The 72,089-nt window shown below is 35.0% G+C and overlaps 2 protein-coding genes across 2 annotated transcripts; both read right to left on the reverse strand.

The window, feature by feature from the left end:
• Positions 1–3,607: 3,607 nt before the first annotated feature.
• On the reverse strand, positions 3,608–26,539 carry LOC132555416 (nephrocystin-3-like). The gene is made up of 23 exons (XM_060219766.1): positions 26,476–26,539; positions 24,805–24,961; positions 23,539–23,607; positions 22,659–22,768; positions 22,112–22,245; positions 21,674–21,804; positions 19,629–19,721; positions 18,493–18,648; positions 17,910–18,046; positions 16,993–17,104; positions 16,296–16,403; positions 15,790–15,963; positions 15,147–15,334; positions 14,473–14,642; positions 13,690–13,861; positions 13,160–13,283; positions 12,716–12,844; positions 12,438–12,556; positions 11,932–12,064; positions 11,310–11,426; positions 9,461–9,604; positions 8,385–8,465; positions 3,608–8,243 (listed from the first exon to the last, which is right to left on the reverse strand). The coding sequence occupies exons 2-23, from the start codon at positions 24,928–24,930 to the stop codon at positions 7,431–7,433; spliced, it is 3,540 nt and encodes a 1,179-aa protein (XP_060075749.1). The 5' UTR covers positions 24,931–24,961; positions 26,476–26,539; the 3' UTR covers positions 3,608–7,430.
• A 4,805-nt stretch (positions 26,540–31,344) lies between these two features.
• Positions 31,345–48,874, reverse strand: LOC132555418 (FAS-associated factor 1-like). The gene is made up of 18 exons (XM_060219768.1): positions 48,833–48,874; positions 47,786–47,854; positions 47,039–47,330; positions 45,889–45,980; positions 44,437–44,546; positions 43,926–44,040; positions 42,134–42,223; positions 41,642–41,734; positions 41,307–41,424; positions 40,341–40,404; positions 39,461–39,542; positions 39,010–39,164; positions 36,843–36,979; positions 36,116–36,204; positions 35,493–35,573; positions 33,926–34,015; positions 32,652–32,867; positions 31,345–32,285 (listed from the first exon to the last, which is right to left on the reverse strand). The coding sequence occupies exons 1-18, from the start codon at positions 48,872–48,874 to the stop codon at positions 32,202–32,204; spliced, it is 2,019 nt and encodes a 672-aa protein (XP_060075751.1). The 3' UTR covers positions 31,345–32,201.
• Between the last annotated feature and the right edge of the window lie 23,215 nt (positions 48,875–72,089).

Genomic DNA, 72,089 nt, shown 5'->3' on the forward strand with positions numbered 1-72,089 from the left:
TACCTAGGCCTTCCAGCACGTTACGAGTCAGACTCAAGTCTTCCAGTACGCTATGAGACAGATCTAGGTCTTCCAGTACGTTATGAGTCAGACTCAAGTCTTTCAGTACGTTATGAAACAGATCTAGGTCTTCCAGTACGTTACGAGTCAGACTCAAGTCTTTCAGTACGTTATGAGACATACCTAGGTCTTCCAGCAAGTTACGAGTCAGACTCACGTCTTCAGTTCGTTATGAGACAGACCTAGGTTTTTCAGTACGTTATGAGACAGATCTAGGTCTTCCAGTACGTTATGAGTCAGACTCAAGTCTTTCAGTACGTTACGAGTAAGACTCAAGTCTTTTAGTACGTTATGAGACAGACCTAGACCTTCCAGCACGTTACGAGTCAGACTCGAGTCTTCAGTACGTTATGAGACAGACCTAGGTCTTCCAGTACGTTATGAGACAGATATAGGTCTTCCAGTACGTTATGAGACATACCTAGGTCTTCCAGCAAGTTACGAGTCAGACCTAAGTCTTCCAGCAAGTTACGAGTCAGACTCAAGTCTTCAGTACGTTATGAGACAGACCTAGGTCTTCCAGTACGTTATGAGACAGATCTAGGTCTTCCAGTACGTTACGAGTCAGACTCAAGTCCTTCAGTACGTTATGAGACATACCTAGGTCTTCCAGCAAGTTGCGAGTCAGACCTAAGTCTTCCAGCAAGTTACGAGTCAGACTCAAGTCTTCAGTACGTTATGAGACAGACCTAGTTCTTCCAGTACGTTATGAGACAGATCTAGGTCTTCCAGTACGTTATGAGACAGATCTAGGTCTTCCAGAACGTTACGAGTCAGACGCAAGTCTTTCAGTACGTTATGAGACAGACCTAGGTCTTCCAGTACGTTATGAGACAGATCTAGGTCTTCCAGCAAGTTAAGAGTCAGACTCAAGTCTTCAGTACGTTATGAGACAGACCTAGACCTTCCAGCACGTTACGAGTCAGACTCGAGTCTTCAGTACGTTATGAGACAGACCTAGGTCTTCCAGTACGTTATGAGACAGATATAGGTCTTCCAGTACGTTATGAGACAGATCTAGGTCTTCCAGAACGTTACGAGTTAGACGCAAGTCTTCCAGTACGTTATGAGACAGACCTAGGTCTTTCCGTACATTATGAAACAGACCTAGGTCTTCCAGAACGTTAAGAGTCAGACGGAAGTCTTCCAGAACGTTACGAGTCAGACCTAGGCCTTCCAGCTCGTTACGAGTCAGACACAAGTCTTCCAGTACGTTACGAGTCAGACCTAGGCCTTCCAGCACGTTACGAGTCAGACGCAAGTCTTCCAGTACGTTACGAGTCAGACTCAAGTCTTCCAGTACGTTATTAGACAGACCTAGGTCTTTCAGTACGTTATGAGACAGACCTAGGTCTTCCAGTACGTTATGAGACATACCTAGGTCTTCCAGCAAGTTACGAGTCAGACTCAAGTCTTCAGTTCGTTATGAGACAGACCTAGGTTTTTCAGTACGTTATGAGACAGATCTAGGTCTTCCAGTACGTTACGAGTCAGACTCAAGTCTTTCAGTACGTTACGAGTAAGACTCAAGTCTTTCAGTACGTTATGAGACAGATCTAGGTCTTCCAGTACGTTACTAGTCAGACTCAAGTCCTTCAGTACGTTATGAGACATACCTAGGTCTTCCAGCAAGTTACGAGTCAGACCTAAGTCTTCCAGCAAGTTACGAGTCAGACTCAAGTCTTCAGTACGTTATGAGACAGACCTAGGTCTTCCAGTACGTTATGAGACAGATCTAGGTCTTCCAGTACGTTATGAGACAGATCTAGGTCTTCCAGAACGTTACGAGTCAGACGCAAGTCTTTCAGTACGTTATGAGACAGACCTAGGTCTTCCAGTACGTTATGAGACAGATCTAGGTCTTCCAGCAAGTTAAGAGTCAGACTCAAGTCTTCAGTACGTTATGAGACAGACCTAGACCTTCCAGCACGTTACGAGTCAGACTCGAGTCTTCAGTACGTTATGAGACAGACCTAGGTCTTCCAGTACGTTATGAGACAGATATAGGTCTTCCAGTACGTTATGAGACAGATCTAGGTCTTCCAGAACGTTACGAGTTAGACGCAAGTCTTCCAGTACGTTATGAGACAGACCTAGGTCTTTCCGTACGTTATGAAACAGACCTAGGTCTTCCAGAACGTTAAGAGTCAGACGGAAGTCTTCCAGAACGTTACGAGTCAGACCTAGGCCTTCCAGCTCGTTACGAGTCAGACACAAGTCTTCCAGTACGTTACGAGTCAGACGCAAGTCTTCCAGTACGTTACGAGTCAGACCTAGGCCTTCCAGCACGTTACGAGTCAGACGCAAGTCTTCCAGTACGTTACGAGTCAGACTCAAGTCTTCCAGTACGTTATTAGACAGACCTAGGTCTTTCAGTACGTTATGAGACAGACCTAGGTCTTCCAGTACGTTATGAGACAGATCTAGGTCTTCCAGAACGTTACGAGTCAGACTCAAGTCTTTCAGTACGTTATGGGACAGACCTAGGTCTTCCAGCAAGTTACGAGTCAGACTCAAGTCTTCAGTACGTTATGAGACAGACCTAGGTCTTCCAGTACGTTATGAGACAGATCTAGGTCTTCCAGTACGTTACGAATCAGACTCAAGTCTTTCAGTACGTTATGAGACATACCTAGGTCACTTGCGTAGGCAAGGGGGGGGCAACCGTTATTTTCCTTCAAAATACGCTCAAAATGCATGAAATGGAGCCAAAATTTTCAAAAATTTCTTGGGGAAGGTCCAAACCCCTCGCCAAAGCTTTGCGCCTTTCTGGTTAGTAATGGCAGGCCCCAGACCTCAAGTTAGTAATGGCAGGCCCCAGACTTTACTTAATTATGACAAGTTCAAAAATTCTAGTTATTTATGGCAGACCCCAGACTTCTAGTCAGTTATGACAGGTTCAATACTTCTACTTATTTATGACAGGCTCCACCAGACTTCTGGTTGGGTATGGCAGGCCTGAGACGTCCAGTTAGTTTTTGCAAGTCGAAGACTTCGTTAGTTACGGACTGTCTACAAATTGTTCTGAAATCAGATACCTGACACCTTCATTTATGCTAGAGTTAATAAGAGGTCTATTGAGACTTTTAAAAAAGACTTTAGTTTCCTTAATTAATTTGCTACAAACTTGAAAGCTTCCCGGTGCATGCTACTATACCATGACCTATGACCCCTGTGACCTTGAAGGCAAGTCAAGTTCATTTATTGGTAGCCCTTTACATCCCAGCATGCTACAAGCGCGATATCAGTGCCTAGGAATTTTGCTTATTCAAAAGTCATTTAAAGATATCAACATATTTATCCCCTATGACCTTGAAGTAGGTCAAGGTAATTTATTTGAACAAACTTGGTCCCCTTTCGTCAGATCATTTGATTGTTTCTTGAGAAGTAACTGTAAAAGGAATGGACAGATGGGTGGATGGACCGACTACAATGAAAAAATGATTTGAAATATCATTTGATACAGAGACAGTTGAAATTTGGTGCCCCTTGGAGGACATATAACTGGCTGTCTAACATCACATATTTGAAATAATAAAGAAGATAATTCTCAAGTTTTATCACCATGATTTATTAACAACATTATTGGGTTTTGAGAAAACCCAAATAAAGCAACAACACCCCAGTAGTATTAACCAATCATACAGCCAGCACTGATGGGTGTATCCTAACATGCAAATGAGGACACAATTTACATTCATGACACTGCCAGCACTATAGTTTTGTCTTGATAAGACATTAATAAGCAATATCATCATTCTGTAAATCATTTTCAATGAATGTGTGCCATCATGAAAGACAATCATACAGCAATAGTGAGCGTGTCCTCATATGCAAATGAAGAGTATATGCTTTCAGTATTTGACGACATGTCCTTGTGTGCACATATGGACAAGACCTGGTGTCCTAACAAACAAATTTGGAGATATTATACAGTACCTTTTTGGTATGTAAAGAAGGGCAAATCCAGCAGAGGTGGGTGTGTCCTTATATGCATTTAGACACATTATGTATCTTTACTTCAAGCCTATTTATTGATAAAAGCATTCACAAAGAGAAAAAAAAAGAAAATCTTGTTTTCCATGCTTTATAGACCAACTGAAAATACATATGGTTGATAAAGTTGATTTCAGTACATTTTCATTGTACAAATTTAAATGTGTTGCTGTTGGTATATTGTCCATAAAAGTAGTAGCAGGACTCCATCATTTCCCTGTTGTCCTAATTATCACATGTAGAAGTTATATGATTGCTTTATCTTGAAAAATATACAGGTGACCAACACAAAATCTCTTGATTCAAAGCCAGGGAACAGGTTAATTTGTTCAGGACAGCAAAAAAAAAAAAAAAAAAAAACAATAAAAATTGATAAAGGTGGGCTAATTATCTGACATGGGTTTATTATTAGATAAATATTATACCAAACTGACAGGCATAAAAAAAATCCCCCCCAAAAACAAAAACAATCACTGAGGTCTCAATATTGCAAAGGGTTTTGCAATATTTTCTTGCACTGCTAAAGGGAAATGGAAACAAAGTCACAAACACATCATACTACATATCTGATAGCCAGCATCATCATGTAATACATCCTAACTTTGTTGTAGTTACATCTAGAAATCCTTTGACATACCACTCGACACCAGTACAACATAACCATGGTGCAACAATGATGGTTTTATGATATTGATATGAAAATATAAAAAAAATAGTAATTCCTTTGCCAGGGTTTTTTAAAGAAATTAAACAGCTTTCCTTTGAATGCTGGAGTAAAATCAATTTCCAACTGAATTAAAATCAGTTTTCACTTGTATTTCTTTTTATAATCCAGGAAAAAAACACAATCAGCAGGATTATACGACATTATACCAACATCAGGGAAGAAGTATTCTCAATACAGCAGTTCATAATTAAAAACAATTAAAGCATGGGAACTCTTCAGGGTTGGTAACGGTGACAAAGGAAGACTTGTAAAGTTTTGAATAACTAAATGTGATTCAAAACAGTTATGAAAGAATACAAAAGGATAAGGTTGGTAATTTTAAAGAATATGGTTTTGTCTTTTTTGTAATACAGAGTTATCTGCTCCTGTGAGGAGATTAATGTGCATGAGAAAATTATGTCATTATTCTCTCAAAAACTAATGACATAACAATCAATACCTCCTCACAAGAGCAGATAACTCTGTATTACACAAAGGCAGAATTTGAGTAACAAATAGTACATGGTACTTCATCTATGGTTTGCATTTGTTAAAAACATATTCAAACTGTTTTCGTGTGTATGAGACTATGTTTTATTAGCCTTGTATTTAGGTATCGCACGGTTTTATGTCAGGGCCAGTATAGATTTTCAGTGTCTACAAATCAAACGAGGTTTAAAATTCAATTTCTTTTCTAACCAGACATTCATCACAGTGGTAATAGTTCAGCACTTTGAAGTTTTACATATGCTTCAGCATAAACATGATTTCCTGTATTTCTTAATACCATGGATGTAAAAATAAATAACATTAAACATGCTATCACTATATATCACTAGTTTATATCAATATGTATATGTCATCCTGTCAGAACAATTAGTTGTACTAATTGTAAAACTCTGAACAAATTAATCAAATTAAAACAAAGGAAAATAATTTCCAGAGTTAAACACGGAAGCTGCATGTAGCTAAGACAGCACACAGATCTGCCAGAGGTCATGACATATGACCAGCTGCAAAACAGAAAGACCAACTTCGCAAGTGATGTGAATAGCCAAGGGTTCAAGTGGTCAACTAGGCTTTTAACATGGTGCCACATCTTGGACATAAAATTATTTCTTTTGATTTATCACATTTATGATTAAAAAACAGCTGTTTATTCTGGGTGTTAGTTTGTTTATCAATCAGATGAAAATCGGAACACTTTAATTTCATTTCATTACCTGTTGAAATCACTGTTCCAATGACCTTGGTCCAAATATTTACCTATCAATAACTATGCATGTACTTATTTAAGCAGTATTCTAATAGTCTTTGCACTAATTCAAGAGCAGTGCTAAATTTTCTAGGTTCTGCCATTGGGCATGAAATACAACATATTCAACAATGCCATGTTGATGAGTGTTATATACATACAGTACTATTGGTCAGTTAGAATGGTCATTTTACCTGAAAAGTATAGCATTTTTCATTAAAGTATGGCACTGTGATAGTCTTACCTGTACATGGTCACAGTTGAAAAACACATGGACATATACAGTGCATGTCTTAAAACTATATTACCACTAATTTGAAATATTTCTTTTGCAAATTTCAGATTATGCTTAAGAGTCTAACCCTTCTCAGAATGCCGTAATTTAAATACATATACAGTATACTATAATTGAAACAAATTGGTAAGTCTTTTTTTTAAAAAAAGTGTAATTCAAACACATCTGTGAGACATCAAACAGACCAAACTTTACTACTGAGGTGAATTTGGCATCATCTGTGTAAACTTCAAAACAAACAAGAACCTGCATTTCAGAAAAAGACTGTGTAATGGAGCACAGTCTCCATGTAATGAAGCCCAGAAAATGAAGTGAAATAAGAGATCTCATTTTAATTTTTCACCCTTCTCATTAACTGTGTGCCATCCATCTTTAAATGATTCCTCGTTTCTGTTTTTCTGTGGTCTTATAGACATGGGCTTGGATGTCTATTATGGAATAGTATATATTACAAGTATTATTATACTTCTTTCTAATTATGAGTGTCTAAATAAATTAATATGGAGTACTTAAATTAAAAAAATGATTAAATTTACCTGTTAACATAATATATACTGAGAAATGAATGAACATCACGTTAGATGTGAATTGACATCTGCGCTAGTGTGCTATAGTTAACCTTTATAAATTTCAATAAATGTGCCAGAGGTACTTTTGAAATCTACATGACTGCATGTAATTAGGTTTATACTTTAGTATAAGGTTATGTTTAGAAATCAGCTTTGAATGATTTAAAGTTCTGGTGTGAAAATATTGACAATTCAGTGCATATGATTTTGTCAATTAAATTCACAATGAGGCTTCGGTGTAGACTAAGAATAACTCCACAAAAACAATGAATTCATCGGCACAGGACTTTTCCAAAAACACAATGATTAACAGCACAAATTTCCTTGAGATCTCTTTTCTGATAACATCCAAGTTCTGAAGTGTTAAGATACTTTGTAGCAGATGAGGCTTTAAATCCAAAGGATTGCGAGTCTGAAATACTACATAACACTGGTCAAAACCTATAAAGCAAAGAAGATTACTAACGGAGGCAGATCTTTGCTTAGCTGGTGTCCATTTTGCAAACAAGACATTTTCAATGTGTAATATTAAGATTGTGAGTATCAGATTCAGGGATCATCATCGCTTCCTTCACGACTATCCCCCGCATATCGATTGTCCTGTTCAAGGTCGTTATTATAGGAGTCCCGCGCTGTGATTTGAACAATTTCCTCATCCTCCTCGTCATCTTCCTCCTCTAGATTCACATTAAACTCCTCTATAACAGGGCCACTATCTGAATGAAGGATGTAATGTTCTTCATAGTCTTCAAAATTATCATCATAAAAATTTTCATTATCAGAGTTTTCGTGATTACTACCACTACCGTTTTCATCCTCGTCCTCATTTCCCTCATAATAACCATTCATCAACTGCTCAATGGTATCAGCATTATTGATAGGCTGGAGGACATTACTTTGGTGAGTATGTCCAAGGTTTCGCTGATTCTCTGCCTCTTCTGTACTGATCTCTGACGGATTCAGCGTCTCCAGTAAACTATTATCGAGCTGTATCTGCTGTCCTACCCCCTGACTTATTTGATCATCATAATAATGTTCAAGGTCTGGATTTTCCATTTCTTCTTCATCTTCATTTGTATCCTCATCACGATCCTCGTCATGATCATCATCACTCTCACCAAGAGTTCGTGCGATTCTCTGATAACGACTCTCACGTAACACACCTTTTGCTCTTTGAGTTTTCGGATGATCAGGACCAAGGATTTCCTCACTTACACGAGCCCACTTTTTGAAATACTCATATGCCTTTTTGAAGTCATTGTTATCTTCATACACAATACCTATATTGATGTAGAGCCGAGATGTCAGAATGTGGTACTCGCCATACATCTGCATACACAGATCCATTGCCTCATTATACAGCTGTAAAGACAAACAAAAAACCTTCAATCAATCTTAAGTGACTAACAAAGTACAGTATTTTTGTATACTGCAGACGCCAAGATGTCTACATTAGCCCCAACTTTCCCGATTCTTCAAACATGTGACCAAAAAAATACTTACTTTCAACTGTTCCATACTGCCACGACGAGCCAGGACACCCTTTGTCATTAGGGCCTCGGCATAGTGTCCCATATCATTTAACTAAAAGAAACAGGAAATAGGATAGAAATCTGACATATTTATTCAGAGCCAGGACACCCTTTGTCATTAGGGCCTCGGCATAGTGTCCCATATCATTTAACTAAAAGAAACAGGAAATAGGATAGAAATCTGACATATTTATTCAGAAGTTATTGATTCTTATGAGAGCAGAGGTGGTAATAATAATGCATATTGAAGGGATAAATTTCATGTAAACAACTTTTCAATTTGACTTCAGTTATAATCAAATGTTCCCATATGCTTTTTGTGATCTGTTTATTTCCTAATTCAAAGTCAACACATTGCTATCATATAGCATTTGCTCAAATGATTAATTTCTTTAAAAAGTTTTTTTACTTTCGATGATTTTGTGGGTACAATTATTCTGCAAATTAAATATGACTATGAACCAATTAATTGTTAAAATCAATCCTTTTGTAATAGTGATCATTTCTAATACTAATAACTTAAGAATCATCCATTAAATGAGAAAACAAGAGATCAAGAATTTTTTTGTTTTTTAAATTATGAAGTTTGAACCCTAAATGATGAAATGTGTCTATTAAACCAAGACATTACTGCCATAATACTCCATGTTTATTTGGTAAGAGTATTTTTTTAGGTTATCTACTTTTCCTTCAATGTATCTAAAACATAATGATGTGATGATGATCAGATAGGATTGATTATCTAATCCTTGAACCCAATCTAATGCGATGATCAATTGTAATTTTCACAATCAATCACCTACATTAATAGCAAAAGCCAAATTTGTATTCTGCTTTATAAAGATGCCAATAGCCAATAATATTCATTTTTCAAATTTAGGTAAGTAAAGCTAAGGTTCAAGCTACAAAAAAAATTACTGCAGTAGAGAATATATCAGTCAGCTGATTATGAAACTGATTAATTACATTGAAAAGTCTATCAAATTTCAACTGATCATCAATTATAAATTTTGACCAATTTCCCATCACTACTACAGCAATACATACCTCCTCAAATATCTTGAGAGCCTTGTCTATGTATTTGTTCCCCTCGGCTAAGGCTGCCTCACCCGTGAGTTCTGGTCCGCCTCCACACGCCTCCCAGCTCTCCATGTTAAAGGCTAGCTTCATCAGACTCATACCTAACTTAAACTGTTAACAAACAGAAATGACCATAATGAACATACACATTGTTATAGCAGTTCAATGTGAATCTAGAGAGGGAAGATGAGGAGGAGGGTGAGGAGGAGGAGGACAAAGATATTGGTACAGAATGTGCTTTTCCCTCTTTATTCTTTTTTTGAACTCACTAAATCAAAATGATTTAAAGAATATCAAACAATATTTCAACAGTTTATGAATTTTTTAAGTGTTTAGGGGACAAAGTGGATATTATACTTTTTTTCAAAAAAGATTACCCATATGTGCCTGAATCTATATAATGAGTATTCTCCAGGTACTATGGTTTCGTCCCACATTTAGACCCCCAATGCATTTCCATCCAATCCAAGAACTGAGCTTCATTAAAGTAAATGAAATTTTTTTCATATTTGATTATAATTCCAAAATTCTCACACCTCAGACCTCGTTTATGTTGAAGCAGACCCAGGTCATTTCTGAGATAGAATTTCACACAGCCCTTCATCACAATATGCTACTGGGCAAATATTGCAACCCCTAGTCTCGGGGGTATTCTGAATAAGTTGTCTAAAACAAGACAGACAATGGAAAGATGACGATGGCCCTACCATGAAATAAGTTCACTTGCCCTTTGTACAGGTGAAGTCTCCCATTAAGATTCCAAAGAAAGCTTCTTTAATGATAACTATATACAGTAGTGGATTTTGCCTCTCTAATATTTCACTGTTGTACTGCTTAGGGCTAATTCAAAGCTACATTTAAATTTTGTGCATGTCTATAAAATGTGTTCATATATACAGGCAGAAATTGTAGAAATTGTTCATTGGGTATTTATTTTCCTACTACCTTTACTGACCATTAATACAGCAAAATTAAATCTCCCTCAAATATTACCAACTGTAAATTATAAACAATTTTACCAATAGAAAATGGTTATCAGATTGTGTCACAAAACATTTTCAATCAAAACTTCTATCACTTTTTACTTTGTTTTCTATGTGGTTGACATAACCTCCATGAGCCACTGAAATATTGGGTCATCTTTTTTCTTAAGAAGGCAAACAATCAATCAACTCCTCTCCTCTCAAACTGGAATATCATAAAATGAACATAAGCTGTAACTGTATAAGCAGAATGAGTTGAAAGTGACACTCTTCTAGCCTAGAGAGATATATACTGATATGTAGAGCAAAATCTGGCAAATATCAGTAACGGTGATAAAGAGATGCATGGATAGAGAGAGAGCAAGTTAGAGAGCACCAGCTAGGAACAAATACAAACTCTCAACCTATTTTCAGATATAGGCATAAAATATTTAAATCAGCTGGAGGCTAATTTTCATACTGAAAACAATAGGCACAGTGGAGATTGGCATTTACATCCCAAATTTATATTACATACAAAGACAGAGAATAATTTCCTTCAATATTAATCTAATTAAAATCAGATGTCTTTTATTCATTTCATAACTTGTTACATGAGGATTTGACAGGGGCCCATAGGAATCAACGTTCCACTGACCGCAAAGGTCAAATTATTGACCAATCAAAATGTCTCTTATACTGTTGATTTGGAAATTAATCAATGGCAGCAAAAGGTGACTGTCTTTAAGGTACTTTTCAATAATTAATTTGAGGACTTTTTTACACAACATTCCATAGAAGTTACATAGCTATTTTAAAAAAAAACTGCCATGACATATTTGCAGGAATTCTACCTTGTGATATGTGCCAGGGAGCTTTTTCCTCAAGGCTATAGACTTCCTCCCGTAATGTATAGTTTTCCTGAGATCTGGGAGCTGACTAGGGGACACAAAGTCATTCAACTTGAGTTTCTGAAATCCAAGTAGAACAAGGAAGATATATGTACAATATGCTAGAAAACAATCTAATAACTAAAAGAAAATATTGGTTTCGAAATATTATTTTTCACTTCATAAAAACCCAATACTGTAGTCGGAGGAATTTTTAATGTAGTTTCACCTTAGTATTGCCTTGCAAATTTTCCAAATAATAAGAGTGAATCTAACAAGGGGCATTTCAATGATAAATCTACATGCTTATAGTCTTGAGTCCTGTACTCAAAGAAATTTGATAGGGACATACTTGAATAGGACCCATAAAAATAAAAAGGAGATTGATCACTGCTCATATACAGTAGTGTTTTAATCCAATTCAAGCTTCAATACCAGAACCTATTTCTAACCATCTGGTAACTATGTAATAAAACATTAGACAAATCAAATATCTAGCACACAAGATCGAGTAGTTTTCACATTATATCTAATTATATCTAATTATAGGACTTATGAGGGAGTCCACAGCACAGATCTTTAATACCTCATCATAAATCTCTGCCATTAGAGCGTACAACTCCACCATACGATGTGGCCGAGCTCCAAGCTCTTTCTCCTCAATTTTCATGGCTGTCCGCAGAAGTTCTAATGCTTCTAAGTATTTTCCCGCCTGTATACTGTGTAAACAAAACAGGAACGAATTTCAATTTTGAAATTGAATATATTAAGGTTTTTTTCTTAAAGATATATATTTCCAAAATACTCCAAAGAAAAAATATAGGAATCTCCTTTTGAAAATATTCTGACAATAATACTATAAATATTGGCAAATCTGCACAAAAAGGTCACTTTTATATAACAAGTACAAAATGTACCTGTCTATAAAAGCTAATAATAGAAGTTCCCAAATGTAATACAATTCTCACTAAATTAACAGCTATATACAGGTCACTTTTCTCAATTCTTTTGGTTAACTTACAAAACCTTGCAAACTGATATCTTAAAGGCATGTTCCTCATCCATTGTCTCTACTGTATCAATATCACTTACACAACCCTGCATACTTTCTCGTATCGTATAGACACATTCTCCTCATTTACTGTGTCATCTTCCTCAAACCTTGTCAATGCTTTCTCATAGTAGGAGATCATCTCAGCAGCCGTACCAACCTGTAACAGAAAGTCAACATACATATGACTGTTTACCTTAGCAGCCATACCAACCCGTAATAGAAACAGTGACAATGTAATCCAGGAAAAAAGTAACAGCTGTACAGAAATTTCCCTAATTTGTAAGTAGAGGATGCAACTGCTGTAAGTAATAGATACCTTTCTCCAGTATGCTAGCAGCCTGGAGCTGAATTCTTCATGGTACAACTGATCAAATATTCTCCAATCACAGAGACATTGGGCTAGACGATAACCATCATCCAGACAGACCAGCTGGCATGGATATTCCTGTTAATGTATAAAACATATTGACATGTACCTAAACTGTAGTTCTCGATTTTGAACTTTTCCAAGATCACAAAGCCAGACAATTAAGATGATTCAGACTGGCATAGTTTCATTTATTGCTTGGAAACTCCTGTGTATGCAGGGTGATGGAAGAAGTCATAACCAAAAAGATTCATTCTTAAACATGAAAGAGACTTGCAAATATTGACCATTTTCTCCCCAAAACAGTGCTATCTCAGGACAATTAATCATATTCTATTTGCGTAAAGTATTTAAAGTTTGGGTATTGCGCCAAATGTTCACTGCCAGACTGACCTCTACATATCGATCAACATTGTCCATGTGTTGGAAGTGGTCAGCGAGTTTTTTATGCCACCAATAGTAGGAGTCCGATTTTTCTTGACCATTGGCTTTCTCTTCATCACTCTTCTGGAAATATCTGTAAACCAACCAGCAACATATATGACATATCAATCAAATTTTCCCTAATAATCAATCTTTAATATATTTATCTGAATATGGGCTTTCCCTGCTTAAAATACTTAAACAATGTACATTAGCACCATGCAGCACAAAACAACATGACTGGTGCATATGCATAGTTTCTTTTAAGTTTTCTTCAATTTTGCTTTAAATTACTTTATTTTTTAACTACAAAAACTTCACACCAGATCATACACTGTTAAGATCACTTCTAACTAAAAAGGAAATATATTTCATAAAAATCATGAAACAAACAAGTTTTTCTCTCGTGTAAATTTTTGTACTATTTTTTGAATGAACATCTTGAAAGAAAATTTTACAAAATCCGAATTTCACTTTTGAAATCAGAAAGAGATTGAAACCTTTTTATGACAGCTTTGCTGAGGGCACGATGGTAGAAGTCCAGCCGTCCCTCACGATTGTCCCCATAAGGCCGGAGAAATGGCTGAAGTGTGGAGAACACTTTTGTCCACTTTTTATCAGGAAGAGGTCCCATATTTTTTGCACTTTCTTTCTCTGATGATTCTTTCTCCTCTGTGAAACGACAGACATTAAAATGCTATATCCATCACTAAATGTTGAATTTTCCTTGTGTTATTTTTTAGTAAAGAAGTTAACTTTGCTGAAAGGTTATTTAGATACTGAAAGAATTCAAAGTCCACTTAATTTTTGGACATGAATAACAATTAATAACTCTAGTTTCTCATTCCATATACTATACCATAGGATATATCAATGGTTTCATGCCTGCAAAAACATTTCTGAATGTGTCATTTTTACTTTTCTATATTGATATACAGGAACTAAAAATAAATAAAGTATCCCCCTATACATAGAGTGGAATTCACTTTTAATAATAAAAACTAAGAAAGTAAACAACCAATGAAAATTTAAGGTCGTTATGTAAAATATTTCATCTTTTTCTTGTCCATTTCTAATTACTGATGGCCTATTTATTGCAATTCAGAAAACATTTTAACATTTGTTTTCAACTTTCTTTTATTAGTGTTATCCCACTAAAATAAATACCAAAACTATCTCATAAATATTCAGTGTAACTGGTTATGTTTTCAACTAATCAGGATTTATTTATTGTTTGCAATAATGAAATAAAATCATGGAAGATGATCAATTATTATCTGTACCTTTTTCGTCAAATGGACTTGGTGGCATGAGTGTGGCCTCCTGTCCCAGGATCTGTCGAAGTTCACTCTCTAGGAGTCCAGCTGATGAGGCTTCCAACAGACACAAAGTGGCAACTACCAGGTTACCACCAGCTTCTGTCTCTAGTCGTGTCAACAGATACTCCAGCAGGCTGCGTAAATAAATTATCTCCCTTTATTTCGGAAGCTTTATCATAAAATCACGATTTTTTATTTATCAATCCACATAATATGAATAAAGGTATTTCAATATGATATTACCTGATATATTAATATTTCTTGAAGTCATTTTCAGATATTTCACAAAGTATTTATATTTATTTTTTTCAAATAAATTTGAAATCATAAGCCCTTACAAGGATTTGTGCAAAATGAATCCTTCAAATCTACCATGTGTGACATTTTGTTTCTGTACACATAAGCTAAGGTCAAAGGTTATTCTATGAAAACAACACATTGCCTTGCTGTTCTGTCTTACATTTCAATGAAGTATCCTATCACAAACTTGCTTGACTATCTGATTTGAGAATTTTGTAATGTCGTATTCTTCCAAAACTGCACTGTTTACAAAATCTATAGCTTATCTTGGAGACAGAGATAGATTCAGAGATCTGTAGATAATATTCCCCCTTCACATTGGCCTTAACCTTACATACCTAAGTAGACTTTCTGGAAGCTCCGAGATCTTTCTGTCTACATCACAGAGGTCATCCAGAAGGCGGATTTCCTCACATGCCACAGTGAGCCAGAGAGGGTTTTCCGATGTCTGCTTGGTCATTAAACGACTCAACTGACTCTCGCTCAAACAACGGTTATACTTCTTTAGCAGTTCTGTTACTATTTTCTGATCACATTTGAAAAAGAAGTAAAATGTTTGAACTTTTTAATTTCTGTTTTCAATCTAGATTTTTTTAGTTAGTTAATGAATATGACTTAATTAAATTTCTTAATATAATTTTAAAAAAGGAATTAAAAAATTGCTGTAAATATGAGTCCAACAAAGGAAAATGTACTTTAAAAAAAAAAAAAATTATACTCTTAATTCAAGAATTCATATGAGCTTCATAACCCACAAATTCAAGTGTCCATGAAATAGTTATTTTTTTAAAAACTACAAAAATTGAATCAAAGGAAAATATATGATTTAACAATCACAGTAAAAGATAATGCACACATTATTTATATTATTTGTATAATCTACTGGTAGCATTCTTCAGCTGACTATTTAGCTTAGTGATGACCTATCAAACTGGATTATCTCCCTTGGATAATTGTTGAACAGCCAGAGAGTCAACATACCTGACGAGACTCCATGTCCAGGGGACTTATCTCAAGTAAAATAGGTTTTGTTTCTCTGGCAACCAAGGTTTTGTGCTGGGGTGTGTTCTCTATCGTGGAAAACACACAGCGCACTCGAGGAGCAAGTTTCCTTGGCAACCAACTCATAACTAAGGCTGCCTGTTCCTCAGCAAACTATAAAAGTAAAATGATTTAGTGTGTTAAGTGTATCTTTTTTATTAATCAACGGATTGTAACTTGTGAAAGTGTAAACACATGTCAATTGATGGCATTTAACAATCAGCACATAAACTCTGATGCACTAATTTATGTACAACTCTTCAATTCATTATATTTCATATTCTTTTATTTGCCCAAAGAAAGACTTTTGCACTCAACTTCAAATAATTTTTATTCCGCTATAAGAAAGTTTACAGAAAAAAACTTTGAATCAATTTTGAAGATTCAAAATAATACTTTTATTTATCAATTGATTTTTTAATATCACTAAATGACCAAACAGGTACCTGGTTGAGAGCGTCTATGAAGATGATCACTGGCCGTGTGTTAGGGTTAGATAGCATGCTACAACACATCTGAGCAGTAGATTCAATTCCTCGTGGGATGTTAGAGTCCTATAATAGCAGAAACATACTTTACATTGAATCCTTGATACAGATTTCAGTTCACACCAATGCATGTACTGGCCAGAATGATTTTGCATGGAAAATATCATAATGACTTAAATGCTTTGCAAAGATTCAATATCTCATTAATTCAGCATTCTTTTTAATTATGAACAACATTATAGTAAATGAAATCAGTCCATTGTTTATGAAGTTACGGTCTGAAATGATAACTCAGCCTTTTTAACTTTCAAATGATGGTAAGCCTATTCACAAGCATAGACATGATTCCTCACTGAATTCTTAATCTATTTACATAATAGGCAGTAGTATAGCTGAGCTTTAGAATCTGTATCAACCCAAGTCTGTTTATTCTCTCAAAAAGTTTTGAAGATTCTCCTCATGCAAAATTAAGGCATACTCTGATGCCAGGTTCTTTTACATTGATTCTAAGTTCACTTCTATTTATGGCAGGTACACATATACTGATAATGATGAAAGACAAACTAACCTTGACAACAACTGACAAATACACTCTTATTGACGTCAGATAAATTACAAGGACCCTTACACAGATGATAAACTTAAGTCTACTTACATTGATAACTTCCATTTCCCTGAGCAGACGTTTTAGCATGGCTTCAAGGTATGTAGAACCAGGTGCTGCACCAACAAAGTGGAAGAAAACATGCCACTTCTGGCGTGATGTACTGTAAAGATACAGTAGTGTATTTTATATCGAAATCCCCTTCATATCAATGAATTCACATTTAAGGATTACAGACCCGATTTATTCAGGAAAATTTAAGATGATTAACAATTAATTATATTAAGTTAAAGAAACAGCAAGTTATATTTTTAATGTACTTTCAGAGCAACAGTATCTATATTTAGGGAATCTCAAGGAAATACTTAATGAAATTACGAGGTATCTTCATTAACTGATAAAATATCTTCTGTCTACCACTAATAAATGTTCTACAATAAATAGCTGTTTTATTCCATTTTATTCAGCTATTCTATTCTACACTGAAATCTAGCTGTAATTCTGGCATACCTTTGTAGCTATTCTACACTACACTGAAATCTAGCTGTAATTTTAGCCTACCTTTGTAGCTGTTATATTCTACACTGAAATCTAGTTGTAATTCCGGTCTACCTTTGTAGCCATTCTATACTACACTGAAATCTAGTTGTAATTCCGGCCTACCTTTGTAGCCATTCTATACTACACTGAAATCTAGTTGTAATTTTGGCCTATGTTTTTAGTTATTCTATTCTACACTGAAATCTAGTTGTAATTTTGGCCTACGTTTTTAGCTTTTCTATTATACACTGAAATCTAGCTGTAATTTTGGCCTACCTTTGTAGCTGTAATATTCTACACTGAAATCTAGCTGTAATTTTGGCCTATCTTTGTAGCTGTAATATCTACACTGAAATCTAGCTGTAATTTTGGCCTATCTTTGTAGCTGTTATATTCTACACGAAAATCTAGCTGTAATTATAGCCTACCTTTGTAGCTGTTCATCCTGTACTTTCTTTTCTATCACAGATGCAGCCTTGCATAAGATGGAGGATTTGCCATACCCTTGTCCTCCGAGGATCAGAAGTGGAACATCCTTCTCGTCCCGGAATATATAATCCTCAATCTGTCCACATTACATGATAATGAATATGACTTCCACTTTTTCTTGATTTTTTTCATTAGTTCAATTTCTTAAAATTCAGGAAATTTCCCAGGCAAACTTAAAATTTTCTAATAGATAAGCACATCAGAAATATTTAAAAAAAACCCCTATTTTTTTCCTTTGTCAGTGGTTTCCTATGGAAAACTGAAGCTAACATCTTTCCTTAAATCAAGAAACGTTTCAGACACTGGAGGCTATAGCACATACTTTGAGATACATGGGTGGATGTTAATAGCATGTGAAGTAAATAACTTACTAGAATAATTATTTATGAACATTTGCTGATTGATATTGCCTTCAGGTGTAGTCAGTACCAACAATCAAATTAACATTCTATCTTTCTGCCATGCTGTATGAAAGCAGGTAGGTTAAAGGACCAGCATTAGATTCAAAATCATACGACCTACCTTACGGATGACGTCAGATCTACCTATCACAAATTCCCCTTTATTTTTCATAAAGAACTGATGCTCTAATTTGGTGTTGGAGTCCTCCCTGGTAGAAGACTGGGGCTGTTCCCCAAGGAAATCATAGGCTATTTTCTGTTTACAAAAGTCTGTCACCTAAATAAACAAAGTGACAAAATGCTTTCATTGGACACTGCATCCACCAACATTATAGATCTTGATCAGCAAAATTCAATCATGAGTCTTTGCTCAAATATGTTAGATATCTAATTTTATCTTATCTTATTTGCTTGTTTTAAGACATAAAGCCGCAAACAAGTCAATTATGTGAGAAAGAATATGAAATGCAGTCTGTGTAGTGATTTTAGTCTTTAATGTATACCTTGAAATATGTGGGTCAATTACATTTACCTTTACAGTTATGGAACATTTTCACACTTCCAAGAGGTCATATATTGCTGCACTGCTTCCGATATTTTGAGGATCACTTGCGTATATCAATAGTCAGTATTACTTCAGTTTGCTTTGCAATGTTTTTGAGTATAATTGGTTGAGAGTAAATCTGTTTCAGAACAGATTCACACCTTGTAAATGTGTGTGTAAATCTTGCAATGTGTATTAATCGTCCCAAATGTCACTTCACTCAAAACAATTGGCTGTAGTGGAACTAGTACAAATGTGCTATATTTTCACTAAGTAATAAGAACATACTGTGACACTTCTCAATAATGATAGTGAAGTGCTAAATATTTTGATGGTGATTTAAATTTGACCATTGTAGTCGAAATGCAAATATAGCCAAAATAAAATACATGTGAAATATTACCAATATACAGTATTTTGAGTATTAACTCCTGAAGGATATACGAGCCAGATCATGCCTCTTAAACTCAAGATGGTTACTCAAACTCAAGAAACTTATTTGACATAGTTGATTCTGATCCAGTTTTGCTACATTCCAACAACTTACCTAAAAACAGTTACATTGTTCAGCAAATAATCTTTTCCCATAGAAATCATTCATTCTTATGTTGTTTCAAAAAAAAAAAGAAAATGTGGCTTCTTTCAGATTTGTTTAGAAGAGTTCAAGACTAATCACACTGAACAAGGGACATGAGATTATGAGGTATATATACCATCTGTGTGAAGCTGTCCTCTAGCTGTACCCGTGGTCTCTTCTTCTGGTCCAAACCCATATATTGCACTTTATACTTGGAAATTCTACTAGACTGCAAAATATTGTGACCAAATGTTATATTACACAACTTTTTCACTACAAAATAGAATGCTTTTAATTACCTTGAGGTTATTAAAGTAGGAGGGTGTGCACTCCAAACATGTAAAATAAGCCTAGCTTACTTCATTAAAACTATCTGCTGAATATATGACGTGTTTAACAGAAGGAACATATTATTATCTTCAAATACTGCTGTGTGATACTGATAACATTAGTGTCTTGAACTTTAGGAAATGTTAACATCATGTCCATTATAACATAGGTTTGACTTCTATACTGTATACTGAAAGGATAAAGAAACGCAGGGTAATATTTATTCCGATATTTTGAAAACGCGTTCTCCAAATAAAGTGAAACTTTGTGGATTGAGTAATTAGGTCATATTACACCTTGTCATGTATCGAAAATTTAGTCAAGGTACAGTGCACAGCTCTGGTAAATGGAGGAAGGAAAAAACAAGAATCTCGTGCACCGTATTGTTCTGGTCTCATGCAGCGTTGGTCAAGTCACTCTTCGTTAGTCTTTATACAGACCAACTGCTTCCCTAAAATTAATTGAGAATTTGATTCGTTTTAAGAATGGCACGACTCACAGAAGTTCAGAGGGGTCAGGCCATTCAGATGCTGATGCAAGGACAGCTGCAAAATCAGGTTGCTAGGCACTTTGGTGTTAATGTTTCCACCATAGAACGTGTTGTAAGACATCTTCGGGAAACTGGGCTATTGGCCGATCGACCTAGGTCAGGACGTCCGCGCGTAACGTCACGACGTCAGGATCGTTATATCGTCGTCTCTCATGTGCGTAATCGGTGCCTTACTGCCGTTGATAGTGCACTTAATGTTCGTGGAAATCATGGGCGTCCTATAAGTTCAAAAACTGTAAGGAATCAATTACGAGAAGTTGGTGTAAGAGCATGTCGCCCCTACGTAGGTCCACATCTTACCCCTGCTGGACATCAGCGTCGTATGGCCTGGGTTGCTGCACATGCTCTATGACGGTTTCCACTGAGGCAGTGGAGACAAGTTTTCTTTACGGACGAGTCTCGATTCTGTCTTTATCGATCTGACGGTCGTCAATGTGACTACCGACGTCATGGCGAATGTTTTACAGACGCTTGCGTTGTAGAGAAGGATAGGTTTGGGGGCGGTTCAGTAATGGTGTGGGGAGGAATCTCACACAGGTTAAAATCACAATTGGTTGTTATTGATGGCAATTTAACAGCAGCTAAGTATAGTGATGAGATCCTCCGACCCCCCCATGTTATCCCTTTCTTACAGCGGCATAATCTAACCCTCCAGCATGGATAATGCTAGGCCCCACGTAGCAAGGATTTGCCAAGTCTTTCTGGCCAACAACAACATTCAACCACTAGATTGGCCACCATATAGCCCTGATTTGTCCCCGATCGAGCATCTTTGGGACCAGTTGGATAGACAGGTTCGAAAGCGCCAGCCACCCCCTGCTACTCGAGAGCAGTTGATCAGAGCTCTGATTGAAGAGTGGGACAACATCCCCATAAGACGGATTAATGCTCTCATGAACTCTATGACCAGAAGAATAAGGGCCATGACCACAGCAAACGGCGGACATACAAGATATTGATGACTCAGTTCAATTTCAATTTCAAAATCCTATGGGTCCATTCAATTTAATCGTTATTACCTCTAAACCAATTGTCAGATGCAAATTACAAACTTTGGAAATTGTTAAGCTTTAATTTATCTGTAAGTATACAAAATTTCGTTTTAAATGAAGCCCGATATCATACTTAATTTCTGGTTTAAAGTTCACCCTGCGTTTCTTTATCCTTTTAGTATATATACTTCAAGGAGGACTAATACATAAATTGTTTGCCTCTATTTATCATCATTTCTTGACAGTAAATAAAACATAAAAAGGAAATACTTGTTCCCTGTATTATAGATAGGACAGGTAAAAGCTTACTGGAAATTTTTGAGAGATTTTATCTCCAGCAGTTTTGATCTTCTGAGAAGCAGCTGTGTCTCTCACAAAATATTTGTTCTCTGTAGCTGGCACCTTTTCAAGGAAATCGTCTTGCCGCATCAAAAATAAAGCTGAATCATGAAATAGAAATATGTTGAATCTAATTGTTTTATCAATAGCATCTTCATACACAAATTAAACATAAATGAATTTCACTGTTTAAATCATAGACGGTGTTATCCCTCCTAATAAGTACCGCTGCCTGTGACAATTAAACCTGTCTTATTATTAACCTCTGTTATTTGGAAACCTATGTATCAAATATGTACACATATTCATTGATTTTGTTTTTTGATATGACGTGATAGTGGATATAAACAGGAAGTGACTTCATATCAACAAGATTTACAGCACATGCTAGTAGAAAATGATACGTACAGTTATGGTTATCCTCACGATAGGCCCCATACATAACCTCTAGGTCCTCCACCAGTAAACCATATGCAGCAATATAATCCTCTATGTTATCATCCAAGTGTTCTCCCCACATCGGCACCCATCCTAGTGCCTCACTGTCAACAGAAGTCACAAACATTCCTCAATACTCTTGAGGAACCAAATAATCTAAAGCGTATTTAATTTGTCATGTGTGTCTTGACATTACAGACTGAAGTAGCCAGAGCCTCCAATTTATCACAATTTAAAAAGTTAGGGGGGTTTGTTCATTATAAGAGAATAAATTACAAAATGCTTATTGTTTAAGCATGAACTCTGCCACTTCATAAACTACAGTTATCAATAGGATCTTACAAACATAAAAAATTATAACAATGGGAATTGGTGATATACATAGCTAAATGCTAAAATGCACATAGTCCTTATAGCCATATATATTTGTCTTCTGATGTTTCATCCGTTCAAAATATTGATAGATTGTATGCTGTAGATATCAATCCATAACGAGTCAAGCTCAGGTACTACCAACCTGGTTATGTTAAGAAATAAGGGCATCACATTATGGAAATAACATGACTCAATGCTTGTCTGTATCTTCTCCTGGTCAATAACATCCCTCCTCTCTGGATGTCTCGAGCCCTGGATTAATAAGCAGACAACAAAATACACATTGCACATTCAAAACATGAACACAAGACAATTTTACAACAGTATGTATAAGTTACTGTGACACAAACCATATGCAGCGAAAACCTGTCCATACAATCATTTTATGGAGCAATGGAGCAGAGAAAATAGGACTGTATGTGGTCACTTTTTTTTTAAAGGGGTCATAATCATGATTTATGTAATAACTGGATCTGAAACCAATGGTCTTCATAAACAGGTATTTGTTGTATATGCTGTATACACTAAGATACGATTTGAGAATTCTGCTACTTATATGAATAGAATTTATTCAAATTTGTACTTTTGTCATGCCTAAAATCTAGAGTGCAGCAAATTGCTCTTTTTTAATAAAATCATTTTCATATAACATTAAAATATTTAACTTCTTAAAAATATGACAAAGAAAGAAAATCTAAAAGCCATCATTTTGAATTCTAAACCTGAATTAGCTTGATAAGATCATGCTCTGTAAACAAGATTAACCTGCAGCACAAATATGAAGAGCCATGTGGCAAGGTCAGAAGACTTACCCACATACTTGATGTGCAATATATATACACTTAAATGTGATTGTATTAGGGAAAGTTGTTATTGGAGAAGATCTAGAGTCATTAAAAAGATTATCTTTCTACTTCATACCTAATTTCAGTTGTACGCATCTCTTTTCAGCAATATTTAATATTCTTTTTGTGAAATCAATTAGCTCAGTTTCTATACCCTGTTGTTGCTGGTTTACCTACCCACTTAACAAAGTGTTCCACCACCGTGAGTTGCTTTGATTCACACCACAACCTCAGTTCAGGCAGCACCTAATGATACAAGACAGAGAAATTAAATGATCTTAGAAAGGATTTAATTTTATCTGCTGTGGTGTAATATCCACATCACTACAGTATGTTGATAATACATTGTACTAAAAAGGTAATATCAATTATATTTTTGGTCAAATCAATGGTACCAAATCAAGTATCGATGTGACTTTGCTTTTTCATACTGTAAATTTAAACTTTGCTTAATAAGTATCAACCTAGTGGACCTTTAGATCTTGAGATATCAGCGGTTTAAGAACTTAAAATATCGGCTTTTATAATGTAGTGGAAGAAGGGATATTTATGCTAGTTTGTGTTCAGTTTTATGAAAGGCTGAAACCATTATAACTGTAGATAAATACTGCATGATATACATGGATTGTACAAAAGGCACACAAGTACATAGCATTTTTTAATATAAAGTTACAATTAGATGCAGTAGAGAAAATTAATTAATCAAACTGCATCATATGTTTCTTCCTTGTCAGTGATGCTGCATCATAAAAGCTTTTTCGACCTTCTAGGCTTCATCAGTGACACTGCATCATAAAAGCTGTTTCATCCTTCTAGGACTAATCAGTGATGCTGCATCATATCTAGCTGTTTTGATCTTCTATGAATAATAAGAAATGCTGCATCATACAGCTGTTTCATCCTTCTAGGTCTCATCAGGTCTGAATTTGATTAGCCTCTTGAGACCCAAATTACTTTGCACAAAATCAATTTTCTAATCAGTACTTGTCATTTTGACCTCAAACCTTCAGAGATGAAAAACTATCCAAATCAATGCTTCTCTGTCTACCACTATATCCAGATTTTCTTCCGCTGTCATGATAAACTTTAAAATATTACCCAAAGGATTGAGACACCTGTCAAAATTACACAGAGTAGTAGGGTACTCGAATAAACAGTGGAATAAACAGACAACCAAATTTTCAGTAAGCTATCTAGAACAATTTATATTTTAATGACCTCTGACTCTCAAAGTTGAAAAACTATCCCGATCAAGCAATTTCAAGATGCACTTTATGAAGCTTAATTAGCAAAGTTATTGCTGTATTAGCTAACTATCCATAGTCATTTGTTTGAAAATGAAAATTCCTCATTCACAAACAGACAATTATCCTGACTGCTTTGCCATATATCTGTTTATTCTGGTAGGGAGTGAGATCTGGAAAAACAGAGGGCATGCTATACCTGCTTCCTTATCACATCTCTCTCTGAATGAAATTCGTCTGAATACGATGTGATGAAGATCTTCACAGTGGATTTCTGGCCATTATTGCTGTTTTTTCGTGGTTTGGCTGCTCCTCCTGTGGCCATTCTTATCTGAGTCTTACATTTACGCCGTCACCTTTCAAAAATTTAGTATGAATAATGTTAACCCTGACCTAAAAGATTAGCAAGACTATATAATCTGTCATATACAATATTAAAAAATTTTTATTTGAAAAACTTTCTTGCTAATGCAATGCAATAATTAATTTCTGAATTTAATTCAAAACCCAGCTGTGATTAGTTATATTTCCATGCAGTGCTTCAAACAGGCCTACATGTACAGAGTCACTATCTCTTTATAAAATTATACATATAGAACAGAACATGATAGCCAGAGCTTTCTCTGGCTTCTACACCAGACGGACATTTTTATGGACAGATGATCTGTTTGTCAAAATGTGACTAAATGTCGTCACAATTAGTGAACTGCTTTGAGAAATCTACATGATGCTCTGAAAAAGCAGTGCATGAGAACCTTGAATTATTATTAGAAAGTATGTTATGGTGTTGTGTACAAAAGTTAGAAATGGCTGAAAATACAACCCAAAAAACTGCATATGCGATCAGCAATGGACAGCATGGCTTGCTGGAACTTTATGTAGGAAGGAAGGTCCTGACCTAACCATTACATTAAAAAGTATCTTGACCTACAAAATATCCTAAAAATTTTATGAAACAAAAACATACCCAATAGTTCAAAGATTCAAACATTAACATATACATAAAAAGTTTGAAACCTGTAATACCAGAACAACTTGTTCGGGAAGTGGTTTTTAATCAATCAGGATCAAAGTACATTGATTGCCCATTTATCTATGATATATGAAAAAAATTCACTTAAAATTTGAATGCTACAAGGTAGTTAATTCAGTTCATGTATATAGCTATCACCAATAACCCCTGTATTAACAAGTATGTCTTGCATTCAATATGGTGTTATATTGACAGATATCTATGTACTGATGAATGTCTCCAATTTGGAAGAGAGGGGGTGGGGGGTGGGGAGTTGTAAATGTAACTCAAGGACTTAACACATAAGTATTAATCACCATACCCTCGCTCAGTTCCTATGTTAGATCATAATTATTAATGTTTGGTGTTGGATCCAGAGGAAACTATAGTTAGCCTTCAGATTTCAATTGAACCGGTCTACTTCAAAATATACTTTAAGTAATTACATTAGCATTGCTAACATCTTCATGCATAGACAATAACTCTCTGACTGCAGTAGCAAAGCCCAACTGTCAACAAGTGAGTTAGGCAAAAAATCAATCGGATCCATAGCGTAACTGTTGAACTTATAATAATGAGGAGACAATCACCGGTCATTTCATTTACATGAATCACATCACATTCAATCGACGAGTTTTAAACGACATGTTATACAAATCTTGGACAATAATATGTACATGATGAAAGTTACGAGAACTTTTTTCCACGAGTTGATCATCATCGGATTTCAGCAATCAATTCACGATAATCAGTGTTTTACGCCCCTTAATAAAACTGAAATGCTTCAAAACTTTCGGATGAAGTGATGCATAGATATAATGTCACGCTAAATTACCTATATATTCGTTGAATAATTACCTGTAAGTCCCTTTCTCAACCCGTCCATTAGCATGTCGCTTCTAGAATTAGCAAAACATTCATTTCCGACCTTCGCATGTTGACGTTAACGTTTTCTATCTTCGGGCGTAAAAGAATTCTTTTATTTTGTAAGAGTTACTTCCCCTATATAAACGAATTTTGGTGGGAAATATTGTACTTTTATAATACCAAATTGGTTTTGTTCCATCTAAGCCCGCATTCTAACTTATTATCAACAAATTATTACACACGTATCATTATAGTCACGTTCAATTTAATTTTACGCGAATTCCAAATCACTTTAGGCATTTGGATGAAAGGTCATTAAAATATTCAGTGACCGAGTGTCGTTTCAAGATACACGTTACTGACAAACTGTACAGATAACCTGTAATAAATTTCAAATTGCTCTAATATGATAAAATAATCTTTTTTCAACGTAACCGAACTGTTCAGATCAGGGATTCGTCCCTGTTTAGAATGAACTTATTACAAATGTGCCAACAGGTTTTTATCCATAATACCGCGGAAAACCACTCGACCATCTCTATCCTATAAATACTGAAAAGACCCGGAAAAGTTTTCTGGATGAAACGACCGTGAAACAATGTATTATACGTCCCTGGTGAAACAAAGGTTCGACTGGTTTTCCATTATCTAACACCAGGCATCTACGAGAAAGATCAATTGATTCAAGTGAAAAACAAATTCTTTTTCGCTCCATTACTTGTGTATAATAGAGGCCTAATTGATGAACTATCGAAAAACCGTATACACAAATACCTTGCTTTCGGACAGCACTTGCCAACATGCAAACGATGCTTGTGGCAAAGAACTCTACTTATTCCATTGATGTGAATCGGTCCCGTAAACTAAAATACCTCGAAAGAACTTCAGTCATATAAATGTTTTAAGTGACCAAAATATGCTTAAACAGAATGTGCTTTCAATCTACAATGACCGTTAATACGGGGTAAAAAGTGTACACGTGTTACCGCGGTCATTAATATCTCCCCCCCCCCCACCCCCCGCCTTTTTTTTTTTTTTTTTTTAATTTTTTCAAACCTTTTCCGCCCATTTACTTATATTGTTTCCCGTTTTCTATTCTGAGTAGGTTCCAATTTCTTCTCTGTTAGTATCCAGTCTGGTCTTTCCGTACTCGGAGTTCTAGATAATTTCGCAATATCCTTTCTTCTTTTTACCCATTGCTTTTAGTTCTCGGATGGTGTGTACACATCTCAATCTGTCATTGTTATCGACCTCTTCAGCTTAAGGTTACAAATCGTCCATCATCGTTGATTCCATCGCTTGCGTTTTTCTGTCTGTCTCGCATCCCGTTTGGCTGCCGGCAATTCTCCTCCGTGATCAGAAAGTCCATTCCATCTTAGTGCTTCGCTCTTTAACAACTCTGCGTCTGTTTCGTTTTTCTACAGGTAGTTAAACATTTATGGTGGTAAGGGGGACATTACTCTTGAGGTATAGAAAAAAAAGCTACTTTGGGTTTATCCCAGTTGTATACTATGGAATTGCAGGCAGTTGATTGTAAATATTATTTGAGATTGGTTGGCCTGGGGTTTCCATCGCCTCCTGATCTCTTCTTATTTTCTCTTCATTAACACGGGTTGCTTCGTCTCTCTGAAAAATTTAAAACGGAGAGAGCCAAAGTTTGCATACAGTATATATATATATATACACTGTATGTGAACTTAGGCTCTCTTCGTTTTATTTTTTCCCCATCTCCTCACTCAGATTGCGACCATTTGCTTTAAATCTTATCATTATCAACATGTTGCTTTTCCTTTTGAAGAACTATCACTTAAATAAAATAGATGTTCTTCTCATTTCACATACAACTTTAACCTTAAAACAGTTGTCTTTGTAAATGTGTTATCGTAAAGAGTTATGGGAGGTACCAGAACCAGGACGTTTCATTGTTATGGAATCATCCTAAGGGAATCAATCCCTTTCCTTTCATATATACAGAGTATATATATTCAATATGAAGTTTGATTACCATGAAATGGACAGTTTCTGAGAAGTAGAAGGTAAGAGACAAAAACTTAACGACAATAAACATGGTAGTAACACCCTATTTACCTGCCTGTTATGACATGCAGTCATGCCCGGACTTCATCAAGAATTGGAGCTAAATGAAAAATCTAACAGCAAACAACAGATGACCAAATGAACATGCAGTGCTCACCTGGTTTGAAGCATTTAATAAATTTGATCTATGACCTTAAATATTGAATAAGGTAATTTATTTTCAAAAATTTTAGGGGACTTCATCCTGAAAACCTATCAGACAAATATTTTAGGCTTTTTTGTCATTGAGAAGAAGTCGTTTGGGTTTGAAGCCTTTAACAAATTTGATCATTGTAATCTTGGATATGGCTTCAGCTAAATTATTTTGACATCAGAGATTGTTCCAACATCATCCTAGGAATCTTGAAGCCAAATCTCATGATTATTGGACTTCTGTGTTATCAAATCTTGAATATATGTCATTTCATTTTGCTTCAACCAAGAAAAATTCTGCCAAATATCATAATTCTAGACATCTTCATTACTGGAAATTATCTTGTTTGGAAAGTTTTCATAAATTTGACTCATGGTCTTGGATAAGGGTGAAGGGTTTTCTTATTACTCTTTATGGGACTTTTGATGATTCTTGTCCTTTTTGGTTCATCAGAAAAATGATGTCATTAAGACTTTTGTTTAATCAGATTTGGTTGGAAACTTTTAATCAGGTCCTCTCCACATCTACAAACTTTGTTGGCATTCATCTTAGAAACCTTCCTGTCAAATATCATGGTTTCAGGTCTATTGGTAATTGAGATGTTAAAAGGGAAATAGTTGACCCCAGATAGAGGCTGCCCCATGGCATAAGATCACTAGGTGAGCAAATCAAGTTTAAAAAAGGCAAACCAGAGAAAAGTTAAGACCAATAAATTTCATATTCAGTAATGAATGAAAAGTGTTCCTCCACATATCTCTAAGCATAACAACATTACATACGTTACTCACTGGTTTTATTTCCTTTTACAATCTGGAGTTAGATGTGTTTGATACTGCTTGCAATGCCTGATGCTGTTAAATTTTGAAAAGTGTCATTACTAACTCGGACTGACCAAAATAATAACACTTTGGGTGTGGTCATCGAAGTAGAAGATGCTTACCCTTCTTGAGCATCTGGTCTTGTTCTCCTTGTTTTACTCGCTTTAAAACTATCCTTGTAAATATTTCTATTCTTTATACTTTGGCCTCCTTTCATCCACTCAGAATTAAAATTTGGTTGAAATGTCATTACTTGCTTTTTGTTTTGTTTTGTTATGACTGCTGAGTTAAGTTTGGAAGACTTAGTGTAAGAAATTCCAATGAAGATACTACAAGAAAGATGGATAATTTGATATGATAGACTGATGGATTGTTGGACTGATGGACTTCTAAGGGGGTAATTCCCCTTTAAACCTGTTTCAAAGGAGTAAACCAGAGCCTAGCAAAAGTGGTTGTCTTCAAGGATGCATATTGTGTTTATCCTGTTATAACACATAAACTCTAACTCAAAGTCAGAGGGTGGGCCTATTAGGTTTTGATGATGACACCAGACAAATAACCAGTGTGTAGTGCACTAGCACTGACATATGTAGTGTATGAGATGGTACAGAATTGACCAACTTTTTTTGCTGCACTGCATCCTACGTACACTAAGGTCTGTAATGTGTTTACCATCTCGTCACACTACTTTCGACCTGGTACACTACATATATTAATGCTAGTATGCTCCACACCTGTCCATTGTCTTATGAAGGTGACCATGTAATCATCAAAACATCACACTCTAATCTTCTACTTGTTGTGTTATAAGATCTTTTTTTCTATTGACATTACCAACCTGAAGAAAATGTAAAAAAAAAAACCAATGAATATACCAGTGTAATAAGTGGGCTTATTATCAGGCATGGGCTTATTGAACGAAAAAATACAGTACTAGTCTGGAAAACCTGCAGCCTATTTTCTCAGAGATACTTCCCACAATTGCTATTATTTAATTCATGACACTAGGATTTTATGATATTGAAAAGAAGTCAACTTAAGATTTTAACACATTTGACACCTGTAACTTTTCAGTGTAAACATCATGCATTTGTGCAAACTTGGCAGCCAAACCTTCCAGCATGGAACTGGTGCAATGCCATGACCTTAGACATCTCTGCTTATAAGAATGTTTTGAACATTTTATCACTGACCACTGCAACCTTGAAAGTTGATCAAAGTCATTTATTTATAAAACTATGAAGCACTTTATTCAAACATGCTACATATCCAAAGGCTGTACTCCTGGCCTTTAACTTACAGAGAAGTCATTTGAAAGTTTCAACATATTTGAACCCTGTGACCATGAGGTCAAGGTAATGCATTTGAACAACCTTGGAAGCCCTTCATCCCAGCATATTACAAACCTAATATTATTATCATGAGCCATTTGGTTTTTGAGAAAAAACATTTATAAAAGAGAACAGATGCTGACAGACAGCAGACATACAGACTGACAAAGGAAGGACACCTTGCGAAAGCATAAGTTCACTTGCTCTTCAGGCAGGTAAGTAAGAAATGTCTGTAAGATATTAAGTATGTAAGTATAAATGTTTGACAAATCTATAAATAGGACCAGTAACCCTAACCTTGAAACCCGGAAATAAACTCATTGAAGATATTATCATAGTTAATCTAAATATCTGAATAAATGAAGTAGCTAGACTTACAACATTAATCTGGAGAAGGGACTGGACAGAGATGGTAATACTACACCAGTATGTAATTCCTTACTCCTAATAAAAGGATATAAATAAGACAGAAACAACTATAGATAGATATCACCAGAGCGATCATACTTTACTCATGTAATAAAATACCACATCTTCAGTTAATTTTTGACGTGTTCCATAACACATATACTGACAAGTCGTTAACAAAAAAAATTCTCAACATTTACGTCATACACCAATAATATTAAAATTCAATGAGACAACTTTACATCTTCAAATGTGATTCAATGGCACCAATTTAAAATATCCATCTTTCATCATTAACAGATTTACAGTTAAATCCTACCTGTTCATGAACTAATCAGAAGTGAGAAACTTCTATATAATTTACTTTAATTTGAATGTAAGACTGAATCACTTTCGTGTATCAAACAGTTATTAAATCTAATTAACTTTCACCTGTTGCCAACATGTTGGAAAATATAACTGAAGTCAATATGACTTGATATTGGAATAACGCAGTCAGGATTTCTCAACTAACAAAAAGGTCTGTGAGATGATCCCTTTTGCAATCTACTGTATTTGAATTCAGATCACATCTTAATAGCTTGAAATGACCAGATGGCTCCTTTTTGGAACAAATTTGTCCAGTTAATATTGCAGTTGGGATTTCTCAAATGAGACAATCTGTTTAGGAATCCACAGAGAGCGACTTCATCCTCTGGGTCTATTACACACAGGTAAGGGTTAACAAATCACAGAATCTACTTAGCCTCCATTGATTTGTATATTGGATATCATTCTGCTTGTGAGATGACCCCCACATGGAGATCATCAAGTTATCCATTACAATAGGAATCGGGGTTCCATTCCTATAAATATACTTTATATCACAATAATATGTAAATGTTGTACTGTGGTTTGATTCTGTATTTAAAACTTATATCTAGATGAATTTCAGGGTCTTTCTTCTAAAATGAGTGTTTCTTGAGGAAACATTTTCAATTCTTCTAAAGTTTTTTCTTCATCTAGTTGTGATACCTGAAAAGTGAGGTTATAAAATTAAGGAAGTACATCAGTTTTTATTTGATAACATCAAAATTTTTTATACATTTTCTATCAAAATGCAAATCAACCTATCATTTTCCTAACCAAAATTTAGAGACATATCTAAATTTACATGACATCCTCAATTCTCCAATCAGTTATATTTTGTTTTATTTGTTCAGACAATGACCACAATTTATGGATTCTAAAATGTCTGCAAATAAAAAGAAATAAACTGCTGTGTGCTTTCAGTTGACATCCACAGGAAACTTGATTTCTAAACTTGCTAAACTCAGATACTTTGAACTTGAATCTCACTGATTCAGAATACTGAAGTACACGTTGTAACAAAAAACTTACATCTCTGCGTGGAAAGGTGGTAAGAATTTTGAATTCCTCAGTGTGAAAGCCCTGTGATGTGATGTAATATATAAGGTACTTGAGTTTATCTGAGGCATAGAATCTCCGTTGTATGTTATCACCGTTTGGTGTGCGGATTCGTATCCGACTCACTGCTTCCTTACAGGTCTCTGGAGGCTCCTTTCGGATATGCATAAGTGCTGACTCTTGTATTGCCTTTTATGAAGAAAAAAGTAAACATGATGAAGGCTGCCCAAAAACAACTTTATCAGACACAAAATTCTAACAATAGAGGCAATAACTGTAAATGAAGGCACATTGTCTTAACTTGATCAAGGTATACACCAACTTTCATGAACCTAGTTTTAATGCAGGCCAACTTATGCTATGGACACAAAAATTTAACAAAGGGCAATAACTCTGTTACTAAAGGGTTTGGGGGCACTAACATTGGTATGCTTCACATTGTCTTTGTATCATCAAAATACACACCATGTTTCCTTATTCTAGTTGAATGCATTGGTGAATGTGGGTGCTGCTCTATTGACAATCTTTCCATCAGCACATTACACTTATACACTCTAATTCTTTGACCCCAAGAATAACATTAAGAAGTATAGTTAATCCTCTCAATGTGAGTTTTTATCATAACCTGTAATAAAGCATCATGCAGTGTCATTCCAACATTAATGTTGATTATATTCCTTTACTAGTAAATTTTATGTTTTGATGACGAGCCATTTGTGATTCTGTCTGGATAGCGAGAATGATCATTTTTAAGTAAATGATCATTATTAACAACTGATAACACCAACTATGCACAGACATTATTTAAGTGTGGTGCCTTCAATGTCTAGCTTTCACATCGTTCACATGCCATCTGACACAATCTACGGCCCAAAATCTGTATTACAAGTGAATGGTACATGAAGCAATGCATGTTAGTTTGTGTTTTGTCATAGAGCAACAGCTTTCACTACACATTTTGACAGATAATTATGCCAAATATCCCTTAAACATTTCATCATAATAAGTATAATTCTGAATAGGTACTTTATTTTTCTTTAACTTATAGCAGATTTAACCATGTAATATACCATTACAACATATAGAACAAAACCCAGTGAAATTGTGACTGATATGTTTGCTGGTTCCAACTGATAAAAATTCATATATGGTATCTTACCAAGAGACTAAGTATTAAACTACTGCAGTTCTGCCCCAATTCCTACAATGTACAAAACTTGTTATCAAAATTCCACAATTGGCTTTACCTGTTTCCTGTCTTCCTCTTCCTTCTTCATCCGTTCCTCCTCCATCTGTCGTATTTGTTCCATCTCCTCCTCATGTCTTTTTGCTTCAGCCTATTTAAACACAAACTAGATTTATTGAAATACAGAATTTTGAAGTACAGTTACAGATAAGCACATTGTATGTTCACAGTGATATGGTTTGTTGAAGTTCTGAAAGTTCAGTGTTTGTTGTGTTTTGATTTTCTTTGTGTCTTTCATTCTTTAAAAAATGTTCCAGTCACTTCTAATTACTAAACTGAGACAACTGACCATACTGTTGAAAAAGAAATAAAGTTTACACAAATATTTCCTTAAAGTTGACCCCTATATATCATTAAAATTGACCATAATATTCCCTTAAATTGTCCCTAAGAAAAAAGAAGACTTAATTTGGAAAGAAGTCAGATCACACTGATGGTTTCAACTTTGAGATAATTATTATCATTTCTTGTAGTCCAAAAGTAATAATGGGTCCAGACTGAGGCCGGGAGTCGCAATTGCACTTATGAACATGCGGCATCCTGATCAGTCAAATGTGCTGAATTTTATGAATGAAAGGGATAGCTCCAAAGTTTCTCCCTAGATGGCATCATGACTCAAATTACATATTCACCTATAACATAATCCAACCATCCTACCCATGAAGTGATTCTCACTCTTTCAAAAACTCATAATCCCATCCTATCTTAACATCTTCTACTTCATTGTAACTTATCTTGCCAGAACCACTCATAACCCTTCTAAATCAGAACGTTCAAACAAATCACATATATAATTATAAAAAATCAGAATATTGACCAGAACAGATGTATGCAGATGGAGTGAATTATCAGAAAGCATTAGACATCTGTAAACTGATCAAGTAACTTAGTAGGTATGATTGGAAAGGTTTCAAGATAGGACAAAAAAAAATAAAATAAAAAACACAAGTGTTAGTTATAATAACACCTGCACTGATCTAACCACTGAATACTAACCATAGTTCGGCTGATGGGACTTTAAATGGTGGCCTGTGTGCAGACTGTCTACTCTAGCAAGCTAAAGATCCCTCTGTGACTTTTTGAAAAGAGTAGGCATGTAAACACCAGTCCAGGGGTTTAGAGATAGTGTTAGGCTATACAATTATTATTAGGCATTTGACGGATTTCAAAATAACCTTGATCTTGCCCTTCAGTATTTAAAGTCATTAATATGGGACACTTGTCAATATTCATAAGTATGTACCTTGGTGTTCCATAATCTTAGTCTGTGACACGCTGGCCTTAACCAATCAGAATCAGCAATATAGATCATTTGGTGTCAATATTACATTGAAACCTTTGACATAAAGTAAAGTTACCTTGACCTTGTCTAGTTACTTTGGCTTTATCTGTGGTGAATAATTCTCGAGAACCTCTGACCTTTACCTTTAACATATTATCAAGCAGTAGTCAACCTTGACCTTAATAGACACACTCTTGCCTCTATCTGTGACCTGTATTGATTCAAGGAAACCTCTGACCTTGACCTTTAACATCAGATTGACAGACCATCACCCTTGACTATTTACCTTGGCTCTGTCTGTAGCCAGTGATTCTTGGAAAGCTAATTCCTGTTCTTGTCTGATGCTGTCTCGTGCTTCTCTTTCCTCCTGAAAAAATTATACATGAAACTCATAACGGCTTGTTCTTCTGCATAATCATTTTAGTTTTACATTCAAAAACACATATTATTTTATTGCTTTTTAAAATGTTCATTTGCACACAGCTTTCCCAAACATCAGCAAGATACATACATTCATGAATGAATGCAAAGTCTGTATTTCATAAAACACCAGAGATTTACGATGCATACAACAGCGAAATCATGTAATCTGTGTTGTGCCTACATTTCCAAAACGTCCATTTGATTGCATGCTTCTTCAAGTTTAGATAATTTATCAGCTTAAGAATACAGGATTTACTATAGGATTAATTCACAGCTTTTCATTAAATGTAAAAATTAGTCTTACGCTTATTTCAAACATATCAAAATACCTATTGAGAAACAAATATCTCTTTAAACTGCTTATTTTACCAAAGTACTGGTAATGAACTTTAGTTACAAGTGTTCTTCACAGCTCTCCTCCTGTAAATGACCTCAGACAATCTATTATGAAAGAATAGACATCATCATCTGTATGACAAATCTCACCTCTTCTTTGATGTCTGCCTGCTGCTGAAGATGAAAGTTTTCTGCATTCTGCATCAACCTCATCATCAGTTCATCCAGTGTCACTGTACCTGTTAACAAATATCAAAATTTTAACATTCAGGCCAGATCATTTCCCAAATTGAGAGACATCATCCACTCAACAATATCATCCCATCATCTTTTCATCTTTAACTTATAAATCTGTATTTATAATTTTGCTTTTCATTTGAAGATCTAGTACTCAATTTGATAACATTCTTTGTTCTGCACTAAGTGGATAAAATAAGATGAGCATCAGTTATTTCTTTATATATTCAAAATATTAATGGAACAGTACAACTATTCCAATTAGGGAAGTATTCTTACTATATCACTGTAACAAGTTTTATGGTTTATAGTGAGAACAAGCCTCTCTATGTGTAGATGATCAACACAACACCGAGATCTACTCGATAGTTAGATTTCATTCCTTTCACCAGTTATTATTACCTTATTCACCCTTCAAACAACAAAATAAAGTGGACTCAAAGTCAGGGGGTGGGGTAATTACAACACACTGAAACAGCCCCTTTGTGAAAATTTCTAAAATTAATAGAGAATGGGTCTTGTTTATACAACTCTCCAGGACTAGATAAAGGTTTATTTAAGCAAGGTTCCAGAGTATCCTTTATGTATGAAGACAGGCAATATCACATGACTGTACCCAGAAGAGTGTTGTATTATTTACCTGGGATCATGTCAAGGACTTCGTTGCTGGCTCTTGATCGGGATACAATCATCAACAATGGTAACTGGTCGGGCTTCTGGCCTCGTATTTGAGCAGCTACTATACTCCCAAATTCTTTTTTGGCAATTGATATAAACCTTGAATAAAGCATTTTCATATAGAAATATTTGAACACAAATCATGATCACAATTGTAGAAAAGTGGATCGTTTTTCAACTTATGTTTTGCATGAAAATACAAACTAGTTACAATCTATGATGAACAAGACTGAAATATTCATAAGACTGAAATATTCATAAGATGAACTTATTTCAGGCCTACTTGTCTTCTGAGTTATATACTAAACAAAAAAAGAAAGGTAACACTACTTTATTCTGAGATTAATTAATTAACCCCTTCATAAATCCTTACCAATCATGTACGAATAAAGTAATTGATCAATTCTGATAAAACTGCAGTCATGGTTCATTATAAAACTTTGCGTTCAGTTGATTTTATTCCACTGTAAAGGACGTTAGGGTCAATTCAAAGGTAACACCATTAGTAATGTGTATGGCCACCGTTTGTGAAGTAAACAGCATTGCAGCATCATCGCATGGAACTAGTAAACCGGTGGATAATTCGAGGTGAGATGTTGTTCCATTCAGGGATCAAGGCTTGGGCCAGCTCATGCAAGTTTGACGGCTGATTTTGACGTTCTTGGGTGACGCGTGAGAGAACGTCAAAATCAGCCGTTCTCTCACGCGTCGCCCAAGAACGTCCCAGACATGCTCAATCGGTGACAAATCAGGTGATTTAAATGGCCAATCTAACACCTGTACGTTATTCTGCTGCAAGAAAGTTCTGCTGACATGACTGCTGTGCGCTGGTGCGTTATCCTGTTGAAAAATGGTGCCAACGCCAAGGCATCTGAAGAATGGCAGAACCACAAGTCTTTCTTAAATTTCATCCCGATATTGAATGCCGGTTAAATTGCCATTTAACACAACAAGCCTGGTACGAGTCCCCCCACAAATACCACCCCAAACCATTACACTTCCGCCGCCAAAGCGGTCCCTTTCTGCGACGCAGCAGTTCGCAAAACACTCCCCTCATCACCTCCACACTCTGCGCCTTCCGTCACCGTGTTGCAGACAAAACCTGGACTCATATGAAACCAGAACATTGTTCCATTGTCGTAAGGCCCAACGACGGTGTACACGGGTCCAGTTACACCGATTATTACGGTGATGTCGCAACAAACTGGGTCCAGTGTAGGGACGCCGCGCTTTCAATTGGTAGGCCTTCAACCTGTTGCGGACTATTTGGGGAAACACACGATGCCTAAAAAAAATGTCCTTGTAGTCTCTACTGCAGTTACGAATCGATTGCGAAAGTGTATCAATCGTATATGACGGTCATCCCTGGCAGTCCTTTTACGGGGTCGGCCGCTTCGGTGACAATCGGATGTTGACCCAGTTTGGTTTAAACGACTTACCAACTGGCAAATTGTCTTAACACTGCAACCAAAATGACGTGCAACTCGATGGCGAGACTCCCCAGCCTGGATCATGCCTACAGCCCTTTCTCTCTGTACTTGTGACAGCCGGGGCATAATGATAAAGTTGATATATAGCAAGATTCAGTGATTTCTAAGTCCTAAGGATCTAAGGAACAGTTGTCAGTTTGAATGCTTATAAAATTCAAGCAAGATACAAGTTAGTTGCAGAAAACCTCGTTTAGCTCTCTCGCTAATACAGACTTTCACGCTTGAATGATTTTGGTAACCCCCTTGGATTTTGTAATGTAAAAACATTACCATTTTCTAATATTGCACAAACATTATTTTGTTTTCACTCATTTACAGGTATTTGCCAAGGAAACATGTTAACCTTTCTTTTTTTGTTGAGTATATACTAAATACATGATAGTGTTTTCTGGTCAAAAAAAGTCTCCAGAACACCACACAAAAGGCTTTGTAAATCAAAAGAAAGACTTAATAGCAAATAAGACACTTAAACTTTAACCCTATAAATTTCTTCTCTGCCAATGAACCCTGATCTCATTATTGAATAAGAAAATCCTTTACTGATCCATATACAATCTTTAAAAGATTTATTTGGAGAGTAGGAAAAAATATACTCCATGTTTAAGAAGATTGAAAGCACTGTGTTGAAAACAGACTTACCTAGCATTATTTGTTTCATGTGTGACATCCCATGCCCATGTTATATAGTTACTGCACAGATAGTTCACTATGGTCTCCATACACAAGATTTGAGAACAGAATACATTTGATAATATACTGTTATCATGATGAAGATAAACAGCTAGCAGTTTCCTCTGTAAACAAAAATCATTTTTCTTCGTTTTTGTTTTTACTTTTCACTGTTTATGAAAAATTTTAAGCAAAGACAGTGTATTTTCATTCAATCTTTGAACATAATATAATAACATAGCTGTATAATACAATATCTAAATTGTATTCATAACATATTATATATACTATATACTAATAATATTTATCTAACACTCATGTTTGCTGCGTAACACTTATATTGACTATATAATACATATTTGTGTAGAAGATATTTGATATTTCTGAACTGGACAGATATAAACTCATGTGTTTTACTTACATCCTTTGCCCTACATAATAAAGACTCCTTTATCGCCCCTTCTAATGAACCAACGAAAAATACTGGGTGTGTCTCACCATATCTATTAAAAAAATCATATCAATATGACAATGTTCTTGAAAATGACAGCCCAACAACTTTCATATTCATTGCAAGTTATCCATGATATAGTTTTCTTACACAGTTGCTTTTGATTATGTGGGCCATGACAATATTCTCCAGAAAATTAACCCAAAACAAAAAAAACATTTTTCACCTTGAATAAAAACAAAATTGACTGTATGATTCAGTAGTTTCAATGCAGTATGAACAAGTTAGTAAATCAAACAAAATTGTTCAATTGAAATTAAAACACTTGGTAATTTTAAGATGTTTAAAACTTGCATCAACATCGATCAGAATTGAGTTAACTATGCATATTTGTTAAAAAACACTGAATAAATCTTTAATTAGAAAAAATCTGACACAACCATTGCACATCCCTAAATTAAGTATGAAAAATTGCTAATGTGTGTTTCAAAAGCCTAACTGTCTGCACTTTAACAAGAGCTTTTAAAACTGAAGTTTATTTTTCATCTAACAAGCAAAGCTTTTTTGCCTGGAGATGATCATGTTAAAATATCATTCATTCATCCATTAACTGATTATGTGTAAATGTACCAGTAATCCTGTCAGTAATACAATCAGTTTTTGTCAGGTATCAAGAAGCCAATTTCTTAAAACAAACAGCCATGATTTTAACATTCAAATATGTCAGTCCTATACTCATCCTTTTCCTGTGGGACTCACTCTAAAATTTTGAGAACCCACTATATCTGGAAATAGTGTCTAAGACCTCACCAGAAATATCCAACAAAAATTACTGTGACAGCTAACTTACCTTTCTCTGAACTCATGTGTGAAGTGTTCTAAGGCCTCTGTTTGATCACCGACAGTTTCTGGCACTAAAACAAATATTACAGTAAGATGAAAGAAACATGTTAAAACGTAAAGTTTTAACTAGGTATACAGTATATCTATACATACATACATATGACTGAATTAGCCATGGAAGAAATTTGATTAGCACAATAACAGGTCTTCAAGGGCACAACTACATGCCTTGAAAAATATAGATATTCTTCATTATAATCCAAACAGAATACATGGGCTTTTAATGCTAATGTTTTGACCAGGCGGACCAAGACTGATTGGAACTTGGACAGACTTACTAATATTATTTTACTTTCTGGTAAGCTCTGACTAAGCCTTTCATGGCCTTTACTAATATTTGCAGGTCTGTCCTGATTTCTAATTGAAATGTTGCAGCAAATCAGTTTGTTGCAAAAAAAAATAGGCCCATGGTGAAAAGGAGTACTATTTATTTTTTTCTAAAATGGCAAAAAAATAAACGGGGCATAACTCTAAAAGATTTCAACAAATAGGGCCAAATATTCCAAGTAAGGCGGGAGAAAGTCATCATAATCATCTTAGTTAAGTTTTAAAGAAAACTGATACATATACCTGAATTATTTTTAGGAAACAATCTCTATTCAAAATGAAAGGACCAACAGTGTGATTAGTATAAGACACTATTTATCTTACTGTTTCACTCAATTCTGACATTAGCCTTATGAATTTACTATGGCAATATCTTATATTTTGATTAGAAAAACATATACTGAAATGCACTGTGGCCAAGCTGAAGCAATATCAGTGCTAACATGCATTTATAAAGGAAGTCAAATTTTCCATAATGAACATTACATTTATCAAGCTGAGACAACTTTTATTTGATAGCCCAACTGAAATTGAAATCTAAATTTTTACCTTTAATCTTGCTGGTAATAGCTGATCAGCAACTTACTTAGTGGTGTCTGTTTTCGACAATTCTGGGATTCTTCATGTTCAAAGATGTCTTCCTCTACTGCATACGAGTCATTATTTTCATCATCGTCATCACTAATGTCTATTTCTGATGAGTCCTGTCACCAGATTTTCAGAAATCAAAATTGAGAAAAATTTATAGTGTTTTAAATCATATCCCTAATATAACTTGTAAGTCAATATTTACCTGTAATAATAGTAATAATTTATCAGTTTATATTTCAAACTATTTGACATTTAACAGTATTTTATTTTGTAATAAACATCATACTATACAATAAATTTTTACAATAAAAAACAGCTGTTTTAACTTACCTGTACAGTATGGTGAGGCTTTCCAATAATGTTAGCTTTGGTGAGTTCTAGGTCATGTACAGGTGATTGTAGTCCACAAGCTCCTAGTGTAATCTATGTAACATAAAGTAATAAATATTTACCAGGCACTTTGTAAACACTCATCAGAAAATAAATGTTCCATTTTTCCTGAAAAATTTTACACGCAAAATTTACATTTTCAATTTACCATGATAAGCAACTTTGTATGATGTATTTTGTATGAAATATATGGTCCTTTTAATTGCATGCTTCTTTAGATAATTTATCAGCTGAAGAATACAGGATTAACTTCAACCTAATGGATTAATTCAGTTTTTCATTGAATATGAAAATTAGTCTTATGCTTATTTCAAACAAATCAAAATAACTATTGTGTAACAAATGTTCAGATCGAAAGAAAGTTTGAAAAACATATCAACAAAGATTTTGATTGAAATAGACTAAAATATTGTTACTAAAACATCAGCTTACTGCATCATCCTTGTTTGCAGCTTCAGGCCAGCCTATCCACACCTGGTGCCGAGCTGGTATGTTAGTCAGGTGGTAGATGTCTCCCTTCACCTGAAACACAATTAGCAGGTAAATCATATATTCTAAACAGCAGGAAAATCCACCATCAGAAACAGTGGATACCTCATGTATTCTTAACGACATGTAAATCATACATCCTATACAACAGGTAAATTATACATAAACGGCAGGTAACAGATAACGAGAGACAGTTTATCAAGATTGTGAATGTAACATTTGATAATGTTTATTGATGAATTTTGAACAAATTTTCAGCGTCTGTACTGTTCCATTTCAACGAAGTCTATTGCTTGTCAGTTTTACAAACTCTCCACCAGTGTCCATACTGTTAACTATTAACAAAGGCTACTGCATGTTGATAAAGTGCCTATAATCCTGTAGTTTTTGTAAACTGCATCAAAGCCGCAGACATCGTATACACTTATGGCAGTCATTCCAGAATTTTACCGCTTCACCCCATGATGCAAAGCATATTAATGTGTACGACTTTGAAAAAAACAAAACTTATATTCTTGTGATGTACCAAAGCAGCTTTGATAACTGTATTGTTAGGCATAATCTTCTACCAAACATCAACAGGTGGTTAATCTACATGCGTATAAGATTTTTTAACTGCCCCTGTTGGAAGCCTCAACCTATCAATCCCAGGGTGCAATATTCTACTAGAAACATCCGCTACGCTTTCTTGCATATACTGTTGTAAAAAACCATGAAAGTCCAGAATATATTACTGTTTCATATCAACAGGTATGATTGATTAAATCCATGGGAATGTTATTTGATTGCAATCTTCAAATCATTTAGAATATGATTACAATCGGTTCTAAGCAATTTGTTTCAGTCACAAACATGTTGTACACGTAAAACACCAGTTTATGACATCTTGAACTGGTACTACATTTTTTTCCATTCTACCAATGTTTTTGGTTTCATCCACGTATAAGCTGCATGCCTGACTCATGAGGAAAACAGCAGCAGCTTATAGGCTGAAAAATATGGTAACTTGTTTCACTACGATTAAAAAATTAAATCTGAAGTGAATAGAACAAAACTGGCGTAAAGACTTTGAAGTCAATTCTCAAAACCTTCTTGGTTTTTATCCTAAAAATAAAAAAAAAAAAAAATAAAATTCATGGTACCAGTGCTTATTCAATGGATTCAGCTGTCCCTACTACAGTATTCCAGGTTTTATTTCTATCACACTAGTACTTTAGGAGAAACAAAAGCTCAATGTAAATAAGTTAAAGTGTTCACTGTGCCATCTAACCATACAAAGTTTTGTAAAAGCTGGCCTTATACTTTTTGAGCAACAGAGCTTTCTCAACTTTTGATGCAGACGAGCCAGAAACAAGACTATCACATTGGACAAGATCTCGAAATAACAGTTTACAATATATCTCCTGGTGTGCATAATATGGTAATGATGAATTTTATAGCGGATTGGATGTTCTATAAAACGACATAACAAATTCTGCTTTAGATTTTCAGAAATTTTGCCTACCAGCGATTTGATTTCTGCTTTTGGACAATGAGTGTAAACTCATACATGCTGAACAGTGTTTCTTGTTCACATTCATCAAAATTTGGCTGAAAATTTTCTGATGGAATCATTTTTTCCACGACTAAGAAATTAGTACTTGTGTGTCAAATAATATTGTGGAAATGAGGACTGTCACAAAATACACAGTTCTACATAATTGCAGTCTTTGTCATGAGAGTTGAGTACACTTACCTCCCCCACTGTCTTACTGCCCTGAACTTTCAAGTTATATTCTTTGGCTCTACTGTTTTCCCGAAACGTTATGTGTAGAGTGTAGTCTCGCATGAAATTCTCAAATTCTTTGGAACTGGAATAAGGTATATAAAATATTTCCTTTAAACAATGAATAACTTGATAAACCTTAATTTCTAGCATTATTGTGTGAACCTTAATTCCATCAATCGAGATGAGATGACTGTAAATCTACTTTCTTTTGAGTTAATTCTACTATTTTTTTCAATTTCTCCCTCACAAGAAATTTAAGGGAAATCATTTTTACTAAACAAATCTACATTTACCTTTATCATAAACATTCTTTCTCATCTCTTTCTTTACTTGCAGTGATTAACACTAAGAAATGTTTTAATCTCGAAATGTGAAAGAGTACTTAACTCACAATTGGTTTATACCAATTTTACCAAGTAGAAGTTATTAATACAAGTGAAGATTTATGAAGGAATAATGTGAGGACTGAAACACTTACCTGTCAGAATCTGGTGTGATTCTGGATGACATAGAAAAGGGTTTGTTGAGGTCAGGGGTCAACAGATACAATGTATTTTCTCGTGGTAGTTGAAGGTCACGCAATAATTTCTGCAATGTAAAATCGAAATACTGCATTGTTATTTCATTTGTTCTGATTAATATTTATATTTATTTCTTAAATGATGACTTGCTCATCCATGTATCAAAGAGAAAGAGAAGTGATAGTGACCCTTATCACATTTGAAACTAATACTGAAATCAAATACAGTCGAAACTTATTATCTCAAAATTCAAGGGACCATGGAAAATATTTCGACTTATCTGAATTTCGAATGAAAGGAAGTGTATACATAAGGTTGACAATATCAGTTTCCTGACGTTGATTATGGTTGAACAAAGTAGGGCAAACAGAGTAGTGTAATCTGTTATTTGAAATGGCAATAAATAAACAAATGAATTTATTTCTATTTTCTCCTTTTGTTGTTATTCATCCAAACAACAATACATGTAATAACACCTCCAATCAAATTCAATTCTTACTCACATCGTTCTGTCTCGGACATGAGTACAATACCCTTACTGACAAAGTAATTGTATTTCATATATTTTATGGAATGACAATAAAACAGAATTATCATTTGCTTTTGATATGCTACAAGGAATGAAGTACAAAGCTACAAATCATATCAATATGACTTTATTATGAATAAATAAACATATGAAAAATGCACTATAAGGAAGATTTTACCTATTACAGAAAACATTATACAAGCACTTGACATAACAAATCACATGCAGATAGAGACTCTATCAATGAAAAATACTTTCAGCACTTTACTGTCGAAACACTAAATCTGACAAAAAGCTTAATCACAGTCCTTTAGTAAACAAGCACACAAATTATTTTTTCTCGGAAATGTGGGGATCAGACACTGGTTTGACGGTTTCATTGTAATCTATCCAAGCTAAATGTTTTCATGTTCTGTGTAAAATACTATTTTAATGTACAGGTAAGCCAGCCTTTAATTGCATAATTAAACTGGTAATTATCATCAGAGACCAAATGTTGGGTGTACAAAGGACCTTTTTGCCATAATTAAACATGTGTTACACAGCGGTGACTCTACTCTGTGTATGTATTGACCGATTTCTTCGGAAGATGTGCCAATGTTTTAACAAAAATAATTTTGAGATAACCAATGACTTTCCCTTTGTTTTACAATTGAAGGTACTGAAAAATCCCTTCGACTCAACCGAAATTTAGACTCCGTGAAATTTGAGTCATCAGAACTAAAGCTACAAAGATATAGAAGGAAAAAACTTGGGACTTGAACATTATTTCGACTCTGACAATTTGGATTACAGCTATTTTGTGACAAAGAGTTTCACCTGTATGTGCAAATTTGAGACGGATGGATACCAACAAAAATAATGCTTGTATGTTACTGACCTTGTCATCAACTTTCTTAGAAGACCAACCCCTCAGGTCTTGCTTGTTCACAGGGATCCCAAGCTCTGAAAATAATACCTCTTTGATCTTCCCTACAAAAGAATATATACAAAGTTTGATTTCTGCAAAGCAATTTTTTTCCAATATCAATACTTAAATGTAAATTGTGGATGTAAAAATTTATAAAAATTTGGTGAATTTTCCATTTTTGTAAAAGATACCTCACACAATAGTGACAAATAACATTTTGTCAGACGATAGCTTGTTTGAGCACTGCACATTATCAGGTCTAAAATACAAAGAGTATGTTTTAAATTGATGAATACTATTGATATTATATATAAAAGACGAGGGCGCTCATGGTCACCTTTCTAGCCTTGATTGTTTTCTCGTCCATGCTAACAAACAATGTTTACCACCAAACTTTAACATAAAGAGCTACCTTTAGACTTGTCAGTGTTGTTTTGTATTGAAATTTTCATTAATTTTTCAATCAATTCATTGTTATCATATAATTTTCAAAAGCGAAAAGTATTTTACACATCTATTTGATTAATCATGTAAAAACTTGATCTCAGAGGTAAAATAGCCCACCATGGTCTTATTTATTGATAGAAAGTCCATGGTGGTAGGCCAACTGAAAATGAAACTAAATACAAACTTCAGGTTTTCGAATAATATGTATGATCACCTATGCAACACTGATATCTTCCATAAAATAATCGAAAATACTTAAACATCTTTTTACATATGACATAGTGTTAAGATCTTATCGCAAAATATCTGTGTAAGAAACTATGAAAGTATGGATAAAGAGAGATAAATCAAAAAGTGTTGAAGATATCATTTTTCTTCAAAACAGAAAAGAAGCATAATAACATCTGCATGAATAAGTTCCAAGTTTTCATATAAAACATGACATCTTATAAGGCTTTTATGTTTCTTGTATTTATAAATAACAGCATCAACTACTTCATGAGCTAATTTCAAAACACATTTTATATCCTTTCCACAGAGGTAAATGTTGTTGGGTCTTTTTATAGAAGTAGCATCTGATCGAAAGTATGGCTATAGATCGCACAGCTACTTACAAGTAAATATCAGTCTTCAATGGTATGTTAATCAATCATTACCTTTTTATAACACTTACCCACAGTCTCTGTATCGAACACATTAACGGTGACATTACGCCCACGGTATTCCACAGTGAAGTTGAGAAGTCTTCCAGAACTATAACTGGAGCTGGGTCCAGGGTAGGGACCAGAGGCAGATCCAGGATCCATTAGTGGAGAGAATGAATTATGACTGGGTAGAAATTCTGAAGGGAATTCCGGAGACACGGCAGATTGGTCCGTATGGTTGGGAAAGGTGTAGGGAGGAGGCTCTCCTCCCGCAGATGACATCTCACAGTCCGTTTGTGGCATCACGCTTTGTATAGATTTCTGTATATCGGAAAAAGGCAAACGTGATTTAGCAGTAGTGAAAAGGTCAGTATTACACTGTACGTTCTGTCTGCTAAATAGTCAGTATGTGTGGTAATTTTCAAAAGTTCACAATTCCTTTAATAAATTTTAAAAGCAAACAACCAAAACTCATCTGCATCAGATTCTCTACAACAGGTAGTATCCAAACAGTATATATTTTGCAAAAGGCTCAAGATTGAGCAATCTCTATCTATTCTTAGCCCCACATCCACAGAGGCCAGGATATTTTTCATTACTCTTTCTTCTTACAGATTTGTCAATTTGCATGACACTACTCAGTGATTTCTTTGCCCAATTTACTTTGTGATCAAGCACAAATTGTATTTTGACATCAGATTGTGTTATCTGTTGATGGAAACTGATATCATTGTCAATAGCTCTTGGCCAATCTTTTATAAATACCAAAATCTTACCACCAATTCCCAGTTGTTCTGCTCCAAAATGGCTATGCATGTTTCCAGATCATCTATTTGTGTGCAGGCCTGTTATTGAAAAAAAATGAAGATAATTTTTAATATCATAATGAAGTTTCTCAAAAGCCAATACCTAACAGGAAACAAAAAAGAAATTTATCCACACTGATTAAAACCCAAAACTCAAAATTTGCAATCAATATCGAGCATTTCCTTCAACAGTTTCCATTTAGTCTTGCTGTGCTATACACACTTGTTCCTGTGTCAAACAGTTGTAAATCAACAGACCATGTTTATCCTCTTTTTTAAAGTGCACAGTCTACATGTTATATCATGTTTTGTGAAAAGATCATTTTGGGAAAGTCATCAAATCATTGTGTAGAAACTGGAGAGAAACCACGGACCAGGTGAATTTAAACTTGGGGCCTCCAATCCTAACTACTGACAGACACCTAACCAAGTACTTCTATCGTGTTGGTACCTTACCTTGCCATCTTGTAACAATGAATAAATAATCTATTCAAAAACAGTGTATCATGAATGAAGATATAAGAATCCAGGTACTTATTATAGGCAAGTCATTTATACAACTGAAAACTGGTCTTTCCTAATAGCTCATGAGCTCAATTCTACGACATGCTATCTTTCGTCTTTATTTGCTATGGCCACATGTCATGTTCTCAGTAGAAAGGTTCGAGAAGTTCCTATAATGTATCCTACAATTATGTAAGAAAGACAACAAAACGGAACACTAACCAGGAAGTAAATCAAAACTAATTTACAAGAATTTGTAATCAAAAGATTAAAACGATTTTGAGTAAAAGGCGTCGTTTCCCCACCACATCTTGCGTAATATCTAAATCGAAAATCATGACATGCGATTTTGACATTTGTAAACACAAGGGGTTTGACGAAGAAAATGTGTATATTATGGTTTGACAGAAACAGAGACACGTTATTCAATGCGGTAACTCTAAAACAACTGCCCAATACTTAAAATTCTTAAGATTTTCTCAACGATGATGGGTATATCCCTTATATATTTACCTGAAAATCCACCAACATCTGATCCCGTTCTCCGTCCGCCATTTTTGATTTGTAATTGTGCGCAGGTTTTTATTTACTTCCGGTCCTTATACACGGTGTCGTTTTCACGTTACGTGCCTCGATATACATTCAATAAAGTTAACATACAAACATATCCTTTACACACCATAATATCATGATAAATGATGATTTGATAATTTAACTTCAAATCAAAAATTATATTATTCTGTGAGAGTTATGCCCCTTCCACACTTTTTAAAGTTGCTGTGAAAAGGGCACAGAAAATCGGCTGCTTTGGCCTGAATCTGTCGGTGTTACAATTTAAATCACTTGAAATCTAGGACCACCGGGAGCACGAAGTCTTTCGTAAACATATAAAACAGCATAAGAAAACATGTTGGAGATTGATCTCATGATCTACAAACATTTTCTATATATACTTTCAACAACACTGCAGACACAATTCGTGTTTATACATACTACCAGAGATGTCTCTGACATATACACATATTCAGTGTATATGAACACGGATGGTGACATAGACTCATTAAATCGGAGAAGAAAATCCTTGTTTAATCATAGACTTTGTTTTCACAGTCGAATGAATCCAACATATTTTCTCGTTTTTTCTAGCTGAAAGTCACGCATTAGTTTCTGCAATGCAAAATCGAAGTACTGCATCATTCTATAAATGTATAAAATTTTGGATTTTGAAAACTCTTTTTTTCCCTTCACATCTCAATCTGAAAATAAAATGCTCTGATTCATTTCTTTTTTAATTTGACTTATACAACCACATATCAAAGTGAAAGGAGAAGTAATAGTGACTCATAACATACGTGAAACAAGGTATGTATTATACGTCCCTGGTGAAACTAATACTGAAACCAAATATATGTATACCTCGAGACTTGTCTGTTAAGTGAAACTCACGCCTTTACACTTTCCTACTTGCATCATCATCATCATCATCATCATCAAACTGATAACATATATTTCATGAATATGCACGTGCTATATTTTTGTGTACATGTGTAGGTACTGTATTTGCATACTAGAGTTATGGTAATTATTACTGAAATGAAAATAACCTTTGTGATGTTAGAGTTAGATAATGAACTGACACACTCACAGATCGTGATGTGTCAATGGAGACCCCATGTCTTGTACAAAGTTTTGGCGACGACGCAGCTGCTGTCATAATTAGACCCGCTGTAGCATAAAGGTGGGAAATTAAAGGGTTTATTTATCAATCTATTTATAAAGGTGGAGAAGAAAAGCCAATCATTTAGTCCTGTTATGCGACCGTTGAAACTCCCGTTGATTATATTTCATAATAAATCAGACTCGTGTTGGTAGATAGGATAATATAGATTGTTCACTAAATTCTGACAGATATAAGCCTCGCTTTTTACGGAGTTCAGCTGTATATCAAATTGAGAAAATTACTAATTCCATGCTTGTTATCTGTCAGGTTTTAATATCACCATAAACACTCACTCAATATTCGAGGTCAAGAATGTTTGTTGGTTTCTTTCCGGCGTTTATCATCCTGTGAACAGCCATGCTCATTTTGAGGTCAGGTCTCCTAGTATACCTGTATGTTTCTAAAATACATAATGATGTTACTTATTACTATCTAATACACAGGTCCCAAGAAAGCAATGCCACATGCCCGTATGTAGAAGATCTTCGCATGCTATCTAAAACCGGGTCATCAGTAGACGGTCCGTGATTTCAGCTTTAACAGAAACAATTTGCCCAAGTGGGGATCGAACCTCTCGAACACACGGGCTCTGCGGTCCCCTCCACGTATAAAAACGTTGAGGTTCTCAAAAAAAGAAATATCATGGTTTGCATTAACTATATATTGGCAGTTTACCTACCTTATAAAATGGGGACATGTTTCGAGAAATGCAGAAACAATATATTTGACCTTAATACTAAAACATGCACAATATATACCGATTTTCACATTTGTGGTATGTTCCCGACATCTCAAGCACGGCATATTTCCGAATACTTTGAATGTGAAGTAAGCTTGAGAATGCAAGATGTTACTGGGCCTGAGTTTCCAATACCTGATACCATTGACTATACTATATCGTGTTTATGTGTATTGCTTATTTTATCATAAAACTATCATTTTTCATCTCTACTTTTTCCAAACATTTAAGTATGATGTTGTGAGCAATGACCTGTTCATCTGGAGAAGATAAATTATGATATGTATATCTTGTAAGAATATGCGATTTGTAGATATGGTAGATATTTTGTTGCCATTTAATTGCTAATCGAGTTCTGCTCCAGCGGACAGTGCAACTTAATTTGCATGATTGTCTAGGTATCTGTCTGATTGTGCGAGCATACCTCTGGGATGGTTTATATAGTTTTGTTTTTGTTTTTTTTTTTTTTTTTGTTTTTTGTTTTTGTTTTTTCTTTCCGATGCAGAAGAAATTTAATTGCTAATCGAGTTCTGCTCCAGCGGACAGTGCAACTTAATTTGCATGATTGTCTAGGTATCTGTCTGATTGTGCGAGCATACCTCTGGGATGGTTTATATAGTTTTGTTTTTGTTTTGTTTTTTCTTTCCGATGCAGAAGAAATTTAATTGCTAATCGAGTTCTGCTCCAGCGATTTGAAACGGAACAAATTACCTTATCGCTTTATCGATCGTTTCCTCGTTATTACAGGACTCACAGTTTGGAGACACGTTTCAACAAAATATTGACGTTCGATTTCAATTTGGTTTTGAAAAAAATGTCAGCTTATTTACTGTAACCACATAATTTTTGTATATTTATGAAAAATGTCTCATATTGTTTGAATTTCCCAATTTTTCCAATTTTGTTCTATTGTGTTTATCAATAAACATGATTTCGTTTTGGTAATTGTAGGTAGCACGATATTGACCTTAGAGTGACAGATCTCGTGCTAGTTCCTGTCTATAGATTCATTTATTACACTGTAAAACCGTAAGACTACGTGTATCTGATAAAGTAGCCACCCTGTTTAATTTGGTTCGACCGATGAACCGTAACGCTAAGTCTACAGCTATCAACCCATTGGACTCCCAGACCTACATCATTTTGTAGTTGGATATTATTAAAATCGTCTTTATAGTATTTAACAAAACTGTTATACCTATCATCTATGCTTGCTTTTTGGACATTGCTTTGGCACCTATCGAATTGAACTTTTGGTAGAAAGACTAAAGAATTTCCTAATTTCTTTCAGGTTTACGTAAAAGCCAAGCAGCTGTTGGATTTTGGAACTTTGACCAATTTTAATAGTGTTTAACATGAATTCTTTTGATAAATTTACAACCTGATGATCGTAGAATTAGTGTTGTTTTATCTTATTCCTATAAACTGTTTTTTTTTTAGCTCAATTAGTGAATTAAGGGGAAAGTATGGTCCTCAAGTTTCTGTCTACTCATTGGTTTCTCTCTTGGTATAAAAAGGAAAAATAGTACCATCTGCAAACTGGGCAACATTAGCCAATTTCTGTGAATATTCTTGAATATGTTCAACAAAGTAAAGGAGATAACACCACCTTGTGGTATACCACTCTCGATCTATAGTTGTTTACCATTACAATGTAGATGGATTTTGTTACCTGTTAAGTTATGAATCTAATGAAGTTACCATAGATACCAATTTTCTTCGACAATATTAAAAGTCCTTCATTACTATATAGGAACGAAACCGGTTATAGGTACCAGGTGAAGTAAAGACATGGAGAATACACGAGGACAGGGGGACTGATTAACCCAATATTTACCAAGTTCAATGCTGCTGTATTTAGTCGATGCTTTGCACGTGTATTTCTGAGGTATGCACATAAATATATTAAATTATCGCCACTTGTAGCTTTGCAAGCTGGTACTGGTACAGAGAAAAAACGCGGCTGCTAATTCTGGAACACCAAAACGCCCCATTTTAATGTCTCTGAATCACAACTATGATATATCAAAACTGAATATCCACAGAAATTGTTTATGTGGTCTGAATGTGAAGTAAAATGTAGACCTTCTCTCTTATTACTCCTTTACATGTGTACGACAGCCTGGAATTCTAGACTGAGCAAGTGTACAGCGTGTTGAAAATAAGGATCGTTCTTTTTAGGAATGGATAAGAACATGTAGCCCCTTCTTAAATTTTCCAACCTTACATAAACCACAGAAAGCACGGCAACCAGCCTTTCCAATTCGCGCGACGAGATGGGTCGTTAACAAGTGTCTGTAATTTCAAATTAATACCCAAACTTTGCGGGGAACAGGATAGAAACATTACAATCAAAACTGACGAGGAAAAATCTTTCCCAATTTCCAAGGACAGTCTCTGCTAAAACATCGTAAGAGTTTAAATGAGAAAAGTGTTGGAATGTGGTCAATTGCTTCTCTGTTACTCCCTGAAAATGGGTCGTTGGTATAAATTCGTTAAAATACAAATATGTATGTAAAATGTCTGATAAATATGGTCAGACATTCAGAAATACATCAAATTATTTTATATGTACACATTGCTTCGGTTTCGAGAATTCATACGTCAGAGGCTCGCCACTTATGTTTTTCTTAACCCTCGCCAATATACAGCTTATATTTTAAGACACTGACAATGTATTCTCTATGTATATATAATTCATATATACATGGACTGTGGGTTGGGACTTTATGCCAAATCCCTGTGCCGACGACCGAACACGAATTTCATTATTGAGAGACTAATTGCGCTACCACCTGTAAAATTTCTAAACGTACAGTATGTATTCCGTATATCAACACAAAATTCAGTTATCCATTTTACTTTACTTACAAACCACAAATCAATTTCTGTGAATTTACATCATAATTGTTAAAGCAAACTTGATTTTTGTGATTTAAAAATCAGTAAAGTGTGGCGTTTGGATGTTTCAAGATTAGTTGCGGCAATTTTTGTTGGTGCCGGCTGATATATCTGCATGTACCTTTGGGGAAATGATAGTTACCTTAGACAAAACATAAATGAAAAATTATCTTTCATTTTTTTTTGGTGAAAGTTTTGTCTTTGAAAGTTTAATGTTCTATTCAAAACAAAGATTTAAACATGATGCGTTCTTATGTTGACTTAACATTATATTGTATATACTTGCGCTAATGACATAGTGGTCTTACACAAAATGTGTGTTCACAGTTCACATCCAATTTATATTGATTACTGACATGACTCTCATCACGTAATCAAATATTCTTTCCAGTATCCCAAACGAGTCCACTTTTTACATGGGATCAGGCCTCGGTTGTTTAAAGGTTAATTGAAGTAATCCAGTGGTTAGTGAAAATTTCAAATTGCTGCCATTGAACAGACAAGAGTGTTAAATGAAAACGCTCAAAGCATATCAGCTCATGTTTGGAATTTATTACAAATCACTGGGTATCTGTAACCATCCTTTAATTAACTGGGGCCAGAGGTTTAAACAATAGTGTGTTTAAACGTATCCATTGTTAATGTCATTGATGGACACATGTTGCTTTTGACATTACCACCAAGACCTCCAACAACATTCAGGGTAATTTTAATTTTTTTTCTTTTTAATAACAAATTTATCAGATGTCAACAAAAGCACGTATGGATACAATATATGTTCTCATGCAAGAGGGCTCTCACTCACCGCACATATACAAATTGTACACATACACAAAGCATTGGAAAATATATCAGACTTTATTTTGAAATAGAGATTCGGTGTGGATAGGAAGTAGCGAGAATCGTCCCACGAACAACCATGTTCCAAGCCGAATCTGTATTTTAACAATACCATTTAAACTTCTGAAGCAGATTTTTTGTAGGGTATATATACATTTTGAAACTCATGTTCAAATGTTTGATTTATAATACTCGATCATTTTAAATAGTGTACTACCATCCGTACTATTACCTCCTCATCTTTTTCATTCATTCGTCCATTTATTTTTTCGTCATACCTTTTCATTCATTCATTCATTCATTCATTCATAAATACTTAATTTATGTAAGTCCGGATATACATTACCATGCTTCGTTACCAAATTTATTGAAATCAAACGCACTTCCGGTTACTGCATTTTGAGGATGGTAAATATAAAATTTGTTGCAAATTTAGTGTTTTGTTCTTTTTTGATAATAATAAAAGAATAAGTTTAGAATTTGAACTTAAATACTTATAGAAAACAGTCAAATCGCCACTGAATAACGAGTAAAGAATGTAATAATGTAAGCGATTGTACCTAGTCCGGTACATCGTGATCGTTAGGCTACTGTAGTGTAGGAAATGCCTTACATAAACGTAACATTAGAATCTACGTGGTCATTGGCACACACCAGCTCGGAAACACATAACAGAAACTATATTTTTATCACTCAACTCAAATAAATTTTACAATAACTTGTTTAAATGAATAATGTCAACGTCTCTATTGATAACCCCGTAATGTCACCAAAGGGATTTTGAGTTTTCTGATTTTACAGAAGAATCACTTCATAAGTTATTTATAAAATATCTATAATTTTTAATTTTATTGCCAGAACATTTGTAATTATTACCATTTTGTTTTGAGCCTTCAAAAATGTGTTGATATTATCTTTAAGGCTACTTTTGAACACCAGGAATGTGGATTGAAATGTCACTATTTTATTATGATATTTTGCAATATGATATTTTGCAATATTTCTTATTCCATAATATCCATTTTGCTATCAGAATAATGGTATTGACTAGCATGTTATCATCTTGTGCATACTCTCCTAATAGCATATTTACTTCAGTTATAATTCCTGGTGTTTCAGGTAATAGTTCATTTTGTACAAAAGCTATGAACTGTTCTGTAAAGTTACAATGATAAAACAAATGATTTTGGGTTTCAATAATTTGATTTGTGCACAAGTGGCAGGTGCCATCAGATCTATTCATGAGACTTAGTTTGTATTCTTTATAAATGATTTGATGAATTGCTTTCCAGTGAAATTCTTATATTTTATTTTCAGCAATTAATTTGTTACAACAATTATTCCATATTTTATCCCAGTCAAAAGTCATGTCAAACTTTGTTTCCCACTTTTTTCTTATCTAGGCTTAGAAGTTTTGACTAAGAATTGTTGTAATAGTTTCAATTTTATGTCTTTACTTTCCAATACTTTCATTTTGTTTTGCATATTTAAGCAAATCTGAATTTTTTGTTTACAAAAATATCTAGTTTAGATGTCAATTGATTTATTGTTTCTTGACCGTGGTCTTTCATTATTTTAGTAAAATGTCTAGGAATGGAATTCCTTATTTTGTACAGTTCTGAAATTCAGTTTTGTTTATTTTTGAGTTTCTGGAATATTTCGGGAAACAAAAGCATTAGTTCTTCCATTCCATATATCAAGCACTTTTTTAATTCCACTTTTTAGAAAAGACTGAAAAAAACAGAGGTTTATACTGAGATTGAAAATGAATATTACCAAAGAGGTTTTGGTTCATTAAGTCTATTTTACCAGTAATTTGTTTAAGACTCAAAAAATTTAACCAAGCTTTTACACTGTCAGAGTAGAATTTTGCCAATATTCTGTCAAAATTGATTCCTTTCAAATCAGAACATGTACATAAAAATACTTTGTATCATACGTTCCATTTAATTTGGAGAGAAAATATCTACCAACTACACTCCAGCTATCAGATTCAGAGTTTAGTATTTTATGTTTTTATTTGTTTATATTGTAGAAATATCTCTACATCTACCATTTCCATACCACCATTCTTTTTATAATGACAACACAGGTTTCTGTCTAGTTGATGTGTCACCGGGGTGTGTTAAGAAATATTACTCGGAGGCCAAAAGTTCAGTTGTCGTTTATTTTAATTATATACAAAGGAAAAAAACCTGAAAAGACAAGATGAACACCAGAAAGTCCTCATTCAGACAACCGATACCTTCCCTATGTATCTGTTTCGACCATAAAAAACCCCAAAGCTCAAAAGAACCAACACAATATACTACTCTAATGAAACTTAAACATGGAACATTTATCCAGTGTAAGATGTAACAAACCTAATCGGTTTTGTATAACTTAACATCACCCAGGCGTGCGCGTGTGATAAGGTTGAAGGATACAAACATCCATGTCTTACCCACGACTCTCAGATTGGGATCACATCTTTATTCTCTGGTGTCCATACCACAACTCTCTTCTCAGAACCCTACCAACCTTTCCTATCCTCATTCACCTCAACGACCATACATCATACTCTGTTCTCCCGGCACTATTTACTTTCAATAATCACTCTCTCTCTCTCTCTCTCTCTCTCTCTAATTTCCTATTAATAAACTGTCAGCTTAGGAATCAAGTCATGTTACTTTCTAAATAATCACCTTACTAATCTTTAAAACAATAAACATCCACCTCACATCACTGGTCACTTTCTGATTTACACAACTGACACTGCTCTCTTATCAGCCAGTTAGTATGATTTACCAGACACACTCTCTGTATATATATATATATATATATATATATGATAGATATTTATGCACACTTTTACTTCATACTGATGTACAAAAACAGCCTCATTTTATAAATATGATTAACTAACATATACAACACATTAACTAGCATTTTCAGTTCTATCATTAAAGCAACATTTTGATTGGATGGATAAAAGCCAGTTTGGAGATATTATTTTTTCAAAACAATGAGCCAAAATGACTAAATGAACGTGCTTGTGCCTGTTGCATGTTATAAAACGAATGGATAAACAGCTGATCAAGACTTGAATGTTGTTCTACTTCAGTATATGAAACTCATCATAATGTTTTCCTGTTTTTTCTAACTCACTAGCGACTCGCACAAAAAATGAGAAAAATGATTGCTTCACTAGTCTTATATTTGATAAAACTATACGCATGAAATAAAGAAAGATAAATAATGTTTGATGTGAAGGTATTGGCCGCGGGTCGGTGATTTTTCTTCGGGAACTCCGGCTTTCCTCCACCAACCTGGCACGTCCTTACATGACATTGGCTGTAAATATGAAGTAAAGCAACAATAAAGCAACCATGATAACTTTTTGACTGGTACATTTCCTTTGTAGATATGTCAGCATTGTGATATGTTCAAAGTATTACCTTTGAACAATCCGTGTTTCGAACCCACGAGCCATCAATCACTATAGGTAGTAACGTTGTGTATATTGGTGAGATGGTGTATGATGTGAACTATCTGTCACCAGGATACCGTGGTTTAATATATATTGCTATTTGTGTAGTTTGGTTTGGTGTAGAAATGTATCATTGCTGTCAATGGAATCATGTCTACAATCGTAGTACAATATTGGCGTTCCCTTTCGACAGCCATTATACGCCTTGTAAAAAAGTTGAAACGAATACAAATTTAGTTCCAAATTTAATTCTTACGCCTCGCATGTAAGAAGTTAAGGTTCGAGCATAACGTTGGTACCAACCATCATATAGGAAGTAGAGCAACATTTCGTCTGCACCGAGGTGGACTAATTCTAAGGCTTTAGCAATGTCTTTTCGGCCTCTCTTCCGCTCAGTAATCTGTTGATTTTTTCTCCTTTTCCTTTATGATATTAATTTAATTTCAGTGATACTTTGGAAAGTCTCTTATCAGGAATCAAAGAATCTCGTACTTCAATGTTCGTTTGGTATAACAATTATCTTAAACGCAATTGAGCATTCTGCCGTTAAACCGTAAAAATGCTTGGACGGAAAAAGTTGAGTTGAGTGTCCATTGTATCACAATTCACAGAACGAGAAATAGAGTCCGGTACAGTCTTTTCTTTGGAGTGCATTTTCCGTGAAACATAGACATGCTTCATGTCCAGACATATCTTGAGTGTCCCAGCTCACCAGCTCGTTACTGAGAGGCTGGGGAGGGTCTCCTCTGTCCCAATACTTCTGTACTCCATCCACTCCATACCTTCCTCCATTCACTCTTAATTGTCCTTGTTCTGTGATAGATGAAACAATGTTGTATAACCAGTAATGTATTAAATGAATATCACAATGAGATTTCATCAAACTTAAAACGTCACTTGAGTATATCCTGTAATTCATTACGTAGACAATAATGGTAAGCTATTATGTATCTCCATAACATCAATACTTTTTGAAATTATTATTTGCATATATAAGAATTAGCTAAACATGAAGTAACATACCTGGTATTTGTAATTTTAACACAATTCATTTAATTTTTTAAATTCAAAATTTAGGAAACCAACAGTTGCTCATAGGTTTTGCGAATTATATAGTAATTTCATTGCATTTGACGCACATACATGGTCTTTATTTTTAATATCTTGTAGACATCTAGGCAGAGAGATAGACTGTTTCAGTCTCTGATAAAACAGAGAGAGAGAGAGAGAGAGAGAGAGAGAGAGAGATCTCCGAATAAAACAGCGAATGGCGGTAGACACTACATCGAATGTCGACCAGTGTTCGTTTGAAGCTGATAATCTTTATCATTATCATTTTGTTTTCAAAACGTGCTATAATATTGTGAATAGTCTAATTTTAAGTGTACAACCCTTGTCCGAAATCAAACGACAAAAATAACGAAATAGATCCATATATTCCATTTAAGCCTTTTATACCATTAAGACAATAATATGTGAGAAATGCTGTTCATGAAAATTTCCGTGCCGTAAACATCGTGACGTCATCGCTTGAAAAAAGGAAAATTAAATGCCAAAATGTCAACATAATCATTATCCAAATTAAACAAAACTGAAGTAAAAATATGAACAAAACAAAGATTTATACAGAGACTCGTTAAAGGTACAAGGAGAATAAGACAAGATGTTCCAGAAGACTAAGCGTCTTCTGCTTTATTTACGTCACCCGACATATATAAAAATATATCGGTCAATCCGAGTAAGTAATGTCACAATCTCAAATGAGATCAAGGTTTATAACAACGGAACCAACATGCAAACTAACGAGCATCAAACACGTCCAGCTTCATCCTGCACAAAGAAACAGTATCGTTTCTCTATGAGACCACTTTGTTGGGGTTTCAAGGAATAACATTGAAATGTATACGTAGATCGTTCACTGGTGGTTCGATACCGAATGTATTGCATTAGTCGCAACATCAGACGTATGCATGCATATAATAACTGTGAACTGATGAAAGATTAACATCTTTCTTGTTGTACTTCCTGGTAATGACCTTATAAATCAGTCTGGTTATCGGCTCAATCGTCATGTACAGATCTACCTGAGCTGGAACATTCAGGAATATATTTCTTTATCCTCTCTGTATTGTACTCTTCTCTGAAGCGTTTGTTTTCAATATATTCTAATAGACTTTCATGCTGCTATATAGACGGCTTTTCGCGGGAAGATATTTTCGCTATTTCGCGGTACATTTACTCGAGCGCAAAAATAATGAGACACACGTGTATGCGATGTCCTTTTACATCCAAATCCAAATTTCTAGTTGTTTAGATAGATTTTGACCATTTCATTTTAAAAGCGAAGGGAAAATTTGACCCGTGAGTATAACCTGTGGTACGGTATATTATCATACATCACTGAGTGAAACAGACAAATAATCGGCATTGAGGTAATATCAAAAGGCGAGTTCAGTGTGTCTGTAGATCGACAACAATGTCTCATCCAGGGGATATAGAACATTCCTTGGAATCTCAGTTACCTCCTAGTGGTGTCGCACGTCCTTTCATAGAACCAGTCTGCGTTTACAATATGCTTTTCTTCTCTTGATGACTCGGCATGCATGGCCTGGACAGGTTGGTCCAAAGATCAGTTCCTCGAAATCCACTCGCACTGTTCCCCATATCTTTCATCTGGTATATATACCAAGACTACACACGATGCTCTATTACTGTTCTGGGTAAAACTGAAAACCGACATTTCCTGGAGTCAGTGTTCTTCTCTTTTTGGAATTTCCAAGTCAAGTGTGTCCAAAACTTTCCACTCTATAGTACAAGCATTAGACACATCGATAGTCCCACAATTTCTAGGTCCGGATCACTTGACAAGAGAACAATTGCTTGGGCACAATACTGTCTTTTCAGAAGCATTTTTTGGAGATAAAGCCACTGCCATATTAGATGGCACCTATATTTATATCCAGAAAAGCTCCGACCTCAAGCTCCAGAGAATGTCCTACTGTGGCCAGAAGAAGGGAAACTATGTTAAATTCATGAGCATCGCCTTACCAGATGGCTACATTCTGGACACCGTAGGACCATTCACTGGCAGCGAAAATGATGCTACAAATACAAAAAAAGTCATGGACAAGCTAGTTACTTGGCTACAACCAGACGACAACGTTGTCGTTGACCGAGGTTTTAGAGATGTCCTACCAGTTCTCGAAGCCTCTGGCCTCAACGCTAGCATGCCGTCATACCTGAAACCCGGTCAAAGTCAACATTCTGACGTCCAAGCAAATCTTGACAGAACTATCACCAAATCGAGGTGGATTGTGGAATCCTATCATGGTCGTCTGAAACACTGGACGTTCTTCCGAACGCAATTGGTGTCTAACAGCTTTATCAATGTCATGAGGCTTTGCTTCGAACCGTCACAGCCTGTCTGAATGGTATTAGAGGACCGATCTACCAGAGATCTCCAGAGAGAGATGCCAAAGATAGGCTAATGGCTGAACGTATGAAGGACCGTTTGACAACACCGAATGGTTTAGCTCAGAGAGTCAAGATAGATCCGGATCTATCTAGACGGGCAAGGTCCGAGTTTGTCAAGATGGATGCATCTTCCGAACTGTTTCCCCGTCTCGATCTTGATTACTTGAGAACCATTACGTGTGGAACGTATCAGATATCTCTGGCTCCTGGTTACATCGCCGAACTTTTAAGTGATGACGGAGACTATGAGGTGTGGCTTTACCAGCACTCCCCACACCTTCTCCGATGTCAAATACATTCTCGACACAAAAGCCAAACGAAATATAACGTTTGGATACGGTTCACCGTTTCACCCGATGTTGAGGCCCCAATAAAGGACTTTTACTGCCAGTGCCCAGTTGGAGAGAGAACGATGGGAATGTGTGCGCACATCTCCAGTATCTTGTACTACCTTGGGTATTACAGGACGCTGGAAAACCCTCGACCATTACAACCACAGGTAAAGAAATTCCGACAAAACTTGATATGAAAGATCCCCGTTACCATGTGACTAACCAAACTTATAAATATAGGTATTATACAATCGCCCGTAGCTATGAACACTCCCGTAAATGCGAAACCCAACCAAAATCATAAGGAACACGTTTAGTTTGTTGTTCTGTCTATTTGTCAGCAAATGTCTTCAACCACGGGGACTTGTGAAGTAGCTATCTTGGATTTTTTTATGAAAAAGTGTTTCTCTCACTTTTTTTCATATATGTGTACATATTCTCAACATACCGAGTAAATACTCTCGTTTTTTTGTTAATTATCTAAAGTCGAAAATCGGCAATTCAACCATAGGCAACCCAACATTTGAAAATGTTCCACCACTTACATTTTGATGATTTTTCCTCTCATCAATAGCATATTACGCACTATCTAATAGGATTAAAATTGGTTTGCATCCAACGCCCATAAAAGGGTGTATTCTCTAAAAAACACAGTTTTTGTGTCTAAAATGTTATCATCGAAAATGGCATTTTTGAGATTGTTTCTTCCATAAAACAGCCAAATGGCGCGATGGAAACATGATTTTTTTATCACAATCATGCCATGAATGTATTCTTTACGGTGACTATCATTTGATTAGATTTTCATTAATATTTTACATAATATGCACATTTTATCAACACTTAGACAGCTTCTGAAAGGTACAACTTTGAGGAGCCATAAAAAACAAACCAAGTGACCTAAATCTTTATACTTTATAGATTTGTGACCACAACGGCATGGGCAATGCACCACCAACAGGAAATTTGAATCAGAGAAGGGGCCGTTTTGGAAACCGGCCCTTTAACTATGTTTTTGTTGTAAGTTTTTGTAAAAGATAAGATGGAAAAAAGTAATTTATAAGAATAAAAAATATGTCGCTGCAGTTCTTTTACCGCTATATGAATCAGAATTTCTGTTATAGGAAGTATTCATTTTCGCTTATGTTGCTTAAATTTTTCTTGAATAACGAATTCTTGGTTATTTTCGAGGCCAAATTTATCTTAATCAAATTACATTTGTTTCTCTCAATACGATGTAATAGAAAGATACTGGGAAAAATCCTCAAAAGGCTCATATTCAATTTGATTTGACAGCCGCAGATATTCATATCAACCAAAAATGTACATTTTAGAAAATTGTTGAAATCTTTTTTCAGACAACGTTATAAAAGTTTACTTTGTTCAAGACTTCATGCTTTGGTAGGAAAATGTATGGGGAAGTTTTCATGATAAAAATGGTACTCATTTAATTTGTTTGTATTTTTTTAACCCAATGTCATTTGTTTTCATAAATCAAGAAACAGACTCAAATATTCATATTTGGGACCTAAAAGTAAACCACCAAGTCATTAGCATACACGTTTTTCAAATCTGTGACTGTTGATGTTATTTTATGTTGATCACTTCCCTAAAATTTGAGTTATACTTAAGCGAAGTTCTCTCTGCAACAGAGAAAAAACCGCTGTAGTCGAACGAACGACAAGTGACGTCACGGTGACACCGAAGACTACATTCCCGAAGGTCTTCAGCCTGTCCTTTTATCACCTCACTGCTGTTGATTGATCCAGCTGGCAAGTTGAGGTAAGCAAATCGCCGCTTCCTTGTATCTGGCACTTTCATAACAAAATGATCGGATTTAAATGTAGCCCAAAAACTGTCATGTTGTAAAAGTATACATTAAACCATAAAAAAGGAAAGAAATCCAAACAAATACTATTTCATTACAGAAGATTTAGAGAAAACATGAAACACGAATTGAAAACAATTTCTGTGAAAAGCGGAGAGGGCCGTAGAAAAGATATAAAACAATAGATATTGAAGCGATATATATATTACTAATTGTGTCAATGAAGGTTATTACTCAAAAATGCCAACAAAACTGTCACTGATGCTAGGAAATTTAGACGAGCCGGGAACATCCGTATTGACCAATAACGATGTTAAAGTACAGAGAGAAGGTTATATTGATGCAATTATTAAATAGATGTCCAGTTTCATATTGTTTGTAGTGTAGAAATTGCATGGTTTTACAAAAAAATTAATGTTCACACGTTATTTCGTGGATATACACTTCTCACTAAATATGCTTGTACTGCAGTTCGTGTGAATTTTAAGTCGATTATATAGTACCTACGGATTCGGCGAAAATGAAACTTCCTCGAATGTTAATGATTTTACTGTACAATAGATTGGTTAATTGTATGTAATGATGAGTAACGCACAGGTAGCATACACTATGTTAAAATTAATAAAGATTTAAAAAAGGAGTTTAAAACTCACTGGCTGACTTTAGAATCTTGTGTAAACGTCTTGAACATACTTCTGCATTCAGACAATAACAGTAACAGATATGCTAAATGCGTAGTGTTTTTTTTATATGTTTGTAGTTGTATCCATACAACAATAGGACGAAATACTGGAAATAAGAAATTATCTATTGAAAATATTGAAAATAATTGGTATTAGATAATAGTTCGAGTTAGCGAACATGCTCAGTCAATGACCAAGGTTACCCTTCCGTGTAGAACATACCATGGTTACATCCAATAACATCAAATCGGAGACATATTGAATAGGATGGGTTAAACCATGTCAGGGTTCTTATACGGATGTACCGAGCCACGACAGGCGGGTTAATGCTTCCATATTGCTCTTTGTTCTCCCCGGATTCTTCTGGGCCATAGAAAATCTTAAAAGGAAGATAAAAAAATGTATTGGAATACATTATGATAACGGGTATTTGAAACAGGCGGTATTATACATACACATGTATGCAGTGTAGGTAAATGATACGGATATATATTTAATTTAGAGACGACCGGAATTTACAGAATGTCTAATTTCTATTTTTGCACTGAATCACACTTCTAATCTGTCGACCGTTTAGGCAAATATACTGGTAATTATGCTATAATATTGAAAGATTGGGGCATATTGGTTTTATGCTTTCGGTTTGTCTGTCTGTCTGTTTTTTTCTTCAAAATGAACTACAAAAATTCGTAAGGACTAGAAGTTGATATTGTTATAATATTATCGAAGGAATGAAGGTATATCTTGTTTTACCTTTTATGATTGTCAAGTGTCACATTTGACAAATTCCCCAGATTGATGACATCCAAAGTCTAATCCGACGCCGAGAACGTGACAACTTGTACACAGACTCTTTATTTTGAAAGTGGCAAAGTGTGACCTTTTGTGACCTTTTGTTTTATGACATTTTTGATCTAATTTGGCATAGAACCTTATAGTGTGATGCTGTAATCACTTGTTCACAAGCTTTTCATGAAACGTCGTCAAGTGTGATATTTGACCTTTGACCGATTGCCACTAAATTCCTATCATCTGCAGTAGAACTTTCCGGTGAAACGTTATAGTGTTAATACGAACTACAAAAACATCCTGTGCGCAAACTTCCTATTTCAAAGGTGGTTATCTTCAACTCCGACAAATGACCACCTAAAATCTAATCTAAGGTATAGATTTCGATGGTGTGATTTTATGGGTGTATTCTAAATTTGTTTCAAGATTCGTGTGAACAATTCTCACACACGCATGGAGTGGTAATTATCCCCTTCAATATAAGTGGTAGGTACAATGATAACACAATGACAGATGTATTTAGGTCCTCATTCTAGTTTAGTTAATGGTAAACAAACCATTCCTATCGTTTGTATTGCAGATTATCATAATCTGATTACCCAATATGCCCTTTGTATTTTAATGAAGTATTGGGATCACCTTTGATCTGAGCGTTTGGTTTTTATTCCAATATATCAAATTCTACACTTTTTATACAACCACAATATATATATATTTCTCTTGAGTAATCAAATGCCGTGTTACATTTCCAGCGAACTATCATAATTGTTACATTTCTAAAACATATTTTAATACGGTAGTTCAACAGGAAGGCTAACAAAGTAGTTTTTTTAAAAAAATATTTGTGTCAAGGCATCAAAGCAGAAATATTGTTTTTTCATAAACCATTTGTTTGCAAAGGAAGCGGCACAATCATAAATACGTATCAAGCTTAATTATGCGATACTATCTAGCGAACATTAGTACCCAATAAGAGATTAATAATTGAAATAACTCACCAGATATACTTCATGCATGTCATAAAAACAGTATATCCCGATAAGAACTAATGTTACCTGTGTGACGCCTTCTGATTTCACGTACTCCCAGTCGTCACCGTTGGTACTGTGTAAAACGAGGTAAATATGGATGTCATTTGGCGTCACTGTTGGATATAGACGTTGCTGAACCACCACGCCAACTATTTTTTTCAAATTGGCAAACTTTACCTGATGAAATTACAAAATTTGGTACTCAATCATGGATGTTTCTATATGAAGGCCGTATCATTGTTACAGCCCATCTGTCTATATAACTTTAATAGTTTAACCTTGACGTTCACCTGGATGGCAACTGATTCCTTTCTTTATCTCAGTTTTAAAACCGACATTCAGGGTAACTTGCACAGACGGACTCATTCAAAATGTAAATAGTAAATGTTATGATCAAATGATCTTTCTATTAATTTTATAACTGTCAATTCTAACCTGAATGTACGGCTCTTTATCAGTCCTACACCATCCTACCGTGTGCGGGAAGGGACATCCCTCTGACGCCCGTTGACGGTACATATACAAACGGCCACAGGCTGGGTTGTGATGCCAGCTATTCCACTTATGACGAGACGACGCTGTCAAGGCTGAATCAGGGACTCCCTGGGGACCAGATACGAGATAATCCCAACAATCCAACTCTCCACAGCATAGAATGAGGACTGGAATGTGAATTTGGCGCCGTGATAATACCAAGGGGCATAGGATAAATAAAAATACGCCATGACAGATTTGTGATGGTGACCATTCACATTATATATACATAACGAAATGACAATGCAGTCTAACTGAGGCGTCAGATATAAGGATATACGTTGTAATCCTAACAACTACTGATTTCCATATTGTAAGGACCAGAGAACGAAATGATAATGGTGATAAACAGATGAAGTATAACACTGAAACACGTGTGAAATGTACCCTGAACTAACTCCTGAAAGGTTGCAAGGAACAAACAAGAAGCAGACAATGTAACATTTGAAAAATAAAAAATCGAAAGTACAAAGAGAAACGGGCCCTGACCCTCCTGGCCATAGCGATCGAATAATACTATATATTTGGTGATCAGTCCTCTCTAAGCTAAGCGACAACGGTTTGACTGCCTTTTGAACAATATTACTTGCTAAAGTTGAGCTGCCTCTTACATGAATAGTATGCATAATTAATGACGGGGGCTCACATTACGAAGTACAAGTATGATAACAATGGATATTCACAAAACGATAATCAAGTAAAAAAGGTCTTATCCTTCAAGAACACTTTAGATTTTTGTATCGTCTTGTCAGGTAATCATATTCCACGTATGCTACCGTGATACACGTGGTTATTATAGGCCTGTTTCCTTCCTATGTGTCACGTGACCTAGAAATGTAGCACTATTAACACCTCTCAAAAATTTTCACTGGCGAAAGTTTTACCGCATATTACACAACACGATTCTCATCGCCTTGGTAAGTTATCAAAAATAACACACAGCCGTATATGAGAGTAGTTGTAACGCGATGTTAATTAGTTATTGTTTACATCCTTTCCAGTATAAAGATATATTTTTTCACTAAATTAACTCAAATTTACATAATAATTCGATAATTTTAAAACTTTTACGCTTCGTTTTTTTTAAATGGAGATTTTATTTAAGTATCCAGTTCAGTGACTCGAAAAAAAAGTTGTGCCAATCTTCCACGTGCTGGTAATGCTGCTGTTGTATAGAGAATTGAATTTTGGGGAGCTTGGCGTGAGTTGTTTAATTTGAACACGTGTTTTTAATCTCTTCAATTTTATTCCGGGAAAAGGAAAAATACAACTGAAACAAGAACCAACATTAAGATGATACGGAAACACGGACATACCAACACACAAAACGGTAAATATAACAATGCTAACACATTTTAGAACTCTTACGCGTTTTTATGAATTCCAGAGCAGCAGAAACTTATAAACACGTCGTAAAATGATCGTAGATGCTATTTCATGATTAGAGAAATTCAATGTTATTTTCATTATTTCTATGATGTTCATACAATTGCTGAATACAATACTATGTTCAGAAATATAGAATACTTCTAAGATAAGACCTTTCAAACCATGGTAACCGTTGATAGCGATGTTCAACCACCACGAGGAGCTTAGTAAAATCTCATGTTTTTATGACAAATTCAGTATCGTGTAATCAATGGTTCATGCTTAAACTGCATTCTACATTTGACATCATTTGGTAGTGCTTACATTGTAAACAACGAGACGTCATTGGAATGTTGGAATTACAACAATGTATCTTTTATGAATACACTAATGATCCGTGCGCACCATTGACTCCAATGAGTGTTGTCATATGGACACCAAAGGTTGTTACTATACAATATGTGGTCATCCGGGACTTTCATTTTACAACAGGTGATTAATGTCATTGTACATGATACAACAGACGGAACGTAATTCTACTAATTACTGTACAATAATTAAGCGTATACAAAGTCGCTCTGTGTTGGAAAAAGACCAGAAAGGAATACAATCTCCGAGCCACAGAAGAATATAAAGAATATATTCTGTAAGCTGTCTTGTAAAAATGGTAAAACTCATGGTTTAAAAATGTGACATGACAAAGAGTCCATGTTCCCTTTTTAATCAACATAAATAAGGCGCAATCGCAAATACATCATGCTATGAAACACGTTAAACGCGAAAGCCACTAGAAAAACAAAAACGGTAATTTCTCATGTAAATAATATGCTAAATCAGCTGGTATAACTAAGAGTGCTTAAGGTAGCAGTACACAGTTTCTCGGTGTGGCCATGGGTGATTTTTTTTGCTCATTAGATTACCCCATTATAAAGGTTTTAATCAAAAATGAAAAAAAAATTCCTTGCTAAAATTGGTCCTGTCATGTTTAAGTGGACAATGTTGGGTTTCATTTCTTTTCAGGATAATATTTTAGCTTTGTGTTGGAGATTACTATTTGGGCAGTCTCTAATCTGTGTCTACGCACCAAAAACTAGCTTTACAGGAAGTGAAATTTTCATAGTGTTTACATGTGGTCATGTTATGAAGAATTTCCGAGTTGGAATTTGCTGAAACGTAAGTATTTTGTTACCATGACAGTATTGTTGATTGTAAGATAGGTGTTTAGAATTAAATTTCTTCTAGAAAGTTGTAGTGTTAGGTTGGAATTTGCAGTATTTTTTGCATTTTTAGCATTTTTTTCAGTAGGTAACCATGACAATCAAATGTCAGAAATCAGAGGAATTTTTTTTACACAAATTTCATCTCTCTACTGTTAATGTAATTGTTATGTAGTTTATGAATATATATATACATGTAATGATGTATTTTTCATAACCAATCTGCTATACCTGTATATCTCAAACATGACAAATAATTTCAGGAAAAATGCAAATTAACTTTTCCCTACTACCTAAGAAGCAATGCACTCTAATATTTGAAAGCTCATACACACGACGTCAGATCCATCTTGTTTTTCGTCATCCCATAAATGTGTATCATCAATGAGGTTGTACACCAATGTATGTTGGGTTTAGAAGATTTCACCGTAATTTTAGTCAACGGTCATAAAACGCGCTCTTGAATGAAACCGCCACACTGGGAACATGTTTTGAGTACCGATCTGACCGCGGTATGTAAATACCAAACTTTCGGAAAGCATGGGCTACCATCCAACAACGAAAACCCCACCGGAAAATTGAAATCATCACGTTTATCATACAGCTTGGCGCAAGCCGTCCATGTCGGCCAAGTTGCGAGGAGAAAGAAAATGTTGTTACAGATTAATTTTCAATCAATTCCAACATTAGACAGTGAACATTTGTATGATGACCGGAACTAATTTCATGATTTGTGAAATATAAGGTAACTAAGTTATAAAATGTACATAATAAAGCGTTTTCACTCGTTAAGAACAGTGTATATGAATATTAAGGTGTTCCACCGCGTCCAAAATGACGTTATCGTGTAATCATAAGAGCTTCCCATCGTACCATATTTTGTTAAATAAGTTACTATCTGTAACATATCATATCGTTCAATTCTCCACTTAGACACTAGACAAAAGTTCATCAATACTTCGTCTAAAATATTTTTATATTTAGACGATACTAACCTTGTGAAGTAGCAGCAAGAATGAAGAAGCCATTTCGCCATCTTCTCCTCAGGCTGACTCCTGTGTAAATGGTACTCTGTGTTGCCCACGTCAAGTGTTTGCTGATGTCAGAAATATCACAAGAACTGTCACACTTTTATGATGTTATAAATTGCTCAATAAATTATTTCATTGATGCTATTGATCGTAGAATATTCACTTGTCTATCAACACAATGTTGACAACATATCAAATATTGATTATGATAACTTTATTCCTAAAACATTCACTTTTATGGTTTTGTTGTTAGATTCTTTGGCAGATATTGGTTATGGGTTGAGGATTCGTGGGAGCCCATGATCATTGGTGAATGTAAAAGATTAATGAATTAACATCTTACACATTTTTTTTCTAAAAAAATACATACACACGTGTTGGAACAGCTGACAACTGGCAGAATACCTTTATTTCTTTTGGACATTTCCGTTTGCTGTGTCATGGAAAATTTACCCAACATATACCACCGTAAACAAAATATTTTAACTTCTGTATCTAATAACTATGTACAAATTAATGTTTTTATTCTGCTTTCAGTTTCCTTTTTATTTCTATTTAATCCAAGATGGGACTATATCAGTCTTTGATCGCGGAACTGGTCAAGCCAATGAATACACATTCAATGTTCAAGGTGAAACCTCCACACAATGAACACGAATTCTATGTCCTCATACATGCAGTTTTATAAAACATTTTATAAGATACAGATAGTCCTATTCGTCGTCTATTCCGGTTCCTCTGCTGTTGGTCATCAATAGATGAAAAAATATGTGATCGTTAGAATTTTGGTCTCATTTACCTTTAAAACAAATTAGAGTTACTAGACGAAATTAACGTTAAGGAACTTTTAAGCGATGTTGAATAATTATTGTTATACATGACGTATGAAGACGTGGAAACTCTTGCAATAACGACCGATGCTTCCAACATCTTATTAAGAGGACAATGTACTGGAGATCGAAATGACTAAATCAGCACTTGGAGAATTACAACCGCTGGTAGCTCCAGCATCCCCAGCAAAATCAGAAAGTTACCAGACAGTTTATGTCCGTATTTGTGTCTTATTTAGGTTGAATTACAGAGAGAGGTGGGTCATTTTAATTGGAAACTGTGGGAGTGGAAGACTTACTACAGCACTTAAGAAGTTGTATGCAGATGCACATCCTTAACCAAAAGACCAAGAAATGTCAGTAATCTGCAAAATCATATAGTGTAACTAAAAACACGTCACATTGCTTGAGAAGCAATGCACTCTAATATTTGATCGATCAAAAACATGATTTCAGGTACATCTTGTTTTTGTCATGCCATAAATGTGCATCATCACTGAGTTCGTACACCAGAAAAGTGTCACAAAACTGGCTCTTAGCTCCACATAACCTGTCATAACACTACCCACAGATGACATGCTCGTGTCGGTGTGTTCTCCTTTCTCCCACTTTAAAAAAACACAGGCATTATTGTGATGATAGCAGTTTTAGTCTGTATCATACATATCTTACCTGGTTTTTACCTGTGTTCTCCCACATTACCTGTGTCTTATCTGTATTGTCCAACAGTAGCATATATATAAGACACAGAATTTAATAGAATATTTTCACCAATTTTAGGCCTAAAATACATATTTATGATATTATATCAAATAGTATAAATACCTATATATGATTATTTAGAACATTTTCAAGTTTTATTATATCATTATAAGTAGTAACATAGCTTGGATCCACTTATATTTCTAGATGGTAATATTGACCTTAATCCTTGATGGCTTGGGTCCATCAACCGACCACATGAGTAGTGAGTATATAGTCAAC

Source organism: Ylistrum balloti, unplaced genomic scaffold, assembly GCF_031769215.1.
Source record: "Ylistrum balloti isolate Yb309-2 unplaced genomic scaffold, AGI_CSIRO_Ybal_v1 Utg370486, whole genome shotgun sequence".
Taxonomy (NCBI): domain Eukaryota; kingdom Metazoa; phylum Mollusca; class Bivalvia; order Pectinida; family Pectinidae; genus Ylistrum; species Ylistrum balloti.

Excerpts from the sequence above, each read along its gene's own strand:
- LOC132555416 (XM_060219766.1), bottom strand. The coding sequence starts at position 24,930 with ATGGCCACAGGAGGAGCAGCCAAACCACGAAAAAACAGCAATAATGGC. Across the intron at positions 23,608-24,804 it reads GAGATGTGATAAGGAAGCAG|GTGCTGCCTGAACTGAGGTT; the intron begins GTATAGCATGCC and ends TTGTATCATTAG. Across the intron at positions 16,404-16,992 it reads GGGAAATGGAAGTTATCAAT|GACTCTAACATCCCACGAGG; the intron begins GTAAGTAGACTT and ends CTGCTATTATAG.
- LOC132555418 (XM_060219768.1), bottom strand. The coding sequence starts at position 48,874 with ATGGCGGACGGAGAACGGGATCAGATGTTGGTGGATTTTCAG. Across the intron at positions 47,855-48,832 it reads AGATGTTGGTGGATTTTCAG|GCCTGCACACAAATAGATGA; the intron begins GTAAATATATAA and ends TTTCAATAACAG. Across the intron at positions 36,980-39,009 it reads CATGAAACAAATAATGCTAG|GTTTATATCAATTGCCAAAA; the intron begins GTAAGTCTGTTT and ends GCTTTATTCAAG.